This window comes from Telmatherina bonti (genome assembly GCF_933228915.1).
Source record: "Telmatherina bonti genome assembly, chromosome: 14".
NCBI classification, from domain to species: domain Eukaryota; kingdom Metazoa; phylum Chordata; class Actinopteri; order Atheriniformes; family Telmatherinidae; genus Telmatherina; species Telmatherina bonti.
In genome coordinates, this window is record NC_136612.1 from 7951562 (window position 1) to 8015417 (window position 63856).

The 63856-nt window shown below is 44.7% G+C and overlaps 3 protein-coding genes across 4 annotated transcripts in view; 1 reads left to right on the plus strand and 2 right to left on the minus strand.

Moving 5' to 3' along the window:
* Positions 1 to 2085, minus strand: part of LOC306765250 (endoplasmic reticulum membrane sensor NFE2L1-like) — a gene marked incomplete at both ends in the record, with an annotated part of 6351 nt that extends 4266 nt beyond the window's left edge. Inside the window, 2 exons of the mRNA XM_079252654.1 lie at positions 996 to 1160; positions 1804 to 2085. Coding sequence (XP_079108780.1) covers positions 996 to 1160; positions 1804 to 2085 — 447 coding nt within the window. The remainder of the gene's footprint in view (positions 1 to 995; positions 1161 to 1803) is intronic.
* A 3461-nt stretch (positions 2086 to 5546) lies between these two features.
* Positions 5547 to 17783, minus strand: praf2 (PRA1 domain family, member 2; the record flags this gene model as incomplete). The annotated part of the gene is made up of 3 exons (XM_079252278.1): positions 5547 to 7392; positions 12275 to 12492; positions 17605 to 17783. The coding sequence occupies 3 exons, from the start codon at positions 17781 to 17783 to the stop codon at positions 7253 to 7255; spliced, it is 537 nt and encodes a 178-aa protein (XP_079108404.1). The 3' UTR covers positions 5547 to 7252.
* Positions 17784 to 33811: 16028 nt separating this feature from the next.
* Positions 33812 to 60137, plus strand: copz2 (COPI coat complex subunit zeta 2). Of its 2 annotated transcripts, XM_079252175.1 has the most exons (10): positions 33812 to 33882; positions 43648 to 43716; positions 45765 to 45849; positions 47266 to 47357; positions 49176 to 49231; positions 50909 to 50986; positions 51381 to 51432; positions 51551 to 51645; positions 52458 to 52496; positions 59459 to 60137. In XM_079252175.1, the coding sequence occupies exons 1-8, from the start codon at positions 33865 to 33867 to the stop codon at positions 51638 to 51640; spliced, it is 540 nt and encodes a 179-aa protein (XP_079108301.1). In that variant the 5' UTR covers positions 33812 to 33864; the 3' UTR covers positions 51641 to 51645; positions 52458 to 52496; positions 59459 to 60137. The 2 variants fall into 2 exon arrangements, with proteins under 2 accessions (XP_079108301.1, XP_079108302.1); XM_079252176.1 differs by lacking the exon at positions 51551 to 51645.
* The last annotated feature ends 3719 nt before the right edge of the window (positions 60138 to 63856 follow it).

Consider the following 63856-nt stretch of genomic DNA (forward strand, 5'->3'; position numbering starts at 1 on the left):
CAGGATTTCATCTGAAACGACTGCATTGCTTCATCTCCATGTGTGTGAGGAGAGGTTTCCACCTGACTCATCCACCTCTGACTCATCCTCTCACATGACTTTACGTCATAAAGCACACATCACAGAATGTGTTCAATAGGGAAAGTTGAAGTTCCAGATCATTCCAGTTGATTCCCTCAAACACACTTTACTTTCCAGACAGAGGTTTCCAATCCAGCCAGACTCTAGCTGGTAAAACCAGAATGATCCATGATAACACCATCATTTATCACATTTTCATTCCAAATAGATATCACCATCACTGCTATGTTGCTATTTTAACCTGGAAATGGTGATGGAGACACTTTCTCTAAAACTTTCCACCAATCAGGGAGCTTGAATCGATGGCAATGTCCAATCAGGAGCAGCCAAAGATCAACAAACAAGCAGAAACTAAGAAAATGAAGGACTGAGCAGATCAGCTTATATACACCGACAAAGATCAGCGGGGATTGCCAATCGGAGATAAATATAATGGTTAACCTTCGGACTTTCACTGACTTGCCTCTGACTCACACATTAAACCCTCAGACAAACCTTTTTTTATTTCTCCGTCCAACTGGAAACCAGTTGAAAACGTGTGACGGCTCCTTCATGAGGACTCTCAGACCCTGAACAGCCTAATCCAGGTTCGACAGACTGCCAGTCTGTAAATCCTCGGCATTAACTGTCAGTAAGTGTTTGATGGATTAGTTTTATTATTAATAAATCATCGACATTGACAGAAAATCTGGAGTTTTTCATCATCACACACACATACGTCTTTCTTCCTGATGTGGATCTGCCCAACAGGAAAAAAACTTTCCATCAGAGGAACATTTTTATCGTTACAAGGAACTGGTCCACCATTTACTGACTGGTTCTGCTGAGTTTGTTTGAAATAAAGATGAGCAGCTTTAATGAAGAGAAGTTCACCAACAGAAAACCCCAACGTCGTCCCAAACACGGTGTCATACCTCTTCATCCTCCAGGTTAGCTTCAGGCTCCACAGCTGGGGTCATGTGGTCTCTCCTTCCCCATGAAGGAGCCCCGTCCAGCAGAGAGAGCTGGCGATGAAGTCCCACAGGGAACGGATCCGGTTCTCTCTGGACCAGCCAGGTCTCCACCTCTGCATGGGGAACCTGTAAAAACACAGAAGCTTCAGAGGTGTTTGATACAGGAGCCTGACTGTGTAGAGTAGCTAATGCTAATTAGCATCAAGAGTTTGAAAAAACACGACTTCATCAAATCCTTTATCAATGTGTGGATTAAAAACTGTAGAAAACATCTCAATGAACTCAGATGAGAACTCTGAACACCCCCCCCCCACCCCCTCTCACATCTGTGTGCTACACATGTAGCTACAGCTTATTAGCTTAGCTTAGCTTAGCCTAAAAAGTGAGGGAAACATTCAGCTGAGCGTCTTCCAGAAAAGTGACATCTAGCAGCTCTAAAGTTGCACTTCTGTCACCTAGTTTTAAAGTTTTCTCTCTTCTTCAGACTTTCTGCGGGTTTCTGTAAGCGGTAAACTAACTACGACTTGTTGGACAGCGAGTTCTGGGTCGGTTATCTAGTTTTACTTTGAGGAAAATGATGAGACTCGTATTAATCAGTAAACTTTAACTGCAGAGGAACGGACCTCCAGATGCCAAGAAATAATTCAAACTACAAACAGAAGAGATAAACTGAGGTATGAATAAAATTAAAGCTGATATTTAGATGCAGAGGAATTAGAAAGCTGTTATTGATCAGCCGTCGCTGTAATCCCGTCAGAATGGGTCTCACCTGTAATCGGTCCAGGGAGCGGACCCACCCTAAAAGCCTTCGCGCTGTGAAGAACCGGTCCAGGTCTACAGTCTTAGGGTTCAGACTCTGGCTGTCCTCCAGGTGGTTCCGGAGGTTGTGGAACTGGGTCTGGGTCAGCGCTGAGCTCGGGCCCTGAATCATCTCATACCAGGAGCGAGGCAGGTAAGGTTCCAGTCCCACCTCCACTTTAAGTCCACACAGACTGAGCAGGATGGCCACCTGGACCAGGCTTTCTGACAGGAACTTCTTCTGGTACAGCATGGTCTTCAGTGGGTCAGAACCAGAACTGGGAGAGTCTGGTCTAGATGTTCACCACCACTCGATGTTTCCTTCGTTGGACCCTCACAACTTCCTTCAGCACCAATCTGAGTTATGATGCTGAAAAACACAATCAGACCGGAGCTGGTTTACAGTCAGAGGAGATAACTGGAGTCTGTAACTTTGACCTATTAGTGGGAAATGTTTGGTAACTCCCGCCTGGCCAGGCGGCTCCCGTTACGCTGCAGCCGCATGATGCAACGTGTGTGTCAGCTACACGCCATCACAGCCTGTTTACAGAAGCTACAGTACAACAGCTGACTGTAAGAGGAGATGAGCACGTTCCAGCGTCTCTTCACCAACAAGCTTGTAGGAACTGGTTTCCTGCCGAGTCTGCAGCCACGGCAGGAGACAGCAGGAGTTTATTTACTAAACCACAGCGTAACAACACTGTTAGCCTGCAACAACAACAACATCCATCCACCATGTTTACTCCTTTTCTGTTTAGTTTTATCGTTATATCACTGTTATATGAGGCTTTGTGATACGTAAAACTACCAGGTTACTGTTTCTGGTGGTAGTTAGTCAGTTTCTCGTTCTGCTGGTAGTTTATCAGCTTTCTGGTGGTTTTTATAAGGTTCTTGGTGGAAACGGTACTACGGTGGACAGTTTACACAGTTTGTGGTGGTTGTTTATAAAATTTACATTGGTAGTTCATTTGGTTTCTGGTTTTTGTGGTAGATTATCGGGTTTTCTGGTAGTTAATCATGTTTCTGGTGGTAGTTTAATTGTTTTCTAATGTTTGCTTACTGGGTTTCTGCTGGTAGCACCAGGTTTATAGTGGTAGTTAACTGGGTTTTTTTTTTTTTTTGTGGTATTTCATCTGGTTTCTGGTGGTAGTTAAGTGGGTTACGGTGGTCGTTTATGGTGGTAATCATATGGGTTTTTGGCAGTAGTTTACTGGATTTCTGATGTTATCTTACTGGGTTGCTGTTGGTGGTTTACAGTGTTTTTCTGGTTTAGTCTGGTTTCTGGTGGTAGTTAACTGGTTTACAGTGGTTGTTTACGGGTTTTGTGGTGGTAGTTAATGATGTTCTTTTTTTTAAAGATGCAGTCATAATTAAATAAATAAACATCAATTTGTTATAGATGCTTAGGAGGACTCTGTAATGACCCAGACGGAGGAGAAACATCTCCACATAAACTAGAACAGTGTCTTTTCAGAGCAGCTGATATATTTTTCATCGTTAATCAGTTTTTCCTTCCTTAATTAATCAGATTAATTTAATTCTGACCTCTCAAACCTATTTAGGTTTGACTATTATTAATGTTTGCTTACATTGAAATAATCTGGCTAAAACTACTAATTAGCCACAAACATGGTTTGATTCCGTTTTTAATGGCAGAAAGCTGGAAATGATGTTTCTGAGGCAGCAGCTGAATTTAATCCACAGATTATCAGAAAGCTGAAATCTGAAGCTTCAGATCATTTTAAACTAAATATTAAAGTCTTCTCCTTGTGAAACTAAATATCTTCTTTATTCTCCTAAAAACGTTCTGAGATGAAAATGAAATTAAAAAGTTTTTCTGTTTCCAGTAACTGATTAAATCATTAATCTGTCAGCTTGATTAAACTGTTTAAACAGAAGTGAAGCAGAAGTTGATGGATGGCTGAAGAAAAGAGCAGAAAATTCCATATAAAAGTCAGATCTCACCAGATGAGCTGATGCGCCTCCTCTCGTGTCTCTGCGTCCTTCTGCTTTCTGTTCTGGGAGATGTTTGCAAAGTGGGAGGTTTTCCTTCTGCTTTCTGTTCTGGGAGATGTTTGCAAAGTGGGAGGTTTTCCTTCTGCTTTCTGTTCTGGGAGATGTTTGCAAAGTGGGAGGTTTTCCTTCTGCTTTCTGTTCTGGGAGATGTTTGCAAAGTGGGAGGTTTTCCTTCTGCTTTCTGTTCTGGGAGATGTTTGCAAAGTGGGAGGTTTTCCTTCTGCTTTCTGTTCTGGGAGATGTTTGCAAAGTGGGAGGTTTTTAAAGCAGCACCGGGATGACGGTGCACAGCTCCTCCTCCGCGGGAGTGGAAAACAAACACACCCTGATGTAGAAACAGCGCCTCCTCTGGAGAACAGCGGAATTACACCTGACTTCAGGAAAACAAGGAAGTAGGTCACAGATGATGTTTATGTTTACAGGCTGGATCAATCATTTAATCTTTATGTTTCAGTGTTGGAGTTTGTCCATGTCAGATCTGATTGGAACGTTTCTGATCACCACCCAAAGTTCCTGAAGTAAACAGCCAATCAGAGTTTATTCTTTGACTTTTTCAATCCTGCAGATTTTACATGTTGTATTTAATCATACATCTTTACTTATGTTTCTTTTAAAAAAAAAAAACGTTGCCAAAAACCAAACAATAAAAAACACTAACGATTTCTCAACGTCTTTTTCACAACAAAGAGCAAAGTACAGAATGAATCTCGGTTATATCAGATAAATCTATCAATAAATGAAGAAATAACAATAAAATAATAAATGTCTTTTTTACGACAGTCCAGGGGTCTGTGGGTAGTTTTGTGAGTTTCCAGTCTTGCCCGTCCCTAGACCTTTCTAATAAACTCCTTTTACCTCCTCTTCGTCACGGACATCTTTCTCCCCTTTTCTTGGAACAACACTCCTTTCCTTTTAGCCCTTTAAGGTCTGAAACCATAAAATATGCTAATAAAAGTTCAATGTTTTTAATATGAGGTCTTATTTGGCCCTTTGACAAAATGTAACATAAAAATGAACAATTTTGTGGGCTATTGACCAATTATTCTCATGTGTTATGAAAAAGCTGTTATAGTTTAGTCTTCTGCTTCCTGGTATCTGTCAGGTGGCAGAAGACAAGTATCAGGTTGTGTTCAACAGGATTTTAAACAAAGGCTTTAACATAAAGTGATGCAAAACATTTCAGAAACAGTTTAAATAACAACTCGGGCTCTTTAGTTAATGGGAATAATTGCTGGTGTGGAAAGGTAGTGATGAAGAACTGATCTGCCTCATTCATCAGCTGCTGAACTGGACCCCCCCCCCCTCAACAATTTTGAGACAAAATTCTTTGTTTTTGAGCAAATATCATGGAAACAAAAATACATGCTAAATACATAAATAAAAAGTATGCCATGGTAATAATGAAAAATGGATGTAAATGGATCAATGATAAGTCAGTTAAGTTAGTTTTGTTTTTACCTCCCCACCTGGATCTGTTGGACTTTTCATTTGTCCAAACATCTGGCGGTTACTTTAGCTTTCCTCTTTTTATCAAGTTTCCAGGTTAGTTTATTAAAATCCGTTTTTCAAAAAAAGTTTTTTTGCCTTTTTCTTCAGTTTATTATCTTTCTTTATTCAGGTTTTTATGTTCTTGACAACAGACACACAGCAAGTCTTTTTATTTGTAAAAGTTGTAAATAAACAGACATGATGCTGGAAACAGAAAACTAACATTTATATAAAGAGAAGGCAGCAATGAATAGGCAGAAATCAGGACACATCTTCGTCTTCTCAGGACAACACTGGCACATAAACACGACTCAGACATGGCTGCTCGGCCGTAAGGTCACATGTTCAGAAAGCACATCATCATACGTTCAGAAGATGGACAAACAGACAGATAATGACTGAAACGGCACAAACAATCAGCAGCTGAAGTTTTAACAACATAATAAACAGACAATCTGTTTTTCATGGAGGAAAAACCTTCAACTGCTTGTTTCAGACTGGATTAAATGAATAAAGCGTCTGAGACAGAAGCAGAGATGGGTTAGTGTCCTACAACACATCCTTAAACCAGAATCCCAGAACAGACAGCTGGACCACAAGCAAGTTTACTAGAAAACCTTCAATCCGACGGATACAGATAGTTTGTCTTTAAAAAAAACTGCCCTGATAACTCTGAATTTTGTTTTCCCCATTACCAATAACACCGTTTCACACTAGAAAAACTCAGAAAACACTGATTTCTGGATGATTCCTGGAATTCAAAGCCCTGGAATTTCATATATCTAAATAATGAAAAACCCAAATTATCAAAGAGATCTTTATATGAATCTCTCCTTTAAAAAGAAAGTTTGTTCAGCACAACACAGAAACCAGACCATCAATCTGCTGCTTTAATGCCGGACAAGTTAAAAACACACAAAAGTCCTGGAATTCGTTATTCTGTCCAAACTGTCCTGAGACGGCTTAAATCAACTGGAATGAACTGGAATCAAACAGAACAAACTGGAACCACTGAGCAGGAAAAAACTAAGATGAATTCAAGTGAAGTGAATTTTAACTGAGTTTAATCAAACTAAGTTATTTACAACAGAAAAGATCAAAACAGAGCTGAATGGAACTGAACACAATTTCAGCTCTATTGACTTGAATTGATGTTTTAAATTGAGATTTGTGGTCTTTTGGTTGGTAGTCCTCCCACCCCCACATCCCGGTCTGAGCTTGTAGGCACAGCGGTGCTCTGTGCTAAACGCCACATGCTAACACTTCATGGTGTCCTGTTAGCATGCTAACTCTGCTACAACTAGCAGGTCCAGCTGAGACGATGGGAACATTTCTGTTAAGCTCCATCATCGCGTCAGGTCTGAATAACGTGGCAAAAATCATCTGAAGCGTCAGCGCTGAGTCACAGAAGCTAAAGCAGCTAGCCTGATACTCTGTAAGGAACTAGCTTCACTTTTTCTTTCAATAAACGACTAAATCCTGCATATTCCAGGGAAATTCTGCAGGATACAGTTAACTACAACAGTTTAAAGTCCTTCATGGTTATTAACCTATAAATAGCAAAACACATTTCTCATAAACAAACCGGAGAAATCGTCTCTTCGTTTTTTATTCCGCCATGATGAACATGGAGGACATGGTGAACATGGTGGATTCAGTCTGGTCATGTGATCAGAGGAATCAGAACTGGTTGTGTCTGGTCTACAGGGGGGGCTGAATACAGGTGATCCACTGGTAGGACTGGATCTGGGACAACCAGAACACCACCCCACACACACTGTCATGTGCTTAAAGTGCAAGTTCATCAGAAACAGATCAGAAATTACTCCATTAATGTACATTTCTTCTGTCACCTTTTCTTCATCCCTCATCACACTCCTCTCTTCATGTTTCTAAGCTTCCCCTGTCCTTCCTCTCTACGATCCAGCCTCCTGTTCCTGTCCCAGAGCCTCCAGAAGCAGTCCCATGGGTGTCCTCTTCAGACCGATGCTCTCCAGCTTGTTCTCCAGCTTGTTCTTCAGGTTGCGCAGCCTTGTGGATGCGTGGATCAGAACCACTGAAAGAGACGGAGGAAGGAACGTTGGTTGGCATGGAAACGAGAAAGTACGGATTTATTCATGTGTGCGATGAATGATGGAGAAAACAAGAATAATCTGAGGCATGTTAAAAAAATCATTCAAGGTTTTTTTTATCCATCTCCACCATGGTTGTTATTCACAGTAATTAGTACTGTTTGCCAACCAAAAGGTACAAATGTGAACATAAACAACTGGTCAGAATTAAAAACAGAACTTAAACTAATGATTTTCATCATGGATACGGTGAAACTGCAGCAGTTAAAGGTGAAGCCGACACGGAAGTGTCAAACTGCAAATATCTGAAGAACGTTCCAACACCCACTAGAAATCCGTCAACCCACCAAATATTTACCAAAATCCACTTTTGTGGAAATGTCCACATGAAGCCTGTAACATGCAAACGAGGCGTGTCCGAATGAAAAGTTCATTTCAAGCCCTTAAACCAACGTCCTGGTAATTCTACCACACCAAGGATTGTGTCCTCGAGTCAACTGTTAAAGGGGGTCCAGCCTGGTACCGGAAGGAAAACAGGGTCCAGCCTGGTACCGGAAGGAAAACAGGGTCCAGCCTGGTACCGGAAGGAAAACAGGGTCCAGCCTGGTACCGGAAGGAAAACAGGGTCCAGCCTGGTACCGGAAGGAAAACAGGGTCCAGCCTGGTACCGGAAGGAAAACAGGGTCCAGCCTGGTACCGGAAGGAAAACAGGGTCCAGCCTGGTACCGGAAGGAAAACAGGGTCCAGCCCGGCACCGGAAGGAAAACAGGGTCCAACCTGGTACCGGAAGGAAAACAGGGTCCAGCCTGGTACCGGAAGGAAAACAGGGTCCAGCCTGGTACCGGAAGGAAAACAGGGTCCAACCCGGCACCGGAAGGAAAACAGGGTCCAGCCTGGTACTGGAAGGAAAACAGGGTCCAGCCCGGCACCGGAAGGAAAACAGGGTCCAGCCCGGTACCGGAAGGAAAACAGGGTCCAGCCTGGTACTGGAAGGAAAACAGGGTCCAGCCCGGTACCGGAAGGAAAACAGGGTCCAGCCCGGTACTGGAAGGAAAACAGGGTCCAGCCTGGTACCGGAAGGAAAACAGGGTCCAGCCTGGTACTGGAAGGAAAACAGGGTCCAGCCTGGTACTGGAAGGAAAACAGGGTCCAGCCTGGCACCGGAAGGAAAACAGGGTCCAGCCCGGCACCGGAAGGAAAACAGGGTCCAGCCTGGTACTGGAAGGAAAACAGGGTCCAGCCTGGTACCGGAAGGAAAACAGGGTCCAGCCTGGTACCGGAAGGAAAACAGGGTCCAGCCTGGTACCGGAAGGAAAACAGGGTCCAGCCTGGTACTGGAAGGAAAACAGGGTCCAGCCTGGTACCGGAAGGAAAACAGGGTCCAGCCTGGTACTGGAAGGAAAACAGGGTCCAGCCTGGTACCGGAAGGAAAACAGGGTCCAGCCTGGTACTGGAAGGAAAACAGGGTCCAGCCTGGTACCGGAAGGAAAACAGGGTCCAGCCTGGTACTGGAAGGAAAACAGGGTCCAGCCCGGCACCGGAAGGAAAACAGGGTCCAGCCTGGTACCGGAAGGAAAACAGGGTCCAGCCTGGTACCGGAAGGAAAACAGGGTCCAGCCTGGTACCGGAAGGAAAACAGGGTCCAGCCTGGTACCGGAAGGAAAACAGGGTCCAGCCTGGTACCGGAAGGAAAACAGGGTCCAGCCTGGTACCGGAAGGAAAACAGGGTCCAGCCCGGCACCGGAAGGAAAACAGGGTCCAGCCCGGCACCGGAAGGAAAACAGGGTCCAGCCCGGTACCGGAAGGAAAACAGGGTCCAGCCCGGTACTGGAAGGAAAACAGGGTCCAGCCCGGCACCGGAAGGAAAACAGGGTCCAGCCCGGCACCGGAAGGAAAACAGGGTCCAGCCCGGTACCGGAAGGAAAACAGGGTCCAGCCTGGTACCGGAAGGAAAACAGGGTCCAGCCTGGTACCGGAAGGAAAACAGGGTCCAGCCTGGTACCGGAAGGAAAACAGGGTCCAGCCCGGCACCGGAAGGAAAACAGGGTCCAGCCCGGTACCGGAAGGAAAACAGGGTCCAGCCTGGTACCGGAAGGAAAACAGGGTCCAGCCTGGTACCGGAAGGAAAACAGGGTCCAGCCCGGCACTGGAAGGAAAACAGGGTCCAGCCTGGTACCGGAAGGAAAACAGGGTCCAGCCCGGTACCGGAAGGAAAACAGGGTCCAGCCCGGTACCGGAAGGAAAACAGGGTCCAGCCTGGTACCGGAAGGAAAACAGGGTCCAGCCCGGCACCGGAAGGAAAACAGGGTCCAGCCCGGCACCGGAAGGAAAACAGGGTCCAGCCTGGTACTGGAAGGAAAACAGGGTCCAGCCCGGCACCGGAAGGAAAACAGGGTCCAGCCCGGCACCGGAAGGAAAACAGGGTCCAGCCTGGTACCGGAAGGAAAACAGGGTCCAGCCCGGCACCGGAAGGAAAACAGGGTCCAGCCCGGCACCGGAAGGAAAACAGGGTCCAGCCCGGCACTGGAAGGAAAACAGGGTCCAGCCCGGCACTGGAAGGAAAACAGGGTCCAGCCTGGTACCGGAAGGAAAACAGGGTCCAGCCCGGCACTGGAAGGAAAACAGGGTCCAGCCTGGCACCGGAAGGAAAACAGGGTCCAGCCTGGTACTGGAAGGAAAACAGGGTCCAGCCCGGCACCGGAAGGAAAACAGGGTCCAGCCCGGCACCGGAAGGAAAACAGGGTCCAGCCTGGTACTGGAAGGAAAACAGGGTCCAGCCCGGCACCGGAAGGAAAACAGGGTCCAGCCCGGTACCGGAAGGAAAACAGGGTCCAGCCCGGCACCGGAAGGAAAACAGGGTCCAGCCTGGTACTGGAAGGAAAACAGGGTCCAGCCCGGCACCGGAAGGAAAACAGGGTCCAGCCCGGCACCGGAAGGAAAACAGGGTCCAGCCTGGTACCGGAAGGAAAACAGGGTCCAGCCTGGCACCGGAAGGAAAACAGGGTCCAGCCTGGTACCGGAAGGAAAACAGGGTCCAGCCTGGTACCGGAAGGAAAACAGGGTCCAGCCTGGTACCGGAAGGAAAACAGGGTCCAGCCTGGTACCGGAAGGAAAACAGGGTCCAGCCTGGTACCGGAAGGAAAACAGGGTCCAGCCTGGTACTGGAAGGAAAACAGGGTCCAGCCTGGTACCGGAAGGAAAACAGGGTCCAGCCTGGCACCGGAAGGAAAACAGGGTCCAGCCCGGCACCGGAAGGAAAACAGGGTCCAGCCCGGCACCGGAAGGAAAACAGGGTCCAGCCTGGCACCGGAAGGAAAACAGGGTCCAGCCTGGCACCGGAAGGAAAACAGGGTCCAGCCCGGTACCGGAAGGAAAACAGGGTCCAGCCTGGCACCGGAAGGAAAACAGGGTCCAGCCTGGCACCGGAAGGAAAACAGGGTCCAGCCTGGTACCGGAAGGAAAACAGGGTCCAGCCCGGCACCGGAAGGAAAACAGGGTCCAGCCTGGTACCGGAAGGAAAACAGGGTCCAGCCTGGTACCGGAAGGAAAACAGGGTCCAGCCCGGCACCGGAAGGAAAACAGGGTCCAGCCCGGCACCGGAAGGAAAACAGGGTCCAGCCTGGTACCGGAAGGAAAACAGGGTCCAGCCTGGTACCGGAAGGAAAACAGGGTCCAGCCTGGTACCGGAAGGAAAACAGGGTCCAGCCTGGTACCGGAAGGAAAACAGGGTCCAGCCCGGCACCGGAAGGAAAACAGGGTCCAGCCTGGTACCGGAAGGAAAACAGGGTCCAGCCTGGCACCGGAAGGAAAACAGGGTCCAGCCTGGTACCGGAAGGAAAACAGGGTCCAGCCTGGTACCGGAAGGAAAACAGGGTCCAGCCTGGTACCGGAAGGAAAACAGGGTCCAGCCCGGTACCGGAAGGAAAACAGGGTCCAGCCCGGTACCGGAAGGAAAACAGGGTCCAGCCCGGCACCGGGAATAAACATGTTTACAGCAGGAATAAACATGTTTACAGCAGAAATAAACATGTTTACAGCAGGAATAAACATGTTTACAGCAGAAATAAACATGTTTACAGCCTGGTACAAAAATCCATTTTAGGTTTAATAGGTCAGGTTTATCTTCATGACAACTGTGGGGGGAGTGAATTTTTTTCTAACTCGCCCGTTTAAAAGTAATTTAATCTTGAAGTTTGGCATATTTAGGGGTGTGTACTTTTGATTGACAGGTACCTGATCTCCCGCTTCAAGCCAGAAGAACGTACAACAACCGCGGTTTTTAGCCGGTTAACAACGTGACTTAGCTTTAGCCCGTTTACCTCCGTTAGCTGGTTAGCTCCTGTTATCTCCAGGTTAGCTCGGTTAGCTCTTAGCTACAGAAAGCTCGGAGTTCGCTCGATGTCAATCATCCACCATGATGCTCACAGCCCCCCTCTCAGCTCCACCTCTTTGCCCATATTTGTATTTTCCGGGTGAGACGACGCGCATGCCCCTGCCAAGATGGCGACGGTATGGACCGCGCACCGAGCTTCAATTCAGCTCTTCAGAAACCTACGGGTGATGTCACGGAGGCTCCGCCCATCTTTTTATATACAGTCTATGGGTCCAACCCGGTACTGGAAGGAAAACGGGGTCCTACCCGGTACCGGGTGCTGATGCTGGCCAACATTTCCACAACACAAACATCAAGATGAACCATTCAGTCAGATTAAAGTCTGAATGTTTATTGATCACATGATTATTGATACGTCTCTACTGTACACAAACTCGATGCTTTGCTGAGGATGTAGCATCCTGCTGGTGTGTGTGTGTGTGTGTGTGTGTGTGTGTGTGTGTGTGTGTGTGTGTGTTGGTTGTCTGTCTTACTCAGGATGGGGAACGCTATCCCAAAGAGGAACACAGCCACTCCTCCCAACACAGACATGAAGAAATAACTGGCCAGGAGAATGGCCAGAACCGAAACAAATGGATGGTTTCTACGGAAACGACGAATGGGAGCTTGGTTCTCAGCGGCCCAGACGAAACCCAGGAATAACACGGTGACCACTGTCGCCCCGACAAATAGCTGGGTGGGCTGGAAATACCTGAAAGGAGAGTCACAGGAACAGCTGGGATGAAGAAAACATCCTGAAACACTGTGTGTGTGTGTGTGTGTGTGTGTGTGTGTAAGTGCTCTTCATGAACCATTTAAACTGTTTTGCACATAACTTGGGATATTTATAAATGTATGTTCAAACACACACACAAATATCTAAAAATTACACATTAAAATTCTACACCCATTGTTTGTCTTCAGCCTCACAAATCCAACAGTTTCATGTTCCAAAACACACATGCACGAATCATCACACGCGTGCACAAATCACCTGGTCAACACGGACACCGCTACATTTACCCACTATTCCATTTACAAGTAAACGAGGAGTTTCAAACCTTTTTAATGTAACTGGGAGCCTCACAGCTTCATGCGCACATGGTGCATTTGAGTGCTACAGGAAAACTGGGTCATCTGGATTTTCATATGAATTTTTCTCCATTTATTTCAAATGCTTATTAATATTATATCAGCTTATGACCAAAAGTAGAGAAACTAAAGCCTGTTCCATCCTCCACGAGAAGCGAGAACTTTTTTCTTGTTCTCGAGGCTCCGAGAAGAAAATGACGTCATTTTGTTCTCGCGGACGTGTTTGAAGACGGTTCTTGACACACCGGGCTGGCAGAACTTTTTTCTTGCGGGGCTGCGAGAAGTATCGTGTGATTGGTCGGACACTGGAGGTGGGCGTGGTTAACACAGAGAAAGCAGGAAGCGGAGTTGCTGCTTCCGTGTGTTTGCTGTTGCCGGCAAAACGGATTGTTTTGATAAAACAGCTGATCGAGGTGGTGAGAAAGTACCAACATTTTAACATGTGGCAATAAAACACTCGGACCCAGCCGCGTGCACGACCCGCCCTGCCGCGTGCACGACCCGCCCTGCCGCGTGCACGACCCGCCCTGCCGCGGACGAAGCTGCTCGTTAAATATGAAACTAGAAACTCGGAGAGCGGAAACCTCCACCAAGCACAATGTTAAAGAATCCTTTTAAAACATTCCTGGATCCAAACGGTGATCCGGATCACCACCAGAATTTAATCAGTTCTTCATTTTTACATTTGCAACAACTCTTGAATATTTATAAAAATCCCTCCGTAACCTTTTAAGTTATCTTAAGCAAAAAGACGCCGGGGAAAACAACCTCCTCGGCGGAGGTAACAACCGGGTTCATTGCACATAAAGCAGACATCGCCCCCCCGCAGTGATCCCTCCCCGCTGCAGACCTGCTTCTCCTGGAGGATGTATGGACCTGCCGAACAAGACGTTTTTTCTTGCTCTTGCAGCCTCGAGAACAAGAACTCAGTTCTTGCTTCTCGTGGAGGATGTAACAGGCGTAACTAACTAACAGGAGGTACAACATCTGCTCCCATCCAGACAACATCTCTTTCAGGGAAGACCTTGCAGATTTCAGCAGGACCATGCTGGACCACATCCTGCATCCATTACATCTATTAGGAAGGAAATCAGTAATAAACTTAACACTACTAGTGCTATTTCATCTGCATCAGCCTTAGAGACGTCTTTAGAAGCTGATTGTCATTTGGACCGTTTCTTGCCTGTACAGCTCTCCGAGTCAACCAACATAATCGCTTCATCTAAACCTTCAACCTGTGTTTTAGACCCCATCCCAACCAGATTATTCAAGGAAATATGTTTCTGAATCAATACATCTGTACTAGACCTGATCAATTCATCTAATAGGATATGTACCTCAATATTTTAAGACAGCTGTAATTAAACCGTTGCTTAAAAAACCAACTCTGGATCCAGGAGTTTTAGCTAATTATAGACCATTATCTAATCTCCCATTCTTGTCTAAAATTCTTGAGAAAACAGTTTCAACCCAACTATGTTCCTATCTGAGCAGAAACAATCTGAAGAGTTTCAGTCAGGATTTAGAGCTCATCATAGCACAGAGACAGCACTGGTGAAAGTCTAATGATCTTCTCATGGCCTCAGATAAAGGACTTCTGTCTGGACTCATTCTTTTAGATCTCAGTTCTGCATTCGACACTATTGATGACAATATTCTGCTACAGAGGCTGGAACATGTTATTGGGATTAAAGGGACCGCATTAGACTGGTTCCAGTCATATTTATCTGATATATTTCAGTTTGTAAATGTAAATGATGAGTCTTCCTCACACACCAGGGTAAGTCATGGAGTTCCTCAGGGTTCTGTGCTTGGACCAATACTTTTCACATTATACATGCTTCCCTTAGGAAATATCACCAGGCAGCATGGTATAAATTTTCATTGCTATGCAGATGACACTCAGATCTACCTCTCCATGAAGTCAGATGAAACCAATCAGTTTCTTAGATTACAAAGATGTCTTACAGACATCAAGACCTGGATGAGTCTGAATTTTCTCCTTTTAAACTCAGACAAGACAGAGGTCGTTATATTCAGGCCTGAAAAACTTAGAACGAAATTATCCAGTAATGTAATTATTCTGGAAGGCATTAATCTGGCCTCCAGTACCACTGTGAGAAATCTTGGAGTCATTATTGACCAGGACTTGTCTTTTAGCTCACATTTAAAACAGGTTTCTCGAACCGCCTTCTTTCTGCATAATATTGCTAAAATTAGGAGCATCTTGTCTCAGAAAGATGCAGAAAAATGAGTCCATGCCTTTATTACTTCCAGACTGGATTACTGCAATTCCTTATTTATGGGTTGTCCCAAATATGCCCTGAAAAGCCTCCAGCTGATCCAAAATGCTGCAGCGAGGGTTCTGATGAGGACTAGCAGGAGAGATCATGTTTCACCAGTTTTAGCCTCTCTACACTGGCTCCCTGTTAAATCCAGGATAAAGTTTAAAATTATTCTCCTCACATATAAAGCTCTCCATGACCAAGCTCCATTGTACATAAAAGATCTTATAGTTCCATATATTCCAAATAGAGCACTTTGCTCTCAGACTGCAGGTTTACTGGTGGTTCCCAGAGTCTCAAAGAGTACTATGGGAGGAAGGGCCTTTAGCTATCAGGCTCCTCTCTTATGGAACCAGTTCCCACCGTGGGTTCGGGAGGCAGACTCCCTCCACACCTTTAAGATGGAGCTGAAAACCTTCCTTTTCCATGATTCTTATAGTTAGGATATGAGCATCTCCTGAGTTGGAGTCTGCATGTACGGGACCCAACTGTCCAGGTTCTGCTCATTGCTCTTATAGTTATGGGTAGTCTAGCCATCCATTACTTATGTAGCAATGGGGATGTTACCTGATGCACTGAGAAGTACCTCGCTCTATTTCTCTAATATATTAATGGATAAATAGATGCCAATATTGCCGTCTCTAACTTATTTCTCCTTTTTTCCACAGGTCTTCCTGAATAAGTGCAGTTGTACCATCCAGAACAGGAACAACGTTCTGGATACCACCATCCAGAACGGGAACAACATTCTGGATACTACCATCCAGAACAGGAACAACACTCTGGATACAACCATCCAGAACAGGAACAACATTCTGGATACAACCATCCAGAACAGGAACAACATTCTGGATACAACCATCCAGAACAGGAACAACACTCTGGATACTATCATCCAGAACGGGAACAACATCCTGGATACTATCATCCAGAACGGGAACAACATCCTGGATACTACCATCCAGAACAGGAACAACACTCTGGATACAACCATCCAGAACAGGAACAACATTCTGGATACAACCATCCAGAACGGGAACAACATTCTGGATACTACCATCCAGAACAGGAACAACGTTCTGGATGGGAACAACGTTCTGGATACTACCATCCAGAACAGGAACAACATTCTGGATACTACCATCCAGAACAGGAACAACGTTCTGGATACTACCATCCAGAACAGGAACAACATTCTGGATACTACCATCCAGAACAGGAACAACATTCTGGATACTACCATCCAGAACGGGAACAACATTCTGGATACAACCATCCAGAACGGGAACAACATTCTGGATACAACCATCCAGAACGGGAACAACATTCTGGATACTACCATCCAGAACGGGAACAACATTCTGGATACAACCATCCAGAACGGGAACAACGTTCTGGATACTACCATCCAGAACAGGAACAACATTCTGGATACTACCATCCAGAACAGGAACAACATTCTGGATACTACCATCCAGAACGGGAACAACATTCTGGATACAACCATCCAGAACGGGAACAACATTCTGGATACAACCATCCAGAACGGGAACAACATTCTGGATACAACCATCCAGAACGGGAACAACATTCTGGATACAACCATCCAGAACGGGAACAACATTCTGGATACAACCATCCAGAACGGGAACAACATTCTGGATACTACCATCCAGAACGGGAACAACATTCTGGATACTACCATCCAGAACGGGAACAACATTCTGGATACAACCATCCAGAACAGGAACAACATTCTGGATACAACCATCCAGAACGGGAACAACATTCTGGATACTACCATCCAGAACAGGAACAACGTTCTGGATGGGAACAACGTTCTGGATACTACCATCCAGAACAGGAACAACGTTCTGGATGGGAACAACGTTCTGGATACTACCATCCAGAACGGGAACAACATTCTGGATACTACCATCCAGAACAGGAACAACGTTCTGGATGGGAACAACGTTCTGGATACTACCATCCAGAACAGGAACAACGTTCTGGATGGGAACAACGTTCTGGATACTACCATCCAGAACGGGAACAACATTCTGGATACTACCATCCAGAACAGGAACAACGTTCTGGATGGGAACAACGTTCTGGATACAACCATCCAGAACGGGAACAACATTCTGGATACTACCATCCAGAACGGGAACAACATTCTGGATACAACCATCCAGAACGGGAACAACGTTCTGGATACTACCATCCAGAACAGGAAAAAAAGGTGGTCATTTTCATTATTGCAAACGGATATATAAACATGTAACAAACACACAAACAGGACGGAGATACAACAGCGGCTCGTGCTGACCGCTGTCGTCAGTCGGTTACCGAGATGTTTGCGCAAAGACGCAGAGGCTGCGCTCTGACCGCAGCCAGCAGGGATGATGTGCGGAGAGAGGGGAGCAGGACCGGAGAGCAGAACTCACCCCACGATGAGCAGAAAGGCCAGAGCAGACAGGAAGTAGTTGCTCTGGTAGTACAGCAGGTTGTTGATCATGCGGTTGTTCCAGCGGTCCAGGTCCCGCGGGTCCGGCACGGAGAACCGGGCCGAGCTCAGGACAAAGTCGTCCCAACTCCGGACGGGAGGCGGCTGCACGCCTGACATCTTTTCCCAACGAGAAAGGAAGCTGGTTTCCCACAATGCAACACGGGAGGAGGAGGATAAGGGAAATGCGCGTGCCCGATCCTCGGAGTGCGCGTATCCTGACAGTGATTTCAGAACTCAATGACTATAAAAACAGATGACAGAAAAATAAATAAATAAATCCATAACTAAACGAGGAAATCTAACGACAAGTAAATAAAACTATGAATAAATGAGAAAATATGGACATGAAATTATAAAATATAAATAAACAAGGAAATACACAGAAAAAATGCAATAAATTATTAATTGGCACACCTTCACAATCACACTTTTTATTTGGATCCTGGTATATGTGCTTGGAAAGTCACATCGTTTGGGGAATCGTGAATGTACAAATGAATTTCTGATTTGCAGCAAATAATCGGACTACAAATGCAGGTTCTGGTCCGCTTCCAGCTGAAACCAAAGCAAAGTGTACTGTGTGTGCAGTGTAAAGCATCATGGGTAAACACATCTACAACACATGCATGTGGTACTATAGGTGGCTCTGGATGCGATAAATGTCTCACGGTCAGACATGGGACAACTTGGGAAAAGTTCAGTGTTCTGATGCGCCACCGTATTTACCTGTTACCTTCTAGAAACCAGAGTTGTCTTGCATGAACCAACAGTTGAGCCCTGTTTCTTTGTCGTTGATTGTCTCGGTATCTCCTTCAGTGATTCTTGCTGCATCGCCTCCTCTGGAGGGGAGTGGAATACGTTATGTAAAAGTCCCAATCCGTCTAGAAGGGCAGTGTGAACGCAGTCTTGGAAACGAGAACCAGGAAGGGCAGCTGTTTTCCCAGACCGGTTGGGCCGGAGAGGACAGGAAGGGTCAACAAGCAGCATAACTCTGATCCGGGGATCCTGGGGTTTTGTTATTTCAGGCAGAGTTCAGAAAACTCTGAGTTTCACAGACAGAGTTTAGCTGGACTCTGTGTCAGTTACCAAGGTAACATACTCTGTGAGACTAACCTGTTCACTGGCGCGTTTAAACCCAGTAACTTACCCAGTATCCTCTTCTGCTGCACATTCAGATTGAACCAAATCTGTCATGGTTTGGATTTCTTGTGTCTTTTTCGTTCCGGTATCATTTTGAAGCGTTCCATATTTAGTTCCCTCATCTCTAGTTCCTGTTTTATTTTGAAGTGTTTCATGTTTAGTTCCCTCATCTCTAGTTCCTGTTTTATTTTGAAGTGTTTCATGTTTAGTTCCCTCATCTCTAGTTCCTGTTTTATTTTGAAGTGTTTCATGTTTAGTTCCCTCATCTCTAGTTCCTGTTTTATTTTGAAGTGTTTCATGTTTAGTTCCCTCATCTCTAGTTTCCTGTTTTATTTTGAAGTGTTCTATGTTTAGTTCCCTCATCTCTAGTTTCCTTTTTTTTAAGTGTTCCATGTTTTTTTGTTTGTTTGTTTTTCTTTTTTTGTTTTTTTATTTTACCAACTTTATTCAAGTTCACATGAGAATTACAAAATAACGACAAAAATGAGAACACAGAACACGGGGGCCACATACAGAAAAGGAGAAAGTTTTCTTTCCAATAGAAGGAAATAAAGGCAAAAAATAAATAAATTAATTAATTAATAAAGAATAAAGAGCACAAAGAGATGTATTACAAATTATGCATTACAAAGATTTACAACAAAAAAAACCTTATTTATAGAGTCAAATATTTGTTGATTAAGGCAGTTGTTTTCATAGCTTTAGAATTCTTTGAATCTTTTATGGAGATTGAGTATTTCCTAATATTATAAATAAAAACAGGTAAATAAGGCTTACAAATAGAGAATTTAAATTTATGGAGGTAGAATTTAGCCAAGATGAAGTTTAAGTTGATCAAAAATAAATAACTGTTTTCTTTATGATCATAGAAACCAAATACAATATTCTTGAATGAAAAAGAAAAGTCAGAAAGAAGATTGTTTTGCAAGAAATTAAGGAGATGGGACCAGAATGTTTCAACATAGGAGCAAGTCCAAAACATATGAGTCAAAGTTTCAGGAAAACTACCACAAAAAGAGCAGCTGGTGTCCAGATCCTTTTTAAATCTTTGTGAAATAAAGGTCTTTACTGGATAATATTTGTAAAGTATTTTAATAGAAATTTCTCTTACTTTATTGTTCAAAATAAATTTTCTGAAGTTCAGGCCACCAACTTCAGAGAAAATATATGAGGGGATGATATTCCATATAGCAGAAGGATTTTGGATAAAGTATTTTAACCAATTGATTTTGAATGTGTTGTTAAGGGTTGTGAAGTCGAGGAAGTTCATACCACCACAGTCTGTAGAATTTAAAAGTACAGATTTCTTAATCTGGGTGTACCCTGCCTGTCGCCCAAAGCCATCTTAGATAGGCTCCAGCTGCCTTCCAGCGACCCTGAATTGGATTAAGCGGTTCAGAAAATGAATGAGTGAGATTTCTTAATCTAATGTGTCTTTTTTTTTTTCCAAACAAAGTCTAAGAGCATTCTGTCAACTTTTTTAAGCATGCAGTTATCTACATGGAGGCACTGAGCTGCGTATGATAACCTAGATAGACCTTCAGTTTTTTAGATAAGAACTTTTCCTTTAAATGATAAATCTCTCTGAAGCCACAGGTTCAGCTTTTTTGGAGTATTTTCTATCCGTGAGGAAAAATTTACAGAGCATCTCAGTTTAGGATCCTTAATTATAGTGATTCCTAAATAGGTAACTTGATTTTTGATTGGTATATCACAAATAGAGGTGGCAACAGATTCTTTGATTGACATGAGTTCGCATTTATTGAGATTTAGACGGAGACCTGAGGCTTCAGAGAATTCATTGATGAGATTTAGAGCAGCAGATATTTGAGAGGCATCTTGTAAAAACAGGGTCGTATCATCAGCCAGTTGACTGATGACAAGCTGCCTGCCTATGATGTTAATGCCACTTAAAGACCTTTGTGAGATGTAGCTGGCGAGAGACTGGGCTGCAACTAAGAATAAATAAGGGGATATTGGGCATCCTTGTCTGACACCCCGAGATAATTTGAATCGGTGTGAGGTTCCATATATCAGTTTGATAGAACTATTATTATCATTATACAGTGTTTAGACTGCTCTGCAGAAGTCAGGACCAAAGCCATCATTTTCTAAAACTTTAAAGATGAAGTTGTGTTCAATGGAATCAAAGGCTTTCTGGAAGTCGAGGAATAAGATAAAACCGTCTGTTTCAATGAGGTCGATGTAATCTAGCAGGTCTAATACAAGCCTAATATTATTCACAATATGTCGATTTTTCATAAAGCCAGATTGCATTTCATCAATAATCGAGTGAAGGACATGTTTCATCCTGTTTGCAAGAATTAGAGCTAGAATCTTATAATCATTATTTAAAAGTGTCATGGGTTGCCAGTTATCAATTAAAAGAGGGTCTTTTTTAGGTTTAGGGAGTAAGGAAATAATACCTTGGGTTATAGAGGGTGGGAGCGTTCCGTTAGTTATACTTTCATTATAAACCTCTGTTAGAAAAGGGGATAGTTGCTCAATAAAGCATTTATAAAACTCTGCTGTTAGTCTGTCATTTCCGGGAGATTTATTGTTTTTAAGCTGTGGTATAGTTTGAGATACTTCAGTGGGAACGACGGGGCCATCACATGAAGATTTTTCATCTTCATTGAGAGTTCTGGAATAATTAATAGAGTCTAAAAATGAGGAAGCAGATTCATTGTTGTATCTTGATCTGTAAACATTTTCATAGAATTTTACACAGTGTTCTGAGATCTTTTTGGGGTCATCTGTTATTTCATTATTTATTTTGGGACGTTCAATATCATATTTTGATCTGTTTTTTTCCAAGCTGAAGAAATACGAAGAATCTCTCCTTCTTCCATCCATTTACTGCGAGATCTTATAAAAGCACCTTCAGCCTTCCGTTTATAAATGTCATCTAATTGGTTCAGAAACTTGTTGTACACACATTTGTCAGCATCTGATAAGTTTGTCTGTTGAGCTAAGGATGATAGTCAGAAAAGAACATCAGCTTCTTCAGCCCTTCTATTTTTAGCCAGTCTTGTACCATAATTTCTTAAAAATTTACCAATGCATAATACCCAGTTAAGTCCAAACTTGTTATCTGCTTTGGATTTGGACCAGAACTTCTCAATTAGGTTACAGATTATCGTAAGTACTTCTTTTGATTTCAGGAGGGAATTATTTGTTTCCACAATGAGGCTTTTTTAATTGTATCAGAAGCAAAGGTGATAGCGATGTTGATTCATCTATGATCTGTAAGGGGACATATGATGAAACTGGTTGAAATATTATAGTTTATGAGGCACGTGGAAAGTAACCAATAATCAATTCTGTACTTCCTCGTGTTATCTTTATTGGACCATGTAAAACTATTAATAGCTGGGTTCTGTTTTCTCCATATATCTATAAGACCAAATCTTTTCTTAAAAACTTTAAGTCTGGAGTTTACAGAGACTGTGTTTCTTGGAAGCCATCTGTCTATCCTATTATCCAAAGCTAGATTGAAATCCCCACCTAATATTAATGCAGCTTTTCGGTGTTTATGAAGCCAGTAAGAAAGTTTATTTTCCAAAGAATCGAAAAAAGTATTTATTTCAGTTGAGGCATTATAGCCATATACATTGACTAATATGAATGTGGTCAGAGAATGAGATATTATTAATGAACAAAAATGACCCAAAAGATCAGGATCTGCGGCCAAGATTTTTCCTTCAAACCTGTTTTTAAGGATTCCAACACCAGCTGAGCAGTCTGAGCCATGAGCAAACCACACATCATTTCCCCATTGGATTTTCCAAAAACTAACATCAGTGAGAGAGTCAACTACGCCCTTAATAGAGTTGCAATTTTCTTTTACCGCGGATTCGACCTGAGCCATTCCTGCTAGGTATTCCTCCCGCATCTTTTCAATGCGTAGCATGACAGCTAACAGCCGGTTGAGTTTTGGGAGTCATGCTCGGCTTTGGTTTCTTTGCCGGACGGTTGTCGGGAGTAGGAGGCAGTTTTTTAGCGTAGCGGTGCATTACCTCGCGAATATCTCTGTTGCTATGTCCAATGTTCAACTACCACACTGGACCAGTCTTCCAAAATAGGTTGTAGTGAGCTGAAATATTAAAACACCAAAAATGGAAGAAAGTGACCTTTTATAGTTAGGTGTATGTACAAGAGATGGTTAAGTTCAGCAAATTTTACAATTAGAAGAGTTGTTAACAGAGCTTTGTTCTGGAGATGTTAAGCTGATGCCATCTTGGCTTTTTTCGTGTTCCATGTTTAGTTCCCTCATCTCTAGTTTCGTGTTTCCTGTTTTATTTTGAAGTGTTCCATGTTTAGTTCCCTCATCTCTAGTTTCGTGTTTCCTGTTTTATTTTGAAGTGTTCCATGTTTAGTTCCCTCATCTCTAGTTTCCTGTCCATTAGCTAACCTGGTTTGATTTTCTGATTCATTTCACCTGTTCCTGGTTACTCCCTCCATGTATTTATACAGCTTGCTTTCTGTTCTCCCTTGCTGGCTCATTATGCTTTTGATAGCTTCTTGTGATTTGATTTTGGTATTTTTTTTGGATGTTAACTACACCTTGATTCTGCATTCCTACCTCCCGTCCTGCATTTGGGTCCACACCACAACCTCCTTGTGACACAAATCGCTGATCAGATGGAACACTTTTTGTAGAGACATCGAGTGCAAATCGTTGGCAGGAATCTCCATCGGGCTGATCAGACCTCGTTTAGACAGTTCATCATTTTCGCTGATTTTCTGTTTGAGTATTTTCGCTTCACCCTGCAGTCCATTATTTACCTGAATAATACTATCAGCCTTCATTTAACATGACAAAATTCACCTTATGAACAAAATATTTGTGTTCCAGTTATTTATTTTTATGTGTTGCAGTTTTCTGTACAATACTGGTGATGAGCAGCATGTTTGCTTGGTAATCATATTGATTCATAAGAATTGTTGTGATCTTCCAGATTCAATTCAGCTTTATTTGTATAGCGCCACGTCACAACAATGTTGTCACAGAGCACATTACATGCACGAATCAACATACACATCATTTTGAGCCAATTCATACATAAATAGAAACCAGCTGATTGCATCGAGTCATGACTTCGATCCAATCCCCCATCCTGAGCTGCATGCGGCGACAGTGGGAAGGAAAAAACTCCCCTTTAACAGGAAGAAAACCTCCTGCAGAACCCGGCTCAGGGAGGGCAGCCATCTGCCTCGACTGGTTGGGGTGGAGAGGACAGGAAAGACAGATCAACATGTACAACTGCACTTATTCAGGAAGACCTGCGGAAAAAAGGAGAAATAAGTTAGAGACGGCAATATTGTCATATATTTATACATTAATATATTAGAGAAATAGAGCGAGGTACTTCTCAGTGCATCAGGTAACATCCCCATTGCTACATAAGTAATGGATGGCTAGACTACCCATAACTATAAGAGCAATGAGCAGAACCTGGACAGTTGGGTCCCGTACATGCAGACTCCAACTCAGGAGATGCTCATATCCTAACTATAAGAATCATGGAAAAGGAAGGTTTTCAGCTTAAAGGTGTGGAGGGAGTCTGCCTCCCGAACCCACGGTGGGAGCTGGTTCCATAAGAGAGGAGCCTGATAGCTAAAGGCCCTTCCTCCTAAAAGACAAAAGAGCTAAAAGACAAATCTGGGTCAATAATGACTCAAAGATTTCTCACAGTGGTACTGGAGGCCAGAATAATGCCATCCGGATTAATTAAGTTTTTCAGACCCGAAGATAACAACCTCTGTCTTGTCTGAGTTTAAAAGGAGAAAATTCAGAGTCATCCAGGTCTTGATGTCTGTCAGACATCTTTGTAATCTAAGAAACTGATTGGTTTCATCTGGCTTCATGGAGAGGTAGATCAGAGTGTCATCCGCATAGCAATGAAAATTTATACCATGCTGCCTGATGATATTTCCTAAGGAAAGCGTGTATAATGTGAAAAGTATTGGTCCAAGTACAGAACCCTGAGGAACTCCATGACTTACCCTGGTGTGTGAGGAAGACTGTTAAGTTTAAACCCTTAACATCTTAACATGATTATCATTAAATAAAGAGGAAGCCAGACGAGACGATCTTGTTCAACTTGCAAGGAGGCTCATCTCAGAGGGGGGAATGTTGGGAATTTCAGTTGTTGCTTTCACCGTGAGGGCTGACGTGCACACTACTTTAACGCACGGAGGTAATGCGCTCGACACTGGAACAAGTCTTTTCAAATAAAACCCTATGGATTTTAGTTTCCCTCCATGTTCTTGAGCTAACATTGAAGTCATGAAATTTCCTTTACAGTCCACAGTTTGAATAAATGGCTTTGAGTAATCTGGCTAACTCAGGACCGTAGAACTTGTCATGGCTTGTTTCAGATCCTGTAAAGCCTAGAAGGACTCTGGTGTCCAGGTCAGCACATCTGACATGGACTGTGGCTGCTCGTATGTTATATCCAATAGGGGTTGAGTAATTTCTGCATAGTTAGGTATCCAAGCTCGACAAAAATTACACAGACCAAGAAACTGCATCATTTGTTTCTTAGTCACTGCTAGTGGTGTGTTTAACATTGCTTCCTTTCTGTCTTCACACAGTCTTCTCCCTTCACCACTTATTAAATGGCCTAAGAACTTCACTTCCTCTTTTACCCACTGAAGTTTTTTTAGTGAGACTTTGTTTCTGGTATCAGCTAAGAATCTGAGATGTTTGAGTGACGTTTCTCTACAGTTTTCTTCGCAGTTTGCCGCTACGATGATATCATCGATGTAGGAAATTACCTGTGAATGGGTGGGGACTTTAAATCCAGCCAAACAGTTTTGGATGGCTGCTGCAAAAATAGTTGGAGAATCACAAAAACCCTGTGGTAATCTAGTAATCGAGCTTGAGTTAACCATAATCTTGACATCCTGACCCGAAACTCTTTTTTCTGCTTTTTTTTTCCCGTCCGCTCTGCTACGTCTAAAGTCAGTTGTTTCACAAGCTTTTCACATTCTTCTACTGTTAATCTTCCTGCAAATTTATACTTCTTGCTCCATTTCCTTAGAAATTTTGTGCTGCAGGGAAGTTTTTTTTCCATGAACTTCCCATCTCCCTCTAAGGCAGTCTTACTGTTTTTTGTTCCCATTATGACAACTTGTGCTCTGTACAGACTACGTGTCTGTTAGAGCATAAATCAAATCCACTCCTTTCATATAATTCACAAGATCAGATGTTTTTAACACCGTCCCATAATTCCAGAGTGGCACTCACACTCACAAACTCTCCTTACACATACACACACATGCGAGGTGAGAAAAGGAGAAAGACCTAACTCTTGCTATAGGCTCACTTCCGGCAGAGCTACCAACACATTTTTAACCTCCTTATTCAGCGGATATGCCGTTAACCTCCTTAAAGAAAGGCCGAGAAACCTTCTTGCTAACTAAATTAACCAGTTAACGAACTCCTTAAAGAAAGGCGGAGAAGCCTTCTTGCTAACCAAATTAATTAGTTAACGAACCACTTGTTTACCTCCTTAAGGTGGAGAAACCTCTTGCTGACTAAATTAATTAGTCAACGAACCCTTGTGTTAACCAGCTTAACTAGTCAACCAACCTCCTTCTAGGCGGAGATGCCTCACTAAGAAAGAAAGAAAAGAAAACCCTTATCTCACCTCTTCACGTCGTCTGGCTCCAGATGTTCGGAATTCCATCAACCGATGTCCAGTGAGGAAAGTTGGGTACACCGCCGGCCAAGTGATGAATTCACGCCACAGGACTTTGTTACAGGACGCACTCACGCCCCGGCTGTCGACAGACTAAACGACGTGTCTCCCCCCCATCCTCAGCTGTCACCGACGTTGGAATCCGGCTCGAAGGACCAAATATGTTAAGTTTAAACCCTTAACATCTTAACATGATTATCATTAAATAAGGAGGAAGCCAGACAAGACGATCTTGTTCAAATTGCAAGGAGGCTCATCTCAGAAGCCTGAGCTTCAAAAAACCTCCAAGCCATTTATTGAAAGGTACCACATGACATTCATACAAGTTGATACAATTCAGTGTGTGTGTGTGTGTGTGTGTGTGTGTGTGTGGGGGGGGGGGGGGGGGGGGGGGGGGTTTGCTTGGTTCAAAAGTCCAATGCGTATGTCCTGGTAGGACAATGCGAATGTGTGCTCTTCTTAAAGATACCATTCTGATAGGAACAGAATGTTTATCAAATTTGGTCAGACCACTCTGACCTTGCACGTCACTGGAATGTCCTGCTTATCCATACAGCACACAGAGGAAAACATTTAACTTGTACATGAGGATTAATGAAGACCATCAATGTAAGACTAATAAAAGATGGTCATAATATGAACTGAAAATATTATAACTGAAATTCCCAACAAAGACTCATCATTTACTTTTATAAACTGAAGTCTATCAGATAAATATGACTGGAACCAGTCTAATGCGGTCCCTTTCATCCCAATAACACGTTCCAGACTCTGTAGCAGAATATTGTGATCAATGGTGTCGAATGCAGCACTGAGATCTAAAAGAATGAGTCCAGACAGAAGTCCTTTATCTGAGGCCATGAGAAGATCATTAGTGACTTTCACCAGCGCTGTCTCTGTGCTATGATGAGCTCTAAATCCTGACTGAAACTCGTCAAACAGATTGTTTCTGCTCAGATAGGCGCGTAGTTGGGTTGAAACTGTTTTCTCAAGAACATTAGACAAGAATGGGAGATTAGATACTGGTCTATAATTAGCTAAAACTCCTGGATCCAGAGTTTGTTTTTTTAAGTAACGGTTTAATTACAGCTGTCTTAAAATATTGAGGTACATATCCTATTAGATGAATTGATCAGGTCTAGTACAGATGTATTGATAAAGAAACATATTTCCTTGAATAATCTGGTTGGGATGGGGTCTAAAACACAGGCTGAAGGTTTAGATGAAGCGATTATGTTGGTTAACTCGGAGAGCTGTACAGGCAAGAAATGGTCCAAATGACAATCAGCTTCTAAAGACGTCTCTAAGGCTGCTGCAGATGAAATAGTATTAGTGGTGTTAATGTTATTACTGATTTCCTTCCTGATAGAAACTATTTTGTTTATAAAGAAACTCATAAAGTCGTCACAGCTGAGGTTGAAAGGAATAGATGGTTCAACAGCACTACGGCTCTTAGTCAGTCTGGTTCCAGTGTTGAAAAGAAACCTGGGGTTGTTCTTGTTCACCTCTATCAATGATGAATAATAAGCTGTTCTAACCACATGCAAGGCTTTTTTATACACTGTCAAACTTTCTTTCCAGACTATGCAACACTCTTCTAAGCCAGATGAACGCCATTTTCTTTCCAAACGTCTTGATGTCTGTTTTAAAGCTTGAAGCTGGGAATTAAACCACCGGGCCCGCTTCTTCTGACTGGTTCTCTTCTTCTTTAGAGGAGCAACATTATCTAGTGTTATACACATTAAAGCTGTCATTCTAGCAACACATGAATGCTAGAATGACAGCTTTAAAACTGTTAGTGACAGCTTTAAAACTGTTAGTTGATCACTTTTGATGCCACATGTCAGAAGAAGATCCAGAGTGTGACGATGAGAATGAGTCGGTCTGTGGACATTTTGTGAAAATCCAATTGAACTTAATATAGAGTTAAAGGCAATGGTTAAACTGTCATGTTCATCATCAAGATGAATGTTAAAATCCCCCAGAACAATAACTTTATCAGTATTCAGCACTAAGTCTGATAAGAGGTCTGAGAAGTCAGTTAGGAACTGTGAGGAAGATCCAGGGGGACGGTAGACTACTACTAGGAGAAGTGGCTTCTCTCATTTCCATCTTGGGTAGGAGAGACTAAGAGTCAGGTGTTCAAAGGTATTGTAACTATTTTTATGTTTAGGACTAATCAATAACTCTGATTAAAAGATAGCACCTCCTCCTCGACCTGTAGTTCTGGGAACATGAAAATTTAGACAATCTGGTAGAGTTGATTCATTAATACTAACATGATCCTCCTGCTGCAGCCAGGTTTCCGTAAGACAAAATAGATCGATATGATGATCAGTAATCAGGTCATTGATTAACAGAGACTTAGACACAAGAGATCTGACATTCAATAAACCGCATTAGTGGTTTTATTAATTTGTCTGATTAGATAATTGTTTTGATATTAATCAGGTTTTCATGATTTACTCCACCTGAGCTATCTGTTTTATTCTTTCTGGGTTGTGGGGAAATGATGCAGCGGATAGAACTCAATACCATTTCTAACAAATCAGAGTCAATCATTTTATATCTGCGCTTCCTGTTAGTGGTTATGATGTTTGGGATTTTACCATTTTCAAATTCAAAATATATTTTTCAACATTTATTTATAAATTTCCTTTCATGCAAAATTCAAAACAAAGTGCAACATCTGGACAGCAGGATGTGTGACTGTTAACTTGCACCATAACCGACCTCTAACTGAGCATGTGGATGTATTTCTGTTTTGGGTTTTAGACAGTCTGCACAAGGTTATTTTAAGTTTACGCTGTCTGGTATACAGCAAGCTCACATCTGACGTCTTGACGTCTACTCTCGTCCATGTTTTCATGTACTGAAATCAACTTTAACCCTTCAAAATTCATAGGAAGAGAAAAATGCTTCTTTGCGTTTGTCCGTTTGTTTTGGACAAGAATAACCAGACTAAACATATTTTAGCAGATGGTTGTGATATAAGTTAATGATGATAACATAACCACAGTGAAATGGCTGAAATGTGAAACCACGGTGTCATAAAAAAACCAGTTAAACGACCAGTTGGTAGAGATACTCAGGCTGGTTTATTAAAGTCACTGCAACTTTACCTCTACTATATGATAGACCAGTCATTAAAGGGTCAAGTTTACTTTTATTAACTTAAAAATATTCCAATTTAGTCCAAAAAAAGTATCAAGTTAGAATACTTTCTAGTACATACAGTTAGTGGTCTGTAGTACACCTGCTACTTAAACTCAAGCGTATTTAAACTAAACTAGTTGATCAGTTTTGCAAATAGAGTCAGTGACTCGACTTTATTCTACTTGGATCAAGATATAAGAAGTATTAGTACTTTGTGGCAGAAAGAAGTAAAATGTATACTAAAATATAAGATTTATTCATTTTCTGAACTGCTTATTCCATTCAGGGTTGCGGGGAAGCTGGAGCTTATCCCAGCCGGCTTTGGGCGACAGGCAGGGTACACCCTGGACAGCTTGCCAGTCCATCGCAGGGCCACACAGAGACAAACAACCACTCACACTCACTCCTAGGGGCAATTTAGAGTGACCAATTAACCTATCATGCATGTCTTTGGATGGTGGGAGGAAGCTGGAGTACCTGGAGAGAACCCACGCATACACAGGGAGAACATGCAAACTCCACACAGAAAGGCCACTGACCAAACCAGCCAAGGATTGAACCAGTGACCTTCTTGCTGTGAGGCCACAGTGCTAACCACTGCGCCACCGTGCAGCCCATATAAGTTTTATTATTAAAGTATAACTGTAAGTTGTATGAATGAACAAAGCCTTAAACTTTTCTTTACACATTTCAGTATGAGCCAAGTACTTCATATTCTTAGTATTAGTACATGATATTCTTAAATATATAAAACATAGTATATGAAAAGTAAACTTCAAGTACACTGCCTTAGTTTTTATTTAGTACAAGTATAGTTATTTGTAGTACACTTAGACACTGTGCTGAGTGGAAATGTGAGCCGCTGTGTTGGATGATGGAGTCTTTTCATCAAATCCTGAGATAAACTCATAGGGAAGAAAACTCGGAGTTGCTGAAACTGGTTTCCTGTCCTGGACTGAAAGTTAAGATTTCAACCCTCCTTTGAGTTCAGAGGAGAATATTCAGTCATCCAGGTTTTTATCTGTAATCTGATCATTTCGTCTTGCTTCAGAGAAACATGTCATCTGTGTAGAAACGAATATGTGTCCTGCAGGCGCAGGGGCAGCTGCAGACACTGGAATAAATGTAAATATATAAAATTTATTAAATAGGTAGATGAAATAAATAGTAAAGTAAAACTGAAAAAAATTAAAACAGGTCATATTAATAAAACATAAAATAAGAATATAATACATATTATCCATTTAATTTATCTAGAGTTAATCAAATGTCTTCAAAATATCAAACTGATGAATTTATAGAAACATTTTTTATCAAACTATATAAAATATTTTAAATCTTTATTTAAATGAGATATTTTATGTATTATTTTATATATATATATATATATATATATATATATATATATATATATATATATATATATATATATATATGTGTGTGTGTGTGTGTGTGTGTGTGTGTGTGTGTGTGTGTGTGTGTGTGTGTAAAAAAATTAAATTACATATATTAAAGAAATCACAATAAGAATGAAATATGTAAAATAATTAAATTATTTAAACGTGAGACGGAGACTAAATTCTGTAGAAACTTTATTTATGTTCCTCCAGAAATTTAAAGTTGTTCATAATATCCTCCTGAAGGAAACTGGCTATTCAATGTAAACCTCTTATCATTATTATACTTGTACTTCTTACTAAAACAGAGAGAAATGTGGGTTTTCATTATTTCCAGGTTTGATGCTGTTATGTTGCTGGTCCAGCCAACCAGAGACCAGATTCTGAACCAGGATCTAAATGATAAACTGGTTTCTGGAAGCATCTGAAAGTACTGGTCCAGTACGGAAGCAGGAGGAACTCCATCTGTGTCCCAGTTCAGGGACTATGGCTACGTAGAGGAGCAAGAGAGGAGGAGGAGGAGGAGGACGAGGAATAAGGAGTAAAGGGGGGAGCGATGACGAAGAGGAGAGGAAGAAGAGGAGAACAGAGGAGAAATGAGGAGGAAGGGTGGAGAGATAAGGAAAGGATCTAGGGAGGAGGAGTGAAGGAAGAAAGGAGCTAGGGAGGAGGAGTGAAGGAAGAAAGGAGCTAGGGAGGAGGAGGAGTGAAGGAAGAAAGGATCTAGGGAGGAGGAGTGAAGGAAGAAAGGATCTAGGGAGGAGGAGTGAAGGAAGAGAGGAGCTAGGGAGGAGGAGTGAAGGAAGAGAGGAGCTAGGGAGGAGGAGTGAAGGAAGAGAGGAGCTAGGGAGGAGGAGTGAAGGAAGAGAGGAGCTAGGGAGGAGGAAGAGTGAAGGAAGAGAGGAGCTAGGGAGGAGGAAGAGTGAAGGAAGAGAGGAGCTAGGGAGGAGGAGTGAAGGAAGAGAGGAGCTAGGGAAGAGGAGGAGTGAAGGAAGAGAGGAGCTAGGGAGGAGGAAGAGTGAAGGAAGAGAGGAGCTAGGGAGGAGGAGTGAAGGAAGAGAGGAGCTAGGGAGGAGGAGGAGTGAAGGAAGAGAGGAGCTAGGGAGGAGGAGGAGTGAAGGAAGAGAGGAGCTAGGGAGGAGGAGGAGTGAAGGAAGAGAGGAGCTAGGGAGGAGGAGGAGTGAAGGAAGAGAGGAGCTAGGGAGGAGGAGGAGTGAAGGAAGAGAGGAGCTAGGGAGGAGGAGGAGTGAAGGAAGAGAGGAGCTAGGGAGGAGGAAGAGTGAAGGAAGAGAGGAGCTAGGGAGGAGGAGTGAAGGAAGAGAGGAGCTAGGGAGGAGGAGGAGTGAAGGAAGAGAGGAGCTAGGGAGGAGGAGGAGTGAAGGAAGAGAGGAGCTAGGGAGGAGGAGGAGTGAAGGAAGAGAGGAGCTAGGGAGGAGGAGGAGTGAAGGAAGAGAGGAGCTAGGGAGGAGGAGGAGTGAAGGAAGAAAGGATTTAGGGAGGAGGAGGAGTGAAGGAAGAAAGGAGCTAGGGAGGAGGAGGAGTGAAGGAAGAAAGGAGCTAGGGAGGAGGAGGAGTGAAGGAAGAAAGGAGCTAGGGAGGAGGAGGAGTGAAGGAAGAGAGGAGCTAGGGAGGAGCAGGAGTGAAGGAAGAGAGGAGCTAGGGAGGAGGAGGAGTGAAGGAAGAGAGGAGCTAGGGAGGAGGAGGAGTGAAGGAAGAGAGGAGCTAGGGAGGAGGAGGAGTGAAGGAAGAGAGGAGCTAGGGAGGAGCAGGAGTGAAGGAAGAGAGGAGCTAGGGAGGAGGAGGAGTGAAGGAAGAGAGGAGCTAGGGAGGAGGAGTGAAGGAAGAGAGGAGCTAGGGAGGAGCAGGAGTGAAGGAAGAGAGGAGCTAGGGAGGAGGAGGAGTGAAGGAAGAGAGGAGCTAAGGAGGAGGAGGAGTGAAGGAAGAGAGGAGCTAGGGAGGAGCAGGAGTGAAGGAAGAGAGGAGCTAGGGAGGAGGAGGAGTGAAGGAAGAGAGGAGCTAGGGAGGAGGAGGAGTGAAGGAAGAGAGGAGCTAGGGAGGAGGAGTGAAGGAAGAGAGGAGCTGAGGAGGAGGAGTGAAGGAAGAGAGGAGCTAGGGAGGAGGAGTGAAGGAAGAGAGGAGCTAGGGAGGAGCAGGAGTGAAGGAAGAGAGGAGCTAGGGAGGAGGAGGAGTGAAGGAAGAGAGGAGCTAAGGAGGAGGAGGAGTGAAGGAAGAGAGGAGCTAGGGAGGAGCAGGAGTGAAGGAAGAGAGGAGCTAGGGAGGAGCAGGAGTGAAGGAAGAGAGGAGCTAGGGAGGAGGAGGAGTGAAGGAAGAGAGGAGCTAGGGAGGAGGAGGAGTGAAGGAAGAGAGGAGCTAGGGAGGAGGAGGAGTGAAGGAAGAGAGGAGCTAGGGAGGAGGAGGAGTGAAGGAAGAGAGGAGCTAGGGAGAAGGAGGAGTGAAGGAAGAGAGGAGCTAGGGAGGAGGAGTGAAGGAAGAGAGGAGCTGAGGAGGAGGAGTGAAGGAAGAGAGGAGCTAGGGAGGAGGAGGAGTGAAGGAAGAGAGGAGCTAGGGAGGAGGAGGAGTGAAGGAAGAGAGGAGCTAGGGAGGAGCAGGTGTAGGCGTGTCGCCAGCGCGTTCTGGGTGTCTACGTGCGCGTGGCTTCGGCTCTGTCATTGGCTGCTGCTGGATCGGGAGCGCGCGCGGCCAGCCCCCCCTCCTCCGGGAGAAACAGCCGTGATCTCGGCGTGACAGCTCGCGCCAGTCCACGTCAACACGGGAGGGAGAGACACGGCGGCAGACATGGAGTCCACGTCCCCGGTAGGCTTGATGAGCGCGTGGCGTCCGGTGTGGGGGGGGGCTTTCCATCTCCTCACGGGGGGGATCCGTCGGGGGTGGGCCGGTGGCGGGCGGGGGGCAGCAGATGATCCATAACTGGTTCTATTGATCCTCTGGACGGATTTGACGTTGTTTACCTGCTCACGCGCAGGCCGGGCTGCTCTGATAGGTTCCCCCCCCCCCGCCCAACCTGTGTGCGCCGCAGGGTCACAACTTCTCCGGCTCTGAACTCCACGCAACGTGTCTCCCTGCGCGTGGGAAGGGTTCGGTACTGACCGCACGCGGGGATCCACGCACCCGTCCTGCACGGACCGGCTGGGAGGAGCAGGGAGGTCCCGGGAGGTCCTCCTGTGTTCAGCTGAAATGTAGTGACGTGTACAGCAGGGTAGGTGCCACGTCCACGGATCCTCGCGCTCTGCTGGTCCACGTCGCGCACCGCTCTCCCCGCGTCTCTTCTGTCTGCTTCCAGCTCGTTAAAACCTCCATTTGCTGCAAGTTTCACCGCAGCAGAAAGTTTTCATGTCGCTGCTGGTAGAAACATCACAACATGCTTCTACTGGTTTTTATTCCAGGTTGGTGAGTTTTATTATATCTGATGTTGTTTTATTCTACTATTTATTCTATTAATGTCCGGGTCAAACGTTTGTTCATATGATTAAACTAAAGTTTAGGACTTTGTGCAACATTTAAATAAAAGCAGAATTTCATCAGAATTTATTTAAAATAGAAGATAAACAACATGTTGGATGATGAAAGGAGACATTTTATTATCTGATGGAAAATATGAGCTGATTGAGAGTCTGATGCAACAACATGTCTGTAGAGCTGGAACAGGAGCATAGTGTGTCGGAGTTACTGGTTTAACTGGGACCAGGTCAGTCACATGACTGGTTTAACTGGGACCAGGTCAGTCACATGACTGGTTTAACTGGGACCAGGTCAGTCACATGACTGGTTTAACTGGGACCAGGTCAGTAACATGACTGGTTTAACTGGCGACAGGTCGGTCACATGACTGGTTTAACTGGCGACAGGTCAGTCACATGACTGGTTTAACTGGGACCACGTCAGTCACATGACTGGTTTAACTGGCAACAGGTCAGTCACATGACTGGTTTCACTGGCAACAGGTCAGTCACATGACTGGTTTAACTGGCAACAGGTCAGTAACATGACTGGTTTAACTGGGACCAGGTCAGTCACATGACTGGTTTAACTGGGACCAGGTCAGTCACATGACTGGTTTAACTGGGACCAGGTCAGTCACATGACTGGTTTAACTGGGACCAGGTCAGTCACGTGACTGGTTTAACTGGCGACAGGTCGGTCACATGACTGGTTTAACTGGCGACAGGTCGGTCACATGACTGGTTTAACTGGCGACAGGTCAGTCACATGACTGGTTTAACTGGCGACAGCCCGGTCACGTGACTGGTTTAACTGGCGACAGCCCGGTCACATGACTGGTTTAACTGGCGACAGGTCAGTCACATGACTGGTTTAACTGGCGACAGGTCAGTCACATGACTGGTTTAACTGGCGACAGGTCAGTCACATGACTGGTTTAACTGGCGACAGGTCAGTCACATGACTGGTTTAACTGGCGACAGCCCGGTCACATGACTGGTTTAACTGGCGACAGGTCAGTCACATGACTGGTTTAACTGGGACCACGTCAGTCACATGACTGGTTTCACTGGCAACAGGTCAGTCACATGACTGGTTTAACTGGGAACAGGTCAGTCACATGACTGGTTTAACTGGGAACAGGTCAGTCACATGACTGGTTTAACTGGGAACAGGTCGGTCACATGACTGGTTTAACTGGCGACAGGTCGGTCACATGACTGGTTTAACTGGCGACAGGTCGGTCACATGACTGGTTTAACTGGGACCATGTCAGTCACATGACTGGTTTAACTGGGACCATGTCAGTCACATGACTGGTTTAACTGGCAACAGGTCAGTCACATGACTGGTTTAACTGGCAACAGGTCAGTCACGTGACTGGTTTAACTGGCGACAGGTCGGTGGTCAAGTGACTGGTTTAACTGGCGACAGGTCAGTGGTCAAGTGACTGGTTTAACTGGCGACAGGTCAGTCACATGACTGGTTTAACTGGCGACAGGTCAGTCACATGACTGGTTTAACTGGCGACAGGTCAGTCACGTGACTGGTTTAACTGGCGACAGGTCAGTGGTCACGTGACTGGTTTAACTGGCGACAGGTCAGTGGTCACGTGACTGGTTTAACTGACGACAGGTCGGTCACATGACTGGTTTAACTGACGACAGGTCGGTCACATGACTGGTTTAACTGGCGACAGCCCGGTCACATGACTGGTTTAACTGGGACCACGTCAGTCACATGACTGGTTTAACTGGCAACAGGTCAGTCACATGACTGGTTTAACTGGCAACAGGTCAGTCACATGACTGGTTTAACTGGCAACAGGTCAGTCACATGACTGGTTTAACTGGCAACAGGTCAGTCACATGACTGGTTTAACTGGCAACAGGTCAGTCACATGACTGGTTTAACTGGCGACAGCCCGGTCACATGACTGGTTTAACTGGCGACAGGTCGGTGGTCACATGACTGGTTTAACTGGCGACAGGTCGGTGGTCACGTGACTGGTTTAACTGGTGACAGGTCAGTGGTCACGTGACTGGTTTAACTGGTGACAGGTCAGTGGTCACGTGACTGGTTTAACTGGCGACAGGTCAGTGGTCACGTGACTGGTTTAACTGACGACAGGTCGGTCACATGACTGGTTTAACTGGCGACAGCCCGGTCACATGACTGGTTTAACTGGGACCACGTCAGTCACATGACTGGTTTAACTGGCAACAGGTCAGTCACGTGACTGGTTTAACTGGCAACAGGTTGGTGGTCACGTGACTGGTTTAACTGGCGACAGGTTGGTGGTCACGTGACTGGTTTAACTGGCGACAGGTCAGTCACATGACTGGTTTAACTGGCGACAGCCCAGTCACATGACTGGTTTAACTGGCGACAGCCCGGTCACGTGACTGGTTTAACTGGCGACAGCCCAGTCACATGACTGGTTTAACTGGCGACAGGTCAGTCACATGACTGGTTTAACTGGGACCAGGTCAGTCACATGACTGGTTTAACTGGCGACAGGTCAGTCACATGACTGGTTTAACTGGGACCACGTCAGTCACATGACTGGTTTAACTGGCGACAGGTCAGTCACATGACTGGTTTAACTGGCGACAGGTCAGTCACATGACTGGTTTAACTGGCGACAGGTCAGTCACATGACTGGTTTAACTGGCGACAGGTCGGTGGTCACGTAACTGGTTTAACTGGCGACAGGTCGGTCACATGACTGGTTTAACTGGCGACAGGTCAGTCACATGACTGGTTTAACTGGGACCACGTCAGTCACGTGACTGGTTTAACTGGCAACAGGTCAGTCACGTGACTGGTTTAACTGGCAACAGGTCAGTCACGTGACTGGTTTAACTGGCAACAGGTCAGTCACGTGACTGGTTTAACTGGCGACAGGTCAGTCACGTGACTGGTTTAACTGGCGACAGGTCAGTCACGTGACTGGTTTAACTGGCGACAGGTCAGTCACGTGACTGGTTTAACTGGCGACAGGTCAGTCACATGACTGGTTTAACTGGCGACAGGTCAGTCACATGACTGGTTTAACTGGCGACAGGTCAGTCACATGACTGGTTTAACTGGCAACAGGTCAGTCACATGACTGGTTTAACTGGGAACAGGTCAGTCACATGACTGGTTTAACTGGGAACAGGTCAGTCACATGACTGGTTTAACTGGCGACATGTCGGTCACATGACTGGTTTAACTGGCGACAGGTCGGTCACATGACTGGTTTAACTGGCAACAGGTCGGTCACATGACTGGTTTAACTGGCGACAGGTCAGTCACATGACTGGTTTAACTGGGACCACGTCAGTCACGTGACTGGTTTAACTGGCAACAGGTCAGTCACGTGACTGGTTTAACTGGCAACAGGTCAGTCACGTGACTGGTTTAACTGGCAACAGGTCAGTCACATGACTGGTTTAACTGGCAACAGGTCAGTCACATGACTGGTTTAACTGGCAACAGGTCAGTCACATGACTGGTTTAACTGGGAACAGGTCAGTCACATGACTGGTTTAACTGGGAACAGGTCAGTCACATGACTGGTTTAACTGGGAACAGGTCAGTCACATGACTGGTTTAACTGGGAACAGGTCAGTCACATGACTGGTTTAACTGGCGACAGGTCGGTCACATGACTGGTTTAACTGGCGACAGGTCGGTCACATGACTGGTTTAACTGGCGACAGGTCGGTCACATGACTGGTTTAACTGGCGACAGGTCGGTCACATGACTGGTTTAACTGGCGACAGGTCGGTCACATGACTGGTTTAACTGGCGACAGCCCGGTCACATGACTGGATTAACTGGCGACAGCCCGGTCACATGACTGGTTTAACTGGCGACAGGTTGGTGGTCACATGACTGGTTAACTTGGCGACAGGTCGGTGACTGGACTGTTAACTGGCGACAGTCCGGTGGTCACGTGACTGGTTTAACTGGCGACAGGTGCCGGTCACGTGACTGGTTTAACTGGCGACAGGACTGGTTTAACTGGCGACAGCCCGGTCACGTGACTGGTTTTAACTGGCGACAGCCCCGGTCACGTGACTGGTTTAACTGGCGACAGCCGGTGGTCACGTGACTGGTTTAACTGGCGACAGCCCGGTGGTCACGTGACTGGTTTAACTGGCGACAGCTCGGTGGTCACGTGACTGGTTTAACTGGCGACAGCTCGGTGGTCACGTGACTGGTTTAACTGGCGACAGGTCGGTGGTCACGTGACTGGTTTAACTGGCGACAGGTCGGTGGTCACGTGACTGGTTTAACTGGCGACAGGTCGGTGGTCACGTGACTGGTTTAACTGGCGACAGGTCGGTGGTCACGTGACTGGTTTAACTGGCGACAGGTCGGTGGTCACGTGACTGGTTTAACTGGCGACAGGTCGGTGGTCACGTGACTGGTTTAACTGGCGACAGGTCGGTCACATGACTGGTTTAACTGGCGACAGGTCGGTGGTCACATGACTGGTTTAACTGGCGACAGGTCAGTCACATGACTGGCTATAAAAGGAGCATTTCAGAGAGGCAGAGTCTCTCAGAGGGAAAGATGGACAGAACTTCACCAGTCTGAGACAAACTGGATCTAAATATTCAGAAAAACGTTCCTCAGACTTTGAAGATCGTCCATGGACAGTAGGGATCCTCAGTCCAGGTCCTGTAGGACCGGTGTCCTGCAGGTTTTCCAAGCGTCCCAGCTGCAGCACGCCTGATTCAGATCAATGTGTGTTTAACAGATGTATGCCGCGCTTGTCTGAGTCGGGTGTGTTTCAGCAGGAACACCAGGAAAACCTGCAGGACACTGGGCATCGAGGACCAGGATTGTGGATCCCTGATCATCTACACATCTACACCAGGAGTAGACAACTCCGGTGCTCGAGGGCCACAGTCCTGCTAATGTTAGGAGCAGGACTCTGCTTCAACACACACCACACACACATCAGACCTAATCAGCAGAGCTTGGCATCAAACTCTGCACCAGTCTGCTGATCAGCCATTGATTTGAATCAGGTGTGTTGCAGCAGGGAAACTCCTAACATTTGCAGGACTGTGGGACTCGAGGACCGGAGCTGCCTTCCCCTGTTCTACAGATTCAGAGAATCAGAAGAAATCTCTGTATGCCGGGACAAGGCTGGATGCTGGTGATGTTCTGCATCAGACATGATTCTCTACTGGAAACCAGTGCATGGACCCTTGAAGCTTCCAGAAACCAGTGTGAACCCAGTTCAGGCTGAAATCCACACATGCAGGTGAAAGCTCCATCATATGTGAAGAGGATCCAGAAACACGCCGTCTTCTCTGGACCAAAGCTCATTTAAAATGTTCTGAAACCTGGATGAAGATGTGGAATAGTTTGTGGACAGCATGGACGGCGTGTCCTGCAGACTAAAGAGGAGAGGGAGCATCCAGCTTGTTATCAGCCTGCATCTCTGATGGGATGGGGTTGCATTAGTGCCGATGGCGTGGGCAGCTTCCACATCTGGGAAGCTCCATCAATGCTGAAACATCTGCTCCCATCCAGACAACGTCTCTTTCAGGGAAGACCTTCCACCATGCTGGACCACATCCTGATGGTGGAACAGGAGAACTGGTCTGCTGCAGTCCAGAATCCCAGTCGGCTCATATTGTCCATCAAACATGATATTTCTTTTTCATTAGCTGAAGCGCTGTTTATGGGAATCAAGTATGAGCTTTTACTTCTACAGAGTCCGTTTGGGCCGGTTGTAGACCAAGCCATGTTGCATCGCCTCGTGTTTCCTGCGTGGTCAGGTGGGCTGAACTCACCTGGTCACAGTTTGGGGCTTCACTGCCTGCTGGCTGCTTTGGACCTCTGGTCTCCGTCTGATTTTACTTTTTATACAGAAAGTCAGAAACTTTTCTTTAAACCAAACTAAATCTAACTTCATGCCACCGTCTGCTCGCTTCCATCAACTCATGTCAGGAAAGCCTGGAAAAAAGCTGCTGGTTTTCTTTCACTGTGCTTCCTCCTTTTGAAGTGTGTGTGTGTGTGTGTGTGTGTGTGTGTGTGTGTGTGTGTGTGTGTGTGTGTGTGTGTGTGTGTGTGTGTGTGTGTGTGTGTGTGTGTGTGTGTGTGTGTGTGTGAGAATTTGCTTCAGTTGTTTATAAATAACTCATGATTTCTGTTTAAAGTAACAATATTAAATAAGGCTGACTATCGATCCAGATTTCAAGAATCGATTCTGAGAATTTAGAATTGATTATCACAACTAGTTCTGATTTGTTCTGGTCTAATCTGGTTGTAGGTCAGTATTAAAAGTTTTTTGTTTAATTACATGACTGTGTTGTGATATGCAGCATGTTAATACTAATGACGTTCAACAACAAATTAATGAAGTATTAGAAGTTAAAGATGGTTGTAAGGAGTGGTCCCCTTCCCAGAATGTGGATATAACTGCCTTCACAGACATGATGTGGGCAGAATTATCAGATCCAGGGCAGTCGTGGAGTGTGTTGTCACACTCCTGTAAGACTCACATGTATGCCCTCCCTCGCTGCTGGCTGATGTTTAATTTTCACATTTTCTTTTACCGACTGGTCTATGTTTGGAAAGAGTTCTTCAGAGAGACGTCTGTGAGACGTCATAGTCCGGTTCCGCTACTTTCATTCGCCGCCTGAAGCCCTCATTTTCAACAACGTAAGATATAGGGGTGGGAAAATCGAATCGAAAAATCGGAAGTCGGGATTTTTTTCTTCACAATTTTAAAATCGATTTTTTTTTTTTTGTTAAATCTTTTCTTTTTTTTTTTTTTCAAATAAAATTAATCCACTATAAAATGTGTCATTTTCATTGGTTTTATTGATATTTACTCGTCTTCTTGGGCATTATAGCAGCAGAATGATGATCTGGCTACTGTGTTGTTTTTTCCTAACTGAATTCAAGAAAAATTACAAACAAAAAGAAGTTTAATAAAAAAAAAATTTGTTTTTAATTACAAAAATGATCAATATTGAAGAATTTTGAGAAACGCAATTTAAATTGAATCAGCACCCAAAAAATCGGAATCGAATCAGGAGAAAACCATATCGTCACAGGCCGAGTAATATATACTTGCAAATGAAGCCTGCAATCGCATCAGTTGTTATGAGAGAACGTGCAGAATTAGCTGGTAGTCTGAAAGTTTGCGTGAGTTTCATCTGTTGCGGTGGACGACTTGGACATGAGATCCTGGTGGTGTCCCAACATGTAGTTCTTCAGGTTTGTCGTATTTCTGCAAAACTTCACCTCCGTTTGGCATGTCTTGCAAATCACTTTGCTTTTGTCGAGTTCATCTTTCTGTTGGTCTTTTCTGAATCTGAAATGTTTCCAGGTCTCAGCATTAAACGTTTCGGGCGTTTTCAAAGCGGGACTTGGCTAACCGTGCTAGTGCGTGACGCCATGTTCACTGTTTTAGTCGTCACATGTAGCGCACATGCGAAAATTCAATGAGGCGGCAAAAAGGTTAATGTTCACCTGGGAAAATTTTCTTGAAAAAAAAATTGATCTTTGCACTAATGAATTGATCTTTAGGAATTAATATGGAAATTGATTCAGAATTGCTGAATCGATCTTTTCAATACACTTTTAATAAAGCTGGGGTAGTTAATGTTGGGGAGCTAGCAGGACCCTGTCTTGGCTCCTCCCCTGACTTGACCCCTCCCCTGACCTGACCCCTCCCCCTGACTTGGCTCCTCCCCCTCTGGTTCTGCTCCTTGCGTGATCCGAGGCTTTTTTATTCGTAGCTTTTTCCACCAACAATTTTCTCTTTCTCGGCTGTTTAGCAGGAGGAGGAAAATAAACCGAGCCGGGTCGGGAAATCCTTCCTGCATTTTCTCAGCCATGTTTGCCTTCCGAGTTTCTTCTTCACTACTTTGTATTTTCATCCTAACGCTGTTTATATGCAGGGTGTGGCTATCAGGTATGTTCTGCTGGAGGGGGAGGAAGGGAGCCGGGAGAAGAAGCTTAGGAAATATAAGAAATGAACAACTCCATTTGGGTCACAACATTTGGATTGGTCAGAGTTTTTACAGATTTACAGTAAACTGAGGGGTCTAACTATATTTCTTATTGATCATGATAATAGAATGTATAGACTACTATCAGGACGAGGAACCGCTTCACCCAGAGGAACATGTCTCTGAGGAACATACTGTAGCTTTAACGTGTCAGGAGACGCTCTGGGCTGCAGATTGCAGCCAGCAGGTTGATGATCTGATGAATCCTCCAAACAAGCAGCCAGAAAATTTTCCTTGAACACTTTCATCCTCTCGTTCAGTGTTTCTGGTCCTGCATCTGCTCTGGTTTGATTTCCCAGATGTTCAGATGGGATCGTTTCTGAGGAGAAGCCGTCAGGCTGCCGTGAGACATTATTTATTATCTGTGACAGGAAGGCAGAATGAAAACAACTTTATTCCAGATGTAGTCCGACTCTTTATGAAGCTGATTTTCATCCAACCTGTCAGAAAGCCGAAGCTTTAACTCGGACGTAGAACCAAACTGGAGAGGAAATTCTCTCGTTTCAGCTGAGATCAGTTAAAATCGTTTTTCTTGTTTGTTTCATTAATTATTTCATTCAGTAACAGATTTCATGTTTTTATGCCGTAGAGCGATAAGCCGGCGTTGATCGTAGATGGTCAGAGATCAGAGGAGGAAACGTTACACACACACACACACACACACACACACACACACAGAGCTGCTGAGCTGGAAAGTTCAGTAACGTCATCATCATCCTCCTCTTCCTCCTCGATGTGGTTCTACTGGACTGAGCACGCTCTGAGTTTCTGGTCCAAGTTCTGTGATACACTCTGACTGTGAATCTCTGCTGGTCAGTGCATAACAGAACTTTGTCCCGGCCCTTACTTCTCCACACAGACAACCGCGTGATGCGCGTGCTGCTGGACATGCGCGTGCTGCTGGACATGCGCGTGCTGCTGGACATGCGCGTGCTGCTGGACATGCGTGTGCTGCTGGACACGCGTGTGCTGCTGGACATGCTGAAAGATCAGAAAGCTGCAGAACGTTTGCAGAGCTGCAGCTCTGAGCTTTTATGTGGATAAAAATCCGGTGAGACCGTCTGAAATGTGATCTGTGTGTCGTTGCAGGATCCTTCTCTCTACACGGTCAAAGCGCTTTTTATTCTCGACAACGATGGAAACAGACTCGTGTCCAAGGTAAGTTTTATCTCCCTGCAAACAGTCATTTTGCTCTGCATGGCATAAAATTCAGATGTTTTCATTACCATGATCCCATGTATAACGTGTTTTCAGTACCATGGTCCCGTGTATAACGTGTTTTCAGTACCATGATCCCGTGTATAACGTGTTTTCAGTACCATGATCCCGTGTATAACGTGTTTTCAGTACCATGGTCCCGTGTATAACGTGTTTTCAGTACCATGGTCCCGTGTATAACGTGTTTTCAGTACCATGGTCCCGTGTATAACGTGTTTTCAGTACCATGATCCCGTGTATAACGTGTTTTCAGTACCATGGTCCCGTGTATAACGTGTTTTCAGTAGCATGATCCCGTGTATAACGTGTTTTCAGTACCATGGTCCCGTGTATAACCTGTTTTCAGTACCATGGTCCCGTGTATAACGTGTTTTCAGTACCATGGTCCCGTGTATAACGTGTTTTCAGTACCATGATCCCGTGTATAACGTGTTTTCAGTAGCATGATCCCGTGTATAACGTGTTTTCAGTAGCATGATCCCGTGTATAACGTGTTTTCAGTAGCATGATCCCGTGTATAACGTGTTTTCAGTAGCATGATCCCGTGTATAACGTGTTTTCAGTAGCATGATCCCGTGTATAACGTGTTTTCAGTACCATGGTCCCGTGTATAACGTGTTTTCAGTAGCATGATCCCGTGTATAACGTGTTTTCAGTACCATGGTCCCGTGTATAACGTGTTTTCAGTAGCATGGTCCCGTGTATAACGTGTTTTCAGTACCATGGTCCCGTGTATAACGTGTTTTCAGTAGCATGATCCCGTGTATAACGTGTTTTCAGTACCATGGTCCCGTGTATAACGTGTTTTCAGTAGCATGGTCCCGTGTATAACGTGTTTTCAGTAGCATGGTCCCGTGTATAACGTGTTTTCAGTACCATGGTCCCGTGTATAACGTGTTTTCAGTACCATGGTCCCGTGTATAACGTGTTTTCAGTAGCATGGTCCCGTGTATAACGTGTTTTCAGTACCATGGTCCCGTGTATAACGTGTTTTCAGTACCATGGTCCCGTGTATAACGTGTTTTCAGTAGCATGGTCCCGTGTATAACGTGTTTTCAGTACCATGGTCCCGTGTATAACGTGTTTTCAGTACCATGGTCCCGTGTATAACGTGTTTTCAGTACCATGGTCCCGTGTATAACGTGTTTTCAGTAGCATGATCCCGTGTATAACGTGTTTTCAGTACCATGGTCCCGTGTATAACGTGTTTTCAGTAGCATGATCCCGTGTTTAATGTGACTTCAGTAGCATGATCCCGTGTTTAATGTGTTTTCAGTCCCATGGTCCCGTGTATAACGTGTTTTCAGTAGCATGGTCCCGTGTTTAATGTGTTTTCAGTAGCATGATCCCGTGTTTAATGTGTTTTCAGTACCATGGTCCCGTGTATAACGTGTTTTCAGTAGCATGATCCCGTGTTTAATGTGTTTTCAGTACCATGGTCCCGTGTATAACGTGTTTTCAGTACCATGGTCCCGTGTATAACGTGTTTTCAGTAGCATGATCCCGTGTATAACGTGTTTTCAGTACCATGGTCCCGTGTATAACGTGTTTTCAGTAGCATGATCCCGTGTTTAATGTGACTTCAGTAGCATGATCCCGTGTTTAATGTGTTTTCAGTAGCATGATCCCGTGTATAACGTGTTTTCAGTACCATGGTCCCATGTATAACGTGTTTTCAGTAGCATGATCCCGTGTTTAATGTGACGTCAGTAGCATGATCCCGTGTTTAATGTGTTTTCAGTACCATGGTCCCGTGTATAACGTGTTTTCAGTAGCATGATCCCGTGTATAACGTTTTTCAGTAGCATGGTCCCGTGTATAACGTGTTTTCAGTAGCATGATCCCGTGTTTAATGTGTTTTCAGTAGCATGATCCCGTGTTTAATGTGTTTTCAGTAGCATGATCCCATGTATAACGTGTTTTCAGTACCATGATCTTGTGCTTAACATGTTTTCAGTAGAATGATCCCGTGTTTAATGTGTTTTCAGTACTATGATCCAAAGCTTTACCCCTCCATGAAGGAGCAGAAGATCTTTGAGACCAAAGTGTTCAACAAAACTTACAAAGCAGACAGTAAGTTCTTCTTTCTGTTGTGTCTTTCTATGTGTCCTGCAGCCCCCCGCCCATTCCATCCAGTCCTACCTGTTCCACCCCCCACCTTGCCCCTGTCTCATCCCACCCCCCCGCTGTATTGTATGAACGCTCACACACATCTCCAGTGTCAGCTCAGCCTGAAGCAGTTTTTCCACCAGTCTGTGTGGAACCAGACCTGGATCTGTCTGAGGATCCGGCTCAAACCTGGAGCCGAAACCTGATCTAGACCTGCTTCTGCTTCCTGGAGGATTCACACGGCTGACACCTGATCTGTGGCTGGCTTCTTCTCACCCACCCCTCCTTTTGTTCTAAATTCCTCCTTGATTCCTCCTGTCCTGCACTTCTCCTCTCCCCCTTTTTATCCGATATCCCTGCTCCTCTTGCTCCTCCTCCTGCTCCTCCTCCTGCTCCTACTGCTGCCGTCTTGGTTCCTCTACTTCTGCATTTCTCCCCCGAAGTTTCTAGCGTCAGATTTCTTTTCCCTGCTTCACCTCCTGCCCCTCCTCTCATCTCTCATCTTCCTCCTTACTTGTTTACAGTTATGAGACTTAAAAGTTCTTTTTCTTCTCAGGTTTTTCACACCAGGTATAAAATTATCATTATATCTTCGTCATGCCAAAAATTCAACATATCTGTATCTGAAAAATGTACAAAATTTCAAATAAATTTCATTGTTTTAGAGAAAATATTTTTATTTTTAATATATTTCTAAACTTTTACAGAAATTTATCATTGTAATTTCTCTCAAAGATTTTTATTTTATTTTAATTCCATTTTATTTGATCAGCTTCACAAGTCCATCCTTACTTCATCACAGCCAGAAGGTGCTGATCAGTCCAGTAAATACAGTAAACCGATGGTGGTTCAAGTTCATTCAGGTGCGTTAACATGAGGAGGAGTTTCCGAGGAGGAAAGACATCAGAAATTATATTTGAGAAGCAGCTGGTTTTCTACATCAGTCTGGGAAAGTTATCAGGTCCAACCTATCTGGAGTCCATCTTGCTGCAGAGAAGAAGATTATTCCCACTTATAAACATTCCAGATGGCTGCTCATCTTCCCAGGAAGGACATCTCAATAGGTTCAGAAGAAAAAAACAAAAACAAAAAACAATCTCCATCCCAGACTCTCCAGGTCTGTTAGCATGTTACATGTTAAAGTTCATGACAGTCCAGTTAGAAAATGACAGAGCCAGTATGACTTGTTGGGATGGTTGCAGGAGAAAGACACAACATGGCAGCATGGTGCTGGTTGGCAAAGGTGCATCTGAACAAGGCAACGTACATCTGATGTCCTCTGGACAGACCAGACTGATGTGTACATGTTCGGTTAGAATGAGCTGAAAAGATGTCAACTAAAACACAATCATGTGAACTGTTTTCTCCTGATCGGTGTAGATGAGATAGCTTTCCTGGAGGGGATGACCATCGTCTATAAAAGCAGCATAGATCTCTTCTTCTATGTGGTGGGAAGTGCTCAAGAAAATGAGGTAAGAGTCATTCTGAATTTCCTTTTCTACAGAGAAACAGCAATAAGCTGTAAATGAGGCTGACCTGAGGTTAAATTGTAATTATATTAAAAAATCTTTTGGCAGTTCAGTGTGAAAATAAAACCAGAATAAAGCTGCATTAAACTCATGAACCATTCTCCCATTTGGGAGGTGGGTTGTTTTCTGTTAATATGTAAAATCACTAATTCATACATAAAACTGGACAGATATGATCTCTGATGATAATCCTCATGAGAACCTTCGCTGCAGATAGATCAGATGAAGACTTTTCAGAACGTCAGGAATTACAGTCGTCCAGTCTGGAAGGAACAAATCCATGGACAAGTTATCCAGCATCATTCTGAGACATGATGTCTCTCATTCTGGGGATATTACGCTTGTGGAAGAATGTGGTTCTCGAAACCTGCTTTATATGTTATTTAAATTGACAAAAAAAAAATCTTAACAAACTTCATTACATATGTAACATGAATAAAAGTAATTAAACAATTAGAAAACCATTCCATGCTTTTACATGGGAGTTTTAATTCCTGTTTAATTCTGAATAAAAGTTAATTCTGCTTTAAAGTGATGAAAAACAACCATGTAAACACTTAATTTCTAATGCAGATTTTTATTCGGAATTAAACTTAATCCCGATGTAAGTGTCTGGTTTATTTGCGTTTTATTTCCAAACTATTTAATTCCTCTGTCATGTAAACCTTCATTCTGAATTATTATTTTCATGTAAACTCGTAGGAGAATACGTTAATTCCAAAATATTTAATTCCGAATTATTAATTCAGTATTAAAAAAACATCATGTAACCGTACCCATTGTGTGATCTGCCATCATTAGCTCAAATAATGACAGTCAGAATTTATTTAGATGTTAATATTTGCGTACGTGGCCAGTGTTATCCTTGTTCCATGTTAGCCATGTTGAATCTTAGCCCTGCCTGCATGTTTAGTAGTGTTGCATGTTAGCCGTGCTGTACATTAGCCATATCTGAATGGTAGTCATATCTGCATATTAGCCTTTTTGCCTGTTAGCCATACCTGCATCTTAGCAATAATGCATATTAACCTTCCCCACATGTAAGCCAAACTGTGCATTAGCAATGGTGTGCATTAGCCATATCTGCATGGTAACAATATCTGCATGTTAGCCATAACAGCCATATGTTTGTGTTGGACTTGCTGCGTGTCAGCCATGCTGCATGTAAACCATCCCTATCTGTTAGCCATCCTTCTTATTAGACATGTGGTATTATAGCCATAACAGCCATATGTTTGTGTTGGACTTGCTACATGTCAGCTATGCTGCATGTAAACCATCCCTATCTGTTAGTCATTCTTCTTATTAGACATGCTGTATTACAGCCATAACAGCCATATCTGCATGTTAGCCATGCTACATCTTAAGGTTGTTGAACGCTAGCCTTACAACATCTTTGCTATATTTTTGTGTTAGCCATATCTGCATGTTAGCCATGCTGCGTGTCAGTCATATCATTCACAGGTTTTAGCCTTGTTGCATGCTACCCTTACTACATGTTAGTCCCATCTGGTAAAGGCCATATCTGCACCTTGGCATAGCTGCATGGTAGCAATATCTGCCATATCATGTGTGTTAGCATTGTGACTTGTGACAAGACTTATCTGTTAGCAGGGATAACAATAAGATGTGACTGTGTTTTAGCCATATAATGTTAGCTTTGCTACATGTTACCAATAGCTTGTTTTATAAGTTGGTATATGTTACCTTTACATCTATGCCTTTATTGATTTTTGGATCTTTTTTTTTTTTTCTGGCTAGCTGATGCTGATGGCAGTACTCAACTGTCTGTTTGACTCTCTCAGTCACATCCTCAGGTATGTTTCTTTATGGAATTTTTTTTTTTTTAAAGTTATAGGAGTTGAAATATTACTAATTTTTTTTTTTTTTTTATGTGCCAACAAAAAAGAAGATGAATTCTGATTAGCTTCTCCAGACATCAGTTCTAACAGAGATTCATAATTCTAGCTGTGCCTCTTAGGGACATCGTGAGTGGAAAACGTGGAAAACCAGATGTATAAAGAGGAAAAACAATGAAAACCAGATGTGAAACCAGAAAACCCTGATATAAAACAAGAAATACCAGATGTAAAACAAGTAAAACCATCTGTAGAACCAGGAAAACCAGATGTATAACAAGGAAAACCAGTTTTAAAATCAGGAAAACTGGGTGTGAAGCAAGGAAAACCAGCTGTGAAGCAAGGAAAACTAGGTGTAAAACAAGGAAAACCATATGTATAACCAGGAAAACCACATGTAAAACAAGGGAAACAAATCAGGTGAATACCAAGTGATCTAATAAATGCAAAAATTCAGTCCTGTCAAGAGGTGTTTGCATAGGCCTCGCTGTGTCATGTGAATGTTCCCCTCTGCAGCCGTAATGGCCAAACAATGGTTGATGTGGTTGCTATAGGAACTGGTAAAGATGTAGTCCAGGCTGTGAGACAGTGTGCATTTGTGTTGTTAAAAAGTAATTGTAATGGGACAGTGCTGAATGTAAATGGGAAGCTGCTGTTATCTCAGTGAGATATTTCAGTCTTTAAACCTTTGAATGGGATTTTGAATTTTTGAATGCATTGCAGCATTTACAAGCTAAAGCAAACATTCACTTTGGAAAGATTGAAATGCACTAAGTAAGTCTTTGTAATTAGATGTAAAAATCTGCAAGAAGTTTCATTTCCCATTTAAAACTTAGCAAACAACAGAAATTTATGGTTCACATTGAATTTTAATTGTAGTGGTGTAGCAATAGGCTTTGCAGAAATGCGGTTGGCTGGTTAAAACGGTTAAGAGAAAGGAAAACAAGAACAAAACTGAAAGTGACTGATGATACCTCAGATATAAAGAACAGAAAACAGCATGGAGGAAGTGAGCCACAAACTACTTCATGCAAATCTTCAAATTCTGGTCTCAAGTGGTTCTCATCCTCCTGGAGCATGACATTCCTCCTGTAAGCTCCCGTTGGTCCACGTTGGTCCACGTTGGTCCACGTTGGTCCACGTTGGTCCATGTTTGTCCACGTTGGTCCATGTTTGTCCACGTTGGAGTCCACGTTGGAGTCCACGTTGGAGTCCACGTTGGAGTCCACGTTGGAGTCCACGTTGGTCCACGTTGGAGTCCACGTTGGTCCACGTTGGTCCACGTTGGTCCACGTTGGTCCACGTTGGAGTCCACGTTGGTCCATGTTTGTCCACGTTGGAGTCCACGTTGGTCCAAGTTGATCCATGTAAATAACAATCTATTGATCAGCATTAATCATTCATTCATTTTCTAAATCGCGTAGTCAAACTGAGGGTCGCAGGAAAGCTGGAGTCTATCCCAGCAACCATCAGGGGAGACGTAGGTCGCCAGTCGATCACACAGCTCTGCAGGCGCTTGGTTAGTTAGGCAGGCAATCGCAAATTGCACCAGACACACAAATGATCGTTTAAATGTGTAGGCAGGTAAGTGCCTGTTAATCTAACGCAATCAATATTGCTGTGTTTGTGCTGCAGGAAGAACGTGGAGCGGAGGTCTTTACTGGACAACATGGACGGGGTCTTCCTGGTGTTTGATGAAATCATTGATGGAGGGTAAGATGAACGAATTCATGCATCTTCTGCTTGCAGTGAGTGCAGGTTAACCTGCTAGTTAACTACGTTTTCTGATGGAAACTCACCGTTTCTGGTGATGCTACATGATCATTTCTTCATGTTAGACTCTAGCAGAGCTACAACACCTAGAAGTCTGCTGTCCTGAAACATCAAATTAAAACTCACACACCTGCAGTTTTCTTCAGAGATTAACAACATAGTTTTATTTCATTTTCATTTACCTTGATTTTACTTGTTTATTTGTATTTTATTTGGAAATAAAAACTCATATTTTTTTATCAATAAAATACAAAAAAAGAAAAAAATGTCACAAATAATCCTAGTCCTGCTTGTGTAGAAGTCCTACCTGATTGGTGCTTTAACCTGTTGCCAGGGTGATTCTGGAGAGTGACCCCCAGCAGGTCCTTCAGAAGGTCAACTACAGGGTAAGTTGATCGGACGATCAATCCCTCTTTCATATCAGTGAATCTTTAAAACGATGAGAAAAGAGCTTTTCCTGCTCCTCTTACCTGCCTCACCTCTGTCTCCTCCTTTGGCCGCCAGCTTCTGTCAGAGCCGGCCTATGGCTTCGTCCTGTTTGATTACATCACCGGTAACCTAGAAGCTCAGACAGACAGGAGCCAGCTGCTGTAGACAGGGTGAGAGAGGGAGACAGGTGGGGGTGGACTAGGTGAGACGGATGCATGGTGAGTGAGCATGCAGACTAATGCTTCCTTCACGAGCAACGACCACGCCACAACCGTGTCAGCTTACAGTGATGTAAAGAGGTTTAAGGAAGGTGGGTGTGGAGTGGACGTTTGGGACGACGATGTAGTGAGACCATCAGGGAGACTTAGGATGGGGGGGGGGGGGGCGCCGTCTTGGATCCTCAGGAAACCAGTTTATGGAATCCCTCCCCCACAGATGGAGCCTGTGAGAGCAGGATTAAAGGAAAATGAACAAGGGAGGTACAGAAGCAGCAGAAGAATGGAAGACAAAGGAAAATAGGACAATGGTTGATGGAAGCAAGAAGACAAAAGTAAAAGGGGGGTAAGGGATGCGGAGGAGGGATGGAGAGATGAGGAGGGAAAATGGAAGGCTGGACAAAAAGACTGCAAACTGAGGTAATAGGAAGACAGAATAGTTCATGTCAAGCTGGGACGGGAAAGAGGGAGACCAACTGGAAGTTTAAGAAGTGCAGAAAGTATAAAATACTTGCCAGGTGATTAGAAGCGTGGTCGAGGTGTGGTCCAGACCTTGTTGAGGTGTGGTGGAGGCATGGTTGAGGTTAGCCCTGTAACCAGCCCCCCAGCATGGTTCAACCCCCCGCAGCAGCCTGATCAGCTGTTTACCTGTGGTTAACGTTGTCAGGTCGAAGCATGTGACCTTGTTCTAACACATCTGACCAGGTGATTCCTGGGTTTAACTTGTCTCTCTCCGAGACATCATAATGTTTTTTTCTCTTTTCCAGGTGGATGAAAACCCATTATCAGAACAAAGCGTGACCCAGGTAAACACACACACACACACACAGAGTAAAAACACGGAGACAACATGTCAAAAAATCATCTGTTACATCGGCTGTACTGTTCAACAAGCACTCTGATCATAAAGCACAGACCTGGAACCAGCTGCTCTTCCTGTCTGTAATGGTTTCCAGTTCAGGTAACCAGACATAAGGCTAGTTTCACACCTGCAGGTTTCCACTAAACACCTGAATGACCTGCAGCAGGAACCTGAGCTCCAACTGGTTCAGGACCAGAGAAGTTTATTGTTACAGAAATAATCAGATAATTCTGCATTAATTAATTCCCATCCCGTATAAAATCACATGGAGTGTAGTTTCTGTTGTAACGTGGAAGGACGTGCAGAACACGTGGAGGATGTTATTCTGCAGACAATATCTGTGGAACTAACACAGCGGCTGTCAGGAACGAGACAGAAGCTTCGCTGCAGCAGTTTAACTTCAGCCTGAAGTCGTTTCCATGTAAATCTCTGCCGTGTAGAACAAAATAATCCAAATGACCGGGATTTCTGTCAGAAAAACTCATGAAAAAGCTACCTGGACCTCCACCTGGACCTCGGTCCCCTACCTGGACCTCTGCCTGGTCCCCTACCTGGACCTCTACCTGGTCCCCTACCTGGACCTCTACCTGGACCTCCACCTGGACCTCGGTCCCCTACCTGGACCTCTGCCTGGTCCCCTACCTGGACCTCTGCCTGGTCCCCTACCTGGACCTCTACCTGGTCCCCTACCTGGACCTCTGCCTGGTCCCCTACTTGGACCTCTGCCTGGTCCCCTACCTGGACCTCTGCCTGGTCCCCTACCTGGACCTCTACCTGGTCCCCTACCTGGACCTCTACCTAGTCCCCTACCTGGTCCCCTACCTGGACCTCTGCCTGGACCTCTACCTGGTCCCCTACCTGGACCTCTGCCTGGTCCCCTACCTGGACCTCTACCTGGTCCCCTACCTGGACCTCTACCTGGTCCCCTACCTGGACCTCTACCTAGTCCCCTACCTGGTCCCCTACCTGGACCTCTGCCTGGACCTCTGCCTGGTCCCCTACCTGGACCTCTGCCTGGTCCCCTACCTGGACCTCTACCTGGTCCCCTACCTGGACCTCTACCTAGTCCCCTACCTGGTCCCCTACCTGGTCCCCTGCCTGGACCTCTGCCTGGTCCCCTACCTGGACCTCTACCTAGTCCCCTACCTGGTCCCCTACCTGGACCTCTGCCTGGACCTCTACCTGGTCCCCTACCTGGACCTCTGCCTGGTCCCCTACCTGGACCTCTACCTGGACCTCTATCTGGTCCTCTACCTGGTCCCCTACCTTGGACCTCTATCTGGTCCTCTGCCTGGTCCCCTACCTGGTCCTCTACCTAGTCCTGGACCTCTACCCGGTCCCCTACCTAGACCTCTACCTGGTCCCTTACCTGGTCCTCTACCTGGACCTCTACCCGGTCCCCTACCTAGACCTCTACCTGGTCCCCTACCTGGACCTCTATCTGGTCCTCTACCTGGACCTCTACCTGGTCCCCTACCTGGACCTCTACCTGGACCTCTACCTGGTCCCTTACCTGGTCCTCTACCTGGACCTCTACCCGGACCTCTACCCGGACCTCTACCCGGTCCCCTACCTGGACCTCTACCTGGAGCTCTATCTGGTCCTCTACCTGGACCTCTACCTGGTCCCCTACCTGGACCTCTACCTGGTCCCCTACCTGGACCTCTACCCGGTCCCCTACCTGGACCTCTATCCGGTCCCCTACCTGGACCTCTACCTGGTCTCCTACCTGGACCTCTACCTGGTCTCCTACCTGGACCCCTACCTGGTCCCCTACCTGGACCTCTACCTAGTCCTCTACCTGGTCCCTTACCTGGACCTCCAACTGGTCCCCTACCTGGTCCTCTACCTAGTCCTGGACTTCTACCCGGTCCCCTACCTAGACCTCTACCTGGTCCCCTACCTGGACCTCTATCTGGTCCTCTACCTGGTCCCTTACCTGGACGTCTATCTGGTCCTCTACCGGGTACCCTACCTGGACCTCTACCTAGTCCTCTACCTGGTCCCCTACCTGGACCTCTTCCTGGTCCTCTACCTGGTCCCTTACCTGGACCTCTTCCTGGACCTCTACCCGGTCCCCTACCTAGACCTCTACCTGGTCCCTTACCTGGTCCTCTACCTGGACCTCTACCCGGTCCCCTACCTAGACCTCTACCTGGTCCCCTACCTAGACCTCTACCTGGTCCCCTACCTAGTCCTCTACCTGGTCCCCTACCTGGTCCTCTACCTGGACCTCCACCTGGTCCCCTACCTAGACCTCTACCTGGTCCCCTACCTAGACCTCTACCTGGTCCCCTACCTAGACCTCTACCTGGTCCCCTACCTAGACCTCTACCGGGTCCCCTACCTGGACCTCTACCGGGTCCCCTACCTAGACCTCTACCCGGTCCCCTACCTAGTCCCCTACCTAGTCCCCTACCTAGTCCTCTACCCGGTCCCCTACCCGGTCCCCTACCTGGTCCCCTACCTGGTCCCCTACCTGGACCTCTACCCGGTCCCCTACCTAGACCTCTACCCGGTCCCCTACCTAGACCTCTACCTGGTCCTCTATCTGGTCCTCTACCTGGACCTCTACCCGGTTCCCCACCTGGACCTCTACCCGGTTCCCCACCTGGACCTCTACCCGGTTCCCCACCTGGACCTCTACGTGGTCCCCTACCGGGACCTCTACCGGGACCTCTACCTGGACCTCTGCCTGGACCTCTACCCGGTCCTCTACCTAGTCCTCTACCTGGTCCTCTACCTAGTCCTCTACCTGGTCCCCTACCTGGTCCTCTACCTGGTCCTCTATCTGGTCCCCTACCTGGACCGCTACCTAGTCCTCTACCTGGACCTCTACCTGGTCCCCTACCTGGACCTCTATCTGGTCCTCTACCTGGTCCCCTACCTGGACCTCTATCTGGTCCTCTGCCTGGTCCCCTACCTGGACCTCTACCTAGTCCTCTACCCGGTCCCCTACCTGGACCTCTACCTGGTCCTCTACCCAGTCCCCCACCTGGACCTCTACGTGGTCCCCTACCTAGTCCTCTACTTGGTCCACTCTGAGAGACGTAGGATGTAGAACCTGTTGAGGTGTTCCAGTGAATCTTCTTATGAATGTGGACTGGACCTCAACAGAAGCTGTATCAGGATGAGGTCTTAATGGGTTTGTAGTGGGAATGCTTCAGATGGCCACAGAGAAAGTTTTCACATGTAACCCTCAGCTGCTTGTTTATACGCGGTACATCAATGTTGATGTTCCTGAAACGATGGTTGATAGCTGTCTGACCACGGTAGCTTGTTTCCATGCCAACAGATTACCAGCATGAGTGGCTAAAACAACTTGTCTTGCTGATCATGACTAAGATGCATGTGTTGCTTCTAACCACTTTGTGTATTTTCTGCATGTGTGACTGTGTAACTCACTGTGTTTTTGCTTTAACCCCGACAGCAGCTAACAGAGAAACTGGCACTGACCACTAATGTAAGTTTCTACTAACGAGGTTCTTCACATCTGTTCTGCTTCATGTTCCACACCTCCGCATTAAAGTCTCACACATCGGTCATACACACCCAGCTAACCAACCACCTCACACAGTTTTCAGTAGACTAGCTGCAGACGCCGGCTGCAGACTACAAATACAAGTACGTTCCTTTATTGGGGACATTTTTGTTCTCTTTGGCCGCCGCTCTGGACACTGGTTACTAATAATTTTTAGGGTCCGAGCCATACGAAGTATGGCAAGGCCCTATTGTTTTCCAAATGTTTATTCTATATTATTCTTCTCAGCACAACTCGGCCATTTTTGACCCCCTTAGCCCCCGTGAAAAGTTGTGAAACTTGGCACACACCTCAGTCCCGGCGAAAATAGCAATATTCTAGGGTCCGCATGCACGCCAATTCAAAAATGCCTCGACGGCGCCCCCTAGAAACGCCAAAAATGGCCCCTAGAATGGGGTCAAAAAAGTTTAGTTTGACGTAGGACAACGAAATTCGGTACACGTCTACCAGGTGAAGACGACTAAAAAAGTCAATGAAACACGTGTTGTCATGGCAACAGGCTGTCCGCCATCTTGGCGTTTGCGGCCATTTTTTTTGCCCGTTTTTGTCAATTTGGGCGCATCGTATTTGAACGAACTAGTCTGAGGCGATTCATGCTATTGGCTCCACATTCACCATGGCGCTTCGTGACAAGATGGAGACAAAAAGTTATTCAAATCTTTTTGATAGGAGAAAGCGTGTTACCGTGGCAACCCATGGAAAAAAGCGTTCTCGCCATGAAACACTGTTCACTCATATCTACTCAGAAACACATCCGATGTGCACCAAAATTAAAATAATTCATATTTGGTAGGTCCTTAACGCATTGTAATTTGTATTGGGGGGGGGGGGCGGGGGGGGGCACATTTTGGGGGGGACCCCTAGGGGCCCGATCGTCTGCTTTGACCTACAGCTACGAAATTCGGCACACATGTGTAGCACCCCAAGACGAGCAAAAAACTAAATTGACCACATGTTACCATGGCAACGGGGTGTCCGCCATCTTGGCGTTTATGCCCTTTTTATCACTTTAAGCGCATCGTATTTAAACGAACTAGTCTGAGGGGATTCATGCCATTGGCTCCATACTCAGCAGGAAGCTTCGTGACAAGATGAGGACCAAAAGTTATTCAAATCTTTCTGATAGGAGAAAGCGTGTTACCGTGGCAACCCATGGAAAAATGCGTTCTCGCCATGAAACACGGTTTGCTTATATCTCTGCAGAAATGCATCCGATCGGAACCAAAATTCCAATAATTCATATTTGGTAGGTCCTTAACGCATTGTAATATGTATTGTGGGGGGGGCACATTTTGGGGGGGCTCCCAGGGGCCCGATCGTCTACTTTGAGCTAGGGCTACGAAATTCGGCACACATGTGTATCAACCCTAGACAAGCATAAAACTCAATTAAGCACCTGTTACCATGGCAACGGTGTGTCCGCCATCTTGAAAAAAATCCTCCTCGCCATGAAACACAGTTTACTCATATCTTCGCAGAAATAGATCCGATCTGCACCAAAGTGGAAAGCATTCATTTTTGGTAGGTCCTTAACATATTTTAATATGTATTGTGGGGGTGGCACATCTTGGGGGGGGGGGGCCCTAGGGGCCCGATCGTCTACTTTGACGTAGGGCTATGAAATTCGGTACACATGTGTAACAACCCAAGGCGAGTAAAAAAGTGCATTGACCACCTGTTACCATGGCAACGGGGTGTCCTCCATCTTGGCGTTTATGCCCATTTAGTACTGTATGTGCATTGTTTTTTAACAAACTAGTTTTGGATTCATGCCTTTTACTTCACATCCACCCGGAAGCTTCGTGGCGAGTTCGGGTGGAGGGTTCAGCATGAGGTGAGGACCCGATGGATGCCACTTGCGGCTTTAATTCAGCTTATTATTGGACTAAAACAGCCTCTCCCCCAAGCTGCTGTAAAAATATTGAACATTAGAAATGTCTGAAACTATTTTTGGTCAGATGGTTCAACTAACTTTAGTCCTAATCTGAACGGCCAAATATGTATTTTAGCCCATTAAATAATCATGAAATAACTAGATATGTGTTTTATGAGAAAACAATCATAAAATGTGCTATTTCCCATAAAAGGTGTTTAATTTTTTTTACTATTCATAAAAAACCTCCCAATATCTCATTTACTGCCTCGCTGTTTTAAAAGTAGTGCAATGGAGTCCGATTGGCATTTAAAGGGCGGAAATGGTTTGAATTGAAGACTTTTTCCTCCTGTCCCGACCACACAGGGTGTTAAACTGAACTGACATGCAATGGTTTAATATAAATGCATTCATTTTCTTTAGATAAAATGTTTACGTGTAGTTTCTCAGAGTGAACGAAGAGGTGTGCTGCTTCCGTCTCTGAAGTACGGTGATCAGCTTTAACAGCTTAAAGCCTCGGTTCTGCATGTCTCCGCCACGGGACAGGCAGGATCTTCCTCCTCTGTAAACGCTTACATACCACTCTGATCCCTGCTGATGTTTCAGGCCTAGACACATCACATAAACACATGTAGGAATGTGGATGAATATCCTGCGCCACCTGCTGTCTGAATGTGGAAGAATGTTCCAACTGATGATGAGGAGACGTATAGAGATGGAAGAATCCAGTCATTTCATATTTAAAGCTGCAGAAACTGTTCTGACAGTCTTATAGACTCTCCACCTCGCTGTCATCTGACTCTACAAACTTCCAGTCATGTAGAACCTGGACTGGTCTGGTCTGATGGTTTCCAGTATGGAGGCTGAATGTGGGCTCAGCCTGCCCTCTGCTGTCTGAACACAGAAATGCTACAGTGACGTTATGCCTCAATCACTTCAACTTTATTCATAATTATAGAAAAACTAAATAAATACAGTAAAAACAACAAAAAGACTGGAATAAAATACAGTAAAGCTAAACAATTAAGTAAATGTACAACAGTAGTAACTAAAAATAAATGTTCCATAAAGGAAATAAAATATAAATAATAAAAATGGTCAAAGTGATTTGTAGCAAAAATAATACTAATAATAAGAATAATAGAAAGTTTTTACATCTTTCTATGTAAAAACTGGACATTTTTAACCCTTTTATGCATAAAACCATGTTTGTGATAAAAAAAAAAAAGACAATTATACAGCTTTTTTATATATTTAATAAAATAAGTATTTTATTCAGGTATTAGACCAAAATAAGATTTTTTTTTTTTTAAAGTGTTTATAAAATTTTAGGTGGTTGAAGCTGCTTTTATTATAAATATGTAAAAATTGACGGGATGGAGATGTTCAAAGTTGTGTGAAGAACATCTGTACATCTGCCAGCTCTGGTTTTATTTACTGGTTTCATTACCAGTTAGTTACATGCTGGCGTGTCTTCTCTCCTGCTCCTCAGGTTCTGCAGTCGGCCAAGGAGCAGATCAAATGGTCCATCCTGAAGTAAGCTGGAAGGAAAGCAGCTGGGGTGTCTGAACATGTCATGTCCCTGAAGGAAGGTGGTCACGTGACTGTCGTCTGCCAACTAACCAGTTCAAGGGATTTTCTGAGTGGTAGCGTTTAGTTTGGATAATTAATGTAATTAATTTATTTAGGAGTAAATGTGTGGCGATGTAATTTAACTGCGTGTCAAAGGGAAGAAGAGGTGACTGGAGTTTACAGAAGAACGGTCCGTCCAGCCCCTGCCAGACTTTCCCACCAGTCGCATCCTGAACGTTGAAACTCGTTTCTGAGAGTTGATTGGTCAGTTTCAGATCGTGTGATCATCTGAACCGTGTCACATGACCAACTCCATCTGCTCTCAGCCCAGGTCGAAGAATAAAAGCATGTTTTTCATTGTTTTTTCTGTCTCTGTCATCAGTCACGTGATGTAAAAATGCAGATGTTGCTGCTAAAGTTACACAACATGTTTAATGTCTATTTTACATGAAGAATTGGATATTGTTACTACTCACTAAATGTTTATTTTAAAAACATGGAAAAAACCCAAAGATTAATTTGTACATATATATGGATTTAAACAAACTGAAATTTAAGCTCTGCTGTTTGTGACACTGATAATAAATGTATTTCTTGGCTTGTGTCTTATTTATTTTTATTTCTACTTTTGATTAATATTTATCTGAGAAAATGTGGGAAGAACAAAAAATAGAATTTATCTTCCCTCTGAGCCAATCAGAAAGCAGAACTGCGTGGCCCTGCTGAATATTAATGAGCAGCTTTGAGCCAGAGGCAGGGCCAGTGCTGTGATTGGTGAAAGACCAGTGACATCATTGATGACGTGCGCTGGTCTGTCAGCCAATGATTCGTTTTAGATGAAATTCCCAGTAATCTGATTGGCTGGAGCCACAAACTGCTGAAAACCATTGTAGTCCACATGAAAGTAAAAATGTTCCATTTACAGGGACTAATTTATTTATCCTTTATAATACATAATATTGTCATCAAATAAAACAGAACTGTGATAAAACATGATTGATTTAATCTGATTCTGAAGTAAAGTTCAATAAGTTTTTTGTTCATTTATGTAAAATAAAGAATTTTTTTTTTTTTTTTTTTAAATGAAATACCAGATGTTTTCGTGTTTAGTCACAACAACGACAAAACCAAGAAACCTCTGCTGTGGAGGTTTTCCTTCCTGGTTCTGGTTCTGATGAAGGTTTTCCTTCCTGGTTCTGATCCTGATGGAGGTTTTCCTTCCTGGTTCTGGTTCTGATGGAGGTTTTCCTCCTGGTTCTGGTTCTGGTCCTGATGGAGGTTTTCCTTCCTGGTTCTGGTTCTGATGGAGGTTTTCTATCCTGGTTCTGATGGAGGTTTTACTTCCTGGTTCTGGTCCTGATGGAGGTTTTCCTTCCTGGTTCTGGTCCAGATGGAGGTTTTCCTTCCTGGTTCTGGTTCTGATGGAGGTCTCCAATTCTGGTTCTTGTCCTGATGGAGGTTTTCCTTCCTGGTTCTGGTTCTGATGGAGGTTTTCTATCCTGGTTCTGGTTCTGATGGAGGTTTTACTTCCTGGTTCTGGTCCTGATGGAGGTTTTCCTTCCTGGTTCTGGTCCAGATGGAGGTTTTCCTTCCTGGTTCTGATCCTGATGGAGGTTTTCCTTTCTGGTTCTGGTCCAGATGGAGGTTTTCCTTCCTGGTTCTGGTTCTGATGGAGGTCTCCAATTCTGGTTCTGGTCCTGATGGAGGTTTTCCTTCCTGGTTCTGGTCCTCATGGAGGTTTTCCTTCCTGGTTATGGTTCTGATGGAGGTTTTCCTTCCTGGTTCTGATCCGGATGGAGGTTCTCCTTCCTGGTTCTGGTCCTGATGGTGGTTTTCCTTCCTGGTTCTGTTTCTGATGGAGGTTTTCCTTCCTGGTTCTGGTTCTGATGGAGGTCTCCAATCCTGGTTCTGGTCCTGATGGAGGTTCTCCTTCCTGGTTCTTGTCCTGATGGAGGTTTTCCTTCCTGGTTATGGTTCTGATGGAGGTCTTCTATCCTGGTTCTGGTCCTGATGGAGGTTTTCCTTCCTGGTTCTGGTCCTGATGAAGGTTTTCCATCCTGGTTCTGGTCCTAATGGAGGTTTTCCTGCCTGGTTCTGGCCCTGATGGAGGTTTTCCTTCCTGGTTCTGATCCTGATGGAGGTTTTCCTTCCTGGTTCTGGTCCTGATGGAGGTTTTCCTTCCTGGTTCTGATCCTGATGGAGGTTTTCCTTCCTGGTTCTGGTCCTGATGGAGGTTTTCCTTCCTGGTTCTGGCCCTGATGGAGGTTTTCCTTCCTGGTTCTGGCCCTGATGGAGGTTTTCCTTCCTGGTTCTGATCCTGATGGAGGTTTTCCTTCCTGGTTCTGGTCCTGATGGAGGTCTCCAATCCTGGTTCTGGTCCTGATGGAGGTTTTCCTTCCTGGTTCTGATCCTGATGGAGGTTTTCCTTCCTGGTTCTGGTCCTGATGGAGGTTTTCCTTCCTGGTTCTGGCCCTGATGGAGGTTTTCCTTCCTGGTTCTGGTCCTGATGAAGGTCTCCAATCCTGGTTCTGATCCTGATGGAGGTTTTCCTTCCTGGTTCTGGTCCTGATGGAGGTTCTCCTTCCCAGTTCTGGTCCTGATGGAGGTTCTCCTTCCTGGTTCTGGTCCTGATGGAGGTTCTCCTTCCCGGTTCTGGTCCAGATGGAGGTTCTCCTTCCTGGTTCTGATCCTGATGGAGGTCTCCAATCCTGGTTCTGGTCCTGATGGAGGTTTTCCTTCCTGGTTCTGATCCTGATGGAGGTTTTCCTTCCTGGTTCTGGTCCTAATGGAGGTTTTCCTTCCTGGTTCTGGTCCTGATGGAGGTTTTCCTTCCCGGTTCTGGTCCTGATGGAGGTTCTCCTTCCCGGTTCTGATCCTGATGGAGGTTTTCCTTCCTGGTTCTGATCCTGATGGAGGTTTTCCTTCCCGGTTCTGGTCCTGATGGAGGTTTTCCTTCCCGGTTCTGGTCCTGATGGAGGTTTTCCTTCCCGGTTCTGGTCCTGATGGAGGTTCTCCTTCCTGGTTCTGGTCCTGATGGAGGTTCTCCTTCCTGGTTCTGGTCCTGATGGAGGTTTACAACACGTGTACTGTTGCGTACAACAGGAGATCATTTAATGTGGACAAGAAACATTCACAAAGTTTAAGAGCTGATTTTGAATATTAAGAGCTCCACTAAAATGACTGTAAACAGATTATCAATTGATATTTAACCCGTTTACAAAAAGCAGATAGATATAAAAGAGTTTGATGCATGAACTTAGACCTCACTGAGGACACGTTCACGTCAGCCTTTTTTATCAGAATACCAGTTTGTTTATCGGAAAGTCGCTTTGTTTGCTCCAAACTATTTCTTATTTGGATCAGAGAAGTGTACTCAGTCCACCTACAAACACAGGTCTCGCTCTTTTTCAAGGGGACTAAATTCAGAATGCGGATTTTAAAAAAATCCCAGCCTGCATGTATCGTAGAATTGCTTTTTCGGTAAATCCATAGCGATGGCGTTAAGGGTCCTCTGCCTCGTCTGGTGTTCATACTGCGTCCATTGTTGCAGTGGATTTCTGCAGTATACTTGCATAAGACACAATAAAAACCCAAAACAATGATTTTTTTTGTTTAGTTTGTAAGAGAAGGAAACAGTTTTATTCTTCCTCACCCTCTCCTGTCTCAGTGGACTTTAATCTTCTGACAGATCTAAATCTCCCTCAGTTATTCAATTAAGACTTCTTTTTGTCTTTGTCAGTGAGCTTTCCTTTTGAAAAGAATGTAATAAACACAAGAACAAAGTCCTGATGAGTACTTCAGTATATGCTGATAAATAAGTAATTTTCCCCGTTAAACTAAAAAAAAGTTTGGTACTGAAAACATACTAAAATGACCTACTGTTAATTTTTAAAAAAAAATGAATCAGAATAACACATTGAAAAACATTTTAAATATAATTTTCATGCCATAAAATGGGCTTGTTGACACGCTCGCCAGTTTAGAAAGACAGGAAAAGGAAAGTTGGCCACACCCTCACACCTGTGATGTCATCTTAAAGCTACGGTTACCCTCTCTAAGATGCACGAGGACCTGCACAGAAATGCATTGCTGGGTCTCAGGAGGGTAGAGGTGTTAGGACAGAGGAGAGGCGGAGAACCTGCTGACCGGCATGGTGGAAGACGTCCCGATCATCCTGGCCGGTGGATCCTGAGTGGGTCGAGCAGCTTCCGTTCCTCCCATCTTTGACCGTGTGGCTGACTGGGAGGAAGAGGAGGATGAGCTGCTCTTGCTTGTGGTTTCAGGGGAGTTTAAAGTTAGAATGACACTTCCGGCAGAG

Coding starts and splice junctions, on each gene's coding strand:
- copz2 (XM_079252175.1), top strand. Junction 47,358..49,175: donor GAAGTGCTCAAGAAAATGAG/GTAAGAGTCATT, acceptor TTTTCTGGCTAG/CTGATGCTGATGGCAGTACT. Junction 50,987..51,380: donor GATGAAATCATTGATGGAGG/GTAAGATGAACG, acceptor ACCTGTTGCCAG/GGTGATTCTGGAGAGTGACC.